The sequence below is a fragment of the Silene latifolia genome, chromosome Y, assembly GCF_048544455.1.
Source record: "Silene latifolia isolate original U9 population chromosome Y, ASM4854445v1, whole genome shotgun sequence".
In the NCBI taxonomy this organism is placed as follows: Eukaryota; Viridiplantae; Streptophyta; class Magnoliopsida; order Caryophyllales; family Caryophyllaceae; genus Silene; species Silene latifolia.
In genome coordinates, this window is record NC_133538.1 from 427,778,761 (window position 1) to 427,850,849 (window position 72,089).

Consider the following 72,089-nt stretch of genomic DNA (forward strand, 5'->3'; position numbering starts at 1 on the left):
AAGAAAACATGAATAAGCAAGACAACTGTCTATCAGCACAAACTGACACTCGCAGAGAGCAACATCAAACAAAACAACAATCTATGTATAACTGGTATGTACTTTCGAAACCCGGATCATAATCATCCCGCCTACTCCACCACAACCGGTGACGGCATCACAACACCGCCACCAACACCACACAGTAGTGCGAAAATACCCGCATCACGAAGATATGTACCGTGCCCGGATCACCACCCGAGGCACCACAACCACACCGATAGACATCACAACGCATACAATTCCCATAAATACTTGACTCAAAGATAACTTCTCGGACAAGAAAAACTTACTTAAATCCACCTTATTAAATCACCACGCAACATATTATATGGATAAACAGATAAGCATCTCATGAACATCATCTCTACCATTTCCCGGGATACACATGTGTTATCAATACACATAAAATTATAACTAGCTATGTCAAATCAATCAAGTTATTACCTTTTTGGATATCATTCAATTAAATTACCGTGCCCAACATATATATTACAGAACATTCATAAAACAACTTTATAATTATCACACCATACCACTTCTTGTGAGGTCAGAACCTCACACAAACATTTACACATATCATAGACCCGTAATCACAACCAACTAGTCAATTCTGACCACGTAAGTTACCACTCGAAAAAGGTTACCTGCTGCCCGAGTTTAACTCATATGCCCCTCATAACATATTCCCCCATTCGCACAACCATCACTTCCTGCCAAATATAACCATACCTTCACTATTCAACTAATAGCGTCCGCCTCATCTAACCACATCTTATACCCTCTCACAATCATACACAACAATCAGGTCCCTACCAAATCAACCTCTTTAGAATTGTTACCTTTCTAATATTCCATCACTCTTAACCATTAGTGATAACACCACAATGCCACCGCTGCTCGTATATAAAATCTCTTACACTCATATCAAAATAACATGGTTTTTCTCCTATTTTTGGTTAATATTGCAAATAACGAACATCAAACCCATCCACAAAATTACCTCAACATTATTCCCAAAGCTAACTTATTTGTATTGTCATCCAACTCTCCACCAAATATCTCGTATCGTGCCAATGCTCCACCAACTTCTTACTCCCTTAATTCCTCGAAACTCATTACCAATCATGTGCCCTGAAACTCCTATATAACCTTTAGCTAACATCCTCGTGATACCATCACATATTTCGATGATTTCTTATCTTTATATCACATAACTCCGGTGAACATTTTCCTCAGCTTACTTTTATCCTTCTTTTCTCTTTACACTTAATAATACCAATTAATAGTTCAACTCCTTATTCCTTCTAGCTAACTCTTTAGAGATCTGGTTACCCCTTCGTTGCTCCAAAACTTAATTCCATTATTTTCTACCGACATCATCTCACTCTTTCTTATCATGGATCTTCTCTTATTATGCTATCACTCATACTTGCCACTAATATATCCATAGAACCAACGTTTAACGTTCAAACAATTGCACCCCCCCCCTTTTTACATCTCTAGAAATCAGAATTCATTTAATACCGTTAATTACCCAAGGAAATCACACAGTAGTTTCATCTTTTAATAGACCAAACCTCCCAAACTCACTCACTGTCTACAAATACACCTCGCGACATGTCTCCACAAAGTTCACTATATATTACTCTTCTAAACCCCTTTAAACGAACTTTCACTACATAAATCCATAACCCACACGACTCCTAACCATTTCCCTCCTTAACTCTTTACACATCTCAAGCTGCCACTATCCACATTCTTACTTTCAATCTTTTCATTCTCACGTTCATTATACTCACATCATCCCTTGTCTATATTCACTTATTTTTACATTACTCAACACACAATCATATCACTCATCCCGTCTCGCAAAACGTGCGCCATGCCTCAATAAACTATACCAATCTTCCTTTTCTTTTTCCACCATCTATCACAATCACTTATAATTCATGTCCTCCCCACCGAACTCATACTCATCATAGTGCCACTCTTTACAACATAAGATTGGGTAACTTACGCTTCAGGACCAACACATACGTAAAACAATGCATAAAGAAGTAATACAACACCTTTGAATTAAACATAATATGCAACGAATGTCAAAAGACAAACATATGACCCGAAATACGCATATGACCTGCACAGACCCCACTCGATCGAGTACCAGAACCTACTCGATCGAGTTGAGGCTACTCGATCGAGTGCCCAACATGCTCGATCGAGTGCCCAACATGCTCGATCGAGTGCCCCGACTCGGAACCCAAACGGACCTTCGATCTCGACTTACTCGACCGAGTAGCCCGGCTACTCGATCGAGTGACCCCATACTCGATCGAGTGCCCGAGGTACTCGATCGAGTGCCCAAAAACACGATTCTTGTCAAAATAACGACAAGTACCCACTCGATCGAATCAAACCCACTCGATCGAGTCATGCAGACTCGTGAATACTACCCGCATGTTATCTCACATACCCCAACGTACTATGCATTCATTATTATTTCAACATTATGATTACAACTACGCATTCAAATCTGCGCGACTCCTCATACAATCAACAAAATAATCTACTTCGTGTTATTAAGTGCCACGTTATAAACAGCCATCATGCTTTTCATCCAATTCGTTACACAAAACACATATCATTGAACCTCTATTCTTCATGTTACTACTCACCAAAAGCCAAACATTACCATCTATCATGCTCATATAACATTCAACTTTCAATCATGTATTACCCGCATGTTTTAAATTTTCATAACTTTTCATAACACAAACCACACCCATACACTACAAATCCTATTCCCATGTTGCTAATACAACAACATTACAAATCCACTTCATCACACATCATCATATACGAACTACTTTCTTTTTCTACCATATCATTCATCATTCTCATATACTTTTCCAACGATTCCAACCAACATGTAAGCCAACTATCATGCAACATGCTACTCGATCGAGTACCCAACATCTTAATCGCATAATTAACAAAACCCGAGAAAAACTCCCCGTAAACCGGCTACTCGATCGAGTACCCAAGGCTACTCGATCGAGTACCCCCTTACTCGATCGAGTACCCCAGCTACTCGATCGAGTACCCAACAGGTCAGAAACTATTCTAAAACGCAACTTACCCTTACTCGACAGAGTAAGGCCTACTCGATAGAGTACCCAAAGACTCATAAATACGGAGTATTACAGTAATTCACTTTCCACATCATTGTTGTCGTCAAACATCAAATTTTATGTTGGAAATTTTTGCCCCAAAAGGATGAATTTTGAAAATATGTGTTTTCTTGAGTCAATAATTTGAATTTTATGTTTTTTACTTGGTTAATTATTTAACAAGGACTTAACCTTAGTTGTTAATGCTAAAACTTGTCTTACATATGAAATTTTATCATAAAATATTACCCCAAAGTTTTGAAATTTTAGTATTCATGCCAAAATTTTAATTATTTCATTTAGAACATGGTTTAGTTGCTTCATCATATTTCAAACCTTGTTACTAGTGTCATATATAGTCTTAAAATTTTAAATGTGTCTTAAAATTTCCCTAATATTTTTGAAAAACGGGTAGGATGCATACCCAAGTTTTGAATGTTTAATTCTTGTCCTAATTGTGTCACAAGGCTTCAATTTTGTTAGCAATGTTATGTATTGTCTTAAGTAGAGAGTCTTACCTTCAAATTTTGCCCAAATTTTGAAACGACATCATAGCGTACATAACCAAACTTTAAAATTTTGTACTTAAAACATGGTTTCATTGTTTCGTAATATTACAATCCTTGTTAATAATGCATTGTGTTGCTTATATATAGGTCTTAATGCATTGTCTACCTTGCGAGTTGTATGGCTTTGGTGAGTAAGACGTATGGGCCCACGTGGTTGTGATTGATGGGACGTGAAACGGAAATGAGTTGACGAGCTTATTAGGATAAAGTGCAAAGTGTTAATAATGTGCGATGAGTGAAAATGGTATCTTGAGAGTTAGGAGCGGGAGACATGGGTTTATGGTAAGTTGTTCAATTGATGTGGATTTGAACCGTGTAGAGAGGTACATGTATGACGACGTGGATGGTAAGTCATGTGATGAATGAGAATGTTATTGGTTGAAAGCTTGAATGGTGTGTTAGAAATTAAATTGGGTTTGGTTAAGTAATGGTGTAAGTATTGTGAATGAAGGGATATCGAATGGAAATGAGTTGTATATGAGTGTATGTTAACAAGGTAGAGAATGGATTTTGAGGGACATAAAAAGGTAATAGGGAACTAATGAACTTTTGGAGGAATAAATCTTTTATGCTAGTAGTGGTGTTGGTGATCAAGAGAGTAATATTTCGCTGCCTAGAAGTGTTAATACATTTAAAGGATTTAAATAAAGGGTCGAAGTGTGGAATTATATATATAGACATCAAGTTTGGGAATTTGGAAACACTAGGAAGATGAGTTAGCCTATATAAAGTTGTGAGTGAGTGAGTTGATTACACGAGATAACCTTGTGCGTGATAGGACAATGAGTAGTGTATAGTCAAGGTCAGATACTTACCGGTTGTTTGGGCTCATAGTTAGTAGATGAGGTTTGGAAGATATGCGAGGGTGATTATTAATGAGAATGATTTGAGAATTTTGGTTGGGGTGTGAGTTGGAGATTATTCGAGATTTGTAATACGATATGACAAAATTGAGGTGACCATTTATACAAAGTGGGGACCATCTTAAGTAATAGGCGGTGGAAGGTATCTAGGGAAGTCCTAGTAAAGTTTGGTGGTGAAACTATTGAGAGTGATTATACATACGTGTGAATTAACGATGGTTACATTATTATACCGACGTCGGTTTTTCGGGGGGTGTTATGTTGTGAGATAAAGAGACGAGGATGCCCATTGAAAATCGAGTTTTAGAGGAGTTTTATTTAATAAGAAAGAGTTGTGGATGTAGTACTAGTAAGTTGATCTTCACGGTTATGAATTGGAGAGTTTGATATGTAACGCATGTAGGTTCAATTGTGTTGTTAAAGTATTTTGATCTCTTGTGTTATATAGTATGACCGTTTAATTTAAGTACGTATACATAAAGTGTGAAAGTGGTTATATGAGACCCCAACCTTACGATGGTAACATAGATGTTGCTAGCAAAGTTGTCTTCTAGTTATTCAGTGAAACATCCATGTTATGCCTTGTGATCTGGTCGTAGTGTTTGTTTGAGCTATGATGTTGTGAAACGAATTTTGAAATATCATATTTATGTCGGTCATATAACTTCGGTATTTATTTAATTGTGTGTAATGGTGGTCGTAAGGCCAAGATATTAGACTCGTCTAATAGACGGTGTATTAGTCACCGTTGGGAATTATTTACGTTGGTGTAGTAGAAAAGACAAACTTAGAACGATTTTGAGAACTATCAAGTTTTGCCCAGGGACACTCGACCGAGTACTCTGTTCACTCGACCGAGTAGCCGCCCCACTCGATCGAGTGGTCTGCTATGACCCCTGTTTTGTTAAAATTCGACCAAATATTGGGAGTATACCTTCTTTTGCGGTCTATGTTGGTCGACTTATGCTTAGATGAGCATGATAGCCCATAGGGGGTGAAATTCTATGAGTTGTTTACGTTTGGTCATATTCTTATGAATTGTTTTGATATGAGTAAATTGATGATAAAGACAATATTGTACTATTATGTGGTGCATGATTAATTACCGTGATTTTATTTTGCAAAAGCAAGATGATAATGATATTTATTTTAGTTATCGTTTACCAAATGTGTCATATAGTGGTTATCTGCATGATTGAATATTGTGGTCTTCCTTATAAGCGAAAGTGTTAAAGATGGATGGGAACGGATGTGAAAACACATGTGTGATCATGTGGTGGATTTGACGCGGTATATACGTGGCATGGCGTGTGAAAATGGAATTATTGAAAATGATTGAGTCACATAACGAGTAATTTTGGCATTATTTGATTGTTTTAGGGAGTCCGCATATTTGTGATTTGATGTGCATACATGTGAGTGTATGAGATTTGATGTAATATATACGAGTCATACCGTGTGTTAGATACGTATACATATAACCAACATAAGTTGGGAGTTATTTACGGGGTTAGAGATGGAAACCATGGATTTGACTTTGCGCTTTGACCTTTGGGGGCTTGTAGAGTGGAAGTTATATCGATGGAATTACGATTATACGAGATTTTATTACGAATTTGCAATAAGTAAGAAAGAGTGATGAACCCGGAACATAGTCATTTGTGGAATTGGGTAACGAGCGTATGAGAGCACATTATGAAGTTTGACACTTGAACTTCGGGACGAAGTTCTCTCTTAGGGGAGGGAATGTAATAATTCGGAATTAAAGAAAGAAAGAGTACGACAAGTGAGGAAGTAATGAGAGTTGAGCAAAGAGCTTTGGGATGAGTACGATAAACATGTGTGGTTAATAAGAGTGACGATGACAATAAGAATCTTATTCTTGACGGAATTTGCAATAGAGTAAAGGACAACGATAATGGCGAGAGAGTACTTGAGAACCGATAATGAGACTTAAGGGAATCTTAAGGAATAGTTGTGAAAAGAGAAAATGAGGCGAACTTCGGGGACGAAGTTCATTTTAAGGGGGGGAAGATTGTAATACCCGGATATTTTGGGACCCGCAAAAGAACCTTGGGATGTGTGATAAGACTTTATGCTAGACGAGAAGCCACTCGGGAGTGAATTATGACTATAAAGTGGACCAAGTATAACCTATACTAGACTTAGTGGAGTTGTTATAATGTCCGCCTATAAAAGGGTCGTCTTAAAACTTTTATCACTTAAGATCTAGACATGGCATTAATATGATTCCAATTGGAGGTGATATCTTGGTCTCTTACAATTCCAGCGGTTGTTCACACGCCCAAAATGAACAAGAAACGAGTGAGATATGACTGTTTTACGAAAACTGGTCATTGTTGAGAAATGTGTTGTACTCGACCGTGTGGATTGAACACTCGACCGAGTGAGGGTCACTCGATCGAGTGGACTCGGCAGTCGACCAAGTGTTTAGAACTCAATCGAGTGTTTGTCACTCGACCGAGTGTTTGGCACTCGACTGAGTGGACTCGGTACTCGATCGAGTGCACTCTGGGTAGACGGGTTTTAAACTCGCAAACCTCCCTTCTCCTATTTCTTTTCTATCTTCTTCCCTATCTCTCGAAACTCTCTCCATTCTCTCTAAAGCCCTCACAAACACCATATCAAGGGATTCAAGCTTGGATTAGAGGATTGATCACCTTCTCCTTCATCCTTTCACCTTGTAAGTTGAGATCTACCATTTTTCTAGTCTTATGAACCCTAACTTTTGTGGGTTTTAATTGGGTTGATTAATTAGTAATTATTGTTAATATATGGGTAATTAGTGGGTAATAATAAGGGATTTTGTGTTGTATTATAGTATAGGGTGATTTGTGATAGTTATTATGTGATTTATGTAGGACGAGGCGATTTTATGAGATGGATACTTGGTGATTTCGACTAGCTTATGGATTATGCTAAAAGGTAGGTTAATCCTACTCGATTTCAATAAGTTTGGATAGTTGCATGTGTCATTAGTATGTTGTCATTGCATTATAACATGATTTATGTGGTTAGTCATTGGTGGTCTCATGTTGTTGTTGAGAATCCATGGTAACATGATAATGAGTAATTAATGTTTGTTGGTAATTGAGGATTTGGGTGAGTCTCATATGTGTTGGTGATGCATTATAACATGATATTAGATTGTGATGACTCGAGGAGTTGGTATTTGACATATAAAGTGGTATCTTGCATTTATTATGTTTGTCATGTGTATTGGAGGATTTGACGGCTTGTGATTGATTGGTTATTGTTCAGGAGACGGAAGGGGGTTAGGAGACTGTCTTCTGCTTGGGTCGCCTCTTGGAGCTTCTCAATCTATGAGGGATGTGCACATTAATGACTTGAGTTACGGAGGGACTCATGTGGTTGAGACACGACGTCTGGCATGGGATCCGGTTGGCTTCCGGACCCGGTACATCTGGGCGTGTCTCGGTATCGATGTGGTTGTGGGTACGTCAAGACGTGTCCCAGTACCGACGTGGTGATTGTATAATCGTGTCTCATTCATATCATTGGCATGTTGCATATTATTTATCATGTCTTGTCTTATGTTTATTTATTGAAACTGACGTGTGTGTGTCTGTGTAAATTGTCACCTATTTCCGGGGTGGCCTGTGTCGATCTATATGATATTTCGATCATATAGGGAGCAGGTTGAGTACAGGTTTTACTTGTTGACGTGATCGGGGTTCGGGCCGCGCTTTGGACTTCGAATCGAGTATAATCGTGTCGCATTCATATCATTGGCATGTTGCATATTATTTATCATGTCTTGTCTTATGTTTATTTATTGAAACTGACGTGTGTGTGTCTGTGTAAATTGTCACCTATTTCCGGGGTGGCCTGTGTCGATCTATATGATATTTCGATCATATAGGGAGCAGGTTGAGTACAGGTTTTACTTGTTGACGTGATCGGGGTTCTACTTAATGAAGCATAAAAGTGAGTTCTTTGAGAAATTCAAGGAATACCAGAACAGGGTTCAGAACCAACTGGGTAGAAAGGTTAAAGCACTCCGTTCAGATCGGGGTGGCAAATATCTTTCAAATGAGTTTGATCAACACCTAAAGACTGTGGAATCGTACTACAGTCAACTCCACCTGGAACACCTCAATTAAATGGTGTGTCCGAACGGAGAAATCGAACCTTACTGGATATGGTTCGATCCATGATGAGTCACACGGTAGTGCCTGATTCATTATGGGGTTATGCTCTTTTTGTCACCGCTCTTATACTTAACAAGTCCGACTAAAGTCAAGCGACAAGGCTCCATATGAAATATGGAGGGGAACGGTCCCTAACTTGTCCTTTATTCGGGTTTGGGGCTGCGAGGCTTATGTCAAGTGGAGACACGAGGATAATCTCGGCCCGCGATCGGTCAAGACATACTTTATAGGTTATCCAAAAGGAATATTTGGTCATTACTTCTATTCGCCTACCGAACATCGAGTTTTTGTTGCGGCTAGTGCGACGTTCTTAGAGAAAGAATTTCTCGAGAACAAGACAAGTAATAGAACCTTCGAGCTGTCGGAGGTTCTAGAACCAACAACCGTGGAATAGATAGAGGAAGTTGTTCCCCCAACTGATGATACGGTTAATATTCCTGAGGAACCTAAGAGGTCGGGTAGAGTCTCTAATCCTACGGACATATACATTGGTATGGTCGAGGAGAATGACGTTTTACTCCTGGAGAGTAATAAACCCGCTACCTATAAAGGTGCCATGACCTGTTCCGACTCAAAGCTATGGCTCGAAGCCATGCAATCCAAGATGGACTCTATGTATGAGAATAACGTATGGAATCTAGTTGATTTACCTAATAAGGTAAAACCTCTACAATGCAAATTGCTTTAAAAATAAAGCGTTCTGTAGACACGCAACCAGATACCTATAAGGCACGACTAGTGGCAAAAGGTTTTACTCAAGTGCACGGATTGCATTATGATGAGATTTTTGCACTTGTAGTCATGCTACGTTCCATTCGGACAATCTTAGCGATTCCCGCCTTTCATGACTATGAAATTTGGCAAATGGATGTAAAAACCGCCTTCTTAAATGGTTATTTGGAAGAAGAGTTGTACATGGTGCAACCCGAAGGTTTCATAGATCCTGATCATCCTAAGAAAGTATGCAAGCTTAAGCGTTCCATTTATGGACTTAAGCAAATTTCTCGGAGTTGGAATCATCGTTTCGACCAGGTGATAAAAGAGTATGGTTTACTCGATCGGTCGAGGAACCATGCTTATATACCAAGTCGAGTGGGAGTAAGATTGTAATCTTGATATTGTATGTCGATGACATACTCTTGATTGGGAATGACATTCCTCTCCTATCTTCGGTTAAAGGATGGTTGAAGAACCATTTCCAGATGAAAGATCTGGGTGAGGCACAACGCATTTTGGGAATCCGTATCTACCGAGATAGATCACGACGGACATTATCACTTAGTCAGGAGTCTTATTTGGATAAGATTCTTGAGAGGTTCAGAATGACCAACTCCAAGAAGGGGAACCTTCCAATGACGTCTGGGATGCAGTTGAGCAAGTCTCAGTCACCCACGACGCCTGAAGGGATTGAGCGCATGAGTCGTGTTCCTTATGCATCTGCAATAGGATCAATCATGTATGCCATGATATGCACACGTCCAAACGTGGCATATGCATTGATTATGACGAGTCGGTACCAAAAGAATCCAGGTGAAACACATTGGATAGCTGTTAAAAATATCCTCAAGTACCTACGGAGGAGTAAGGATAGGGTATTGACTTATGGAGGAGATACTAAGCTATGCGCAATCGGTTACGCAGATGCTAGCTTCCAAACGGATCGAGATGATTAGAAATCTCAGTCTAGATTCGTTGTTACTCTTAATGGTCTTTGCGGTCACCGGAATAGTTCCAAATAGGAAGTTGTAGCAGATTCTACTACTGAGCCATTGAAATATGATGAGCATGGAGGGCACGTTATTTCCATGAGAATTAAACGTGTACCTGAGTTATAGTAGTTGATTATGAATTCGATACGTTATCTTTTTCATAAACTATTTATAACTTCATCGTTTTTATAATATTTTGTTTTTCATGTGGATTGTACTGACAACATTGAACGCCACAAAGTGAACTGAATTACATTATATTTGTTTTGGTCCGTAATCACCAATGTGAGCGGATAACTCCGGCTATTATATTGTGTAGTCGATTGATGGTGGGTTCAACGAGCCATAAGTCAAACGGTTGACTGATCGATCACAGATGCGAGATTATAACGATACCTCGTAGGACAACTTTTTGTGACAACGTAATGGAGTCCTAAATGTTTAAAAACATTTGGTGCCAGGTCGTGGATAGGAAATCCATTGTGTTTCTAGAGTCGATTCTTTTGACTATCGACTATCTCTTGAGATTAAGGCAGTTTTTGGGTGACTTTGGTTTCTTTCTCACGGTCTGCCGTAACTGGAGGCTAAGTAGATTTTTTCTGGGTCATTTCATATTGTGCTTACATCTGCAGGATTCGAGTTGAGGAAAATATCCAACCCTTATCAGGTATAGTTAATTCTCAGGGCCACTCGAGGAGTTGTAACTGAAATGCATGGCCATGCTCGAATGATGATTCGTTTATCAGTTAAGTTACTCTCTAGTCGGGGAAACCACTCTTGATGATGATCGCTTGTAAAATACGACCTTTGTGAATACGGATTTGCAAATTGTTTTACATTGAGTGGGAGAAATTTTAGGATATGAGAATCGGTTATCGCACATACACTTGTGAGGACAAGTGGGAGTTTGTTGGAGCTTGTGTCCTCCACAAATTAGTGTGATAACATTAATAAATCTCTTAAAGGTTCACAAGGGTATACTTCGTATTTTAATTAGTTGATTAACGATTACCTAATAACGGTTGGCTTGCTAGAAAGTTTGACGTTATTATCATACAGATGACGGTGATCAACTGGTCCCTAAAGGTCACACCTATAGGATGTGTTTGAGAGATGTGGTTATAGAAATATAATCACATTGATGCCTTATATGACTAAACAGTTAGTCAATGTGTTGATGAGACAATTATTTAATGAAGATTAAATAATATTAGTTGAGACAATTAAGCTCACAATTCGTAAATTGAATATAATAAGTTATATTTAATTAAATGTATGTAATGTTAGCTTGGGCGAATTAATCTAATTCGTAATTAAATGTAATCGGTTATATTTAATATCAACAAGATGAATGTGTCATAGTGGTAATAGTGAGGGTACTCAAACCAAGAGGTCATGGGTTCGATTCTCACTAGATGACAATTTAACACATTTTATACATTTTTGGAAAAACCGAAAAAAGAGAAATGGATCTCTCTTATTTCGGTTAGCATTGGGCCGAAAATTAGGAGGGTAAAAATATCTCCCCATTCACTCCTCTTTTTCGGTTACAATAAGAGGAAGAGGGAGCTCATTGTTCTACCCTAATAATCCTAACCTAATTTTTCACTGATTCTTGCCTCCTCTCATCAGAAAAAACATAAAAATAACCTAAAATTTTTCAGAAAATTTAGGAATCGATTCTAGCAAAATCAAAGGGCTTTTCTCGGAGCATCTTGGGTGCAACTGATAGGAGAATATCATTGCGATATTGTTCATAGGCCGAAATAGCTAGGACCGAAGGTTATTTCGTCTTCTCTTTACCCTTTTTGTTTATGCAATTTATTTTATGACATGCTTTCATCATGATTAATTCGTTATAGTCCTTATATTTAAAGGGATGCATACAGATAAATCCCACAAAACTCTACTTGAAACTTTTGAAAGAATTTTAATTCTCACAAAGAGTAACCTTTTAATGTTGTGGTTGCCGATTTCAAAAAGTTCAGTTTTATTTTTGTAACCTTTCATTTCTACTTTCAAGTTTCGAGGACGAAACTTTTTAAAAGGTGGGGTGATTGTAACACCCGCGAATTTCTCATTTTGACATTTATAATTTATTTAACCGTTCAATTACTTTATTTTATATTTTTAATTTATTTAATTTAATTAACTTTATTTTAAAAGTGATTTATATAAAAGTAATATTGTAAAGCTTAATTTATATAAATATACGTATTTTAGTCGGATAATAATAATGGTGACAATAATAATAATAATAATAATAGTTTTCCGTCTTAAGTTAATATAGACTTGAGACATTTTCCCGTCTAGAAAAAGACCGTCACATTTCACTTTTGAATCTAGTTTAATCCGGACCAACCAAAAATCGACAACACATACCTACTCTCTTACACGCTAACTTAAATATTATTATTATTATTATTATTATTATTATTATTATTATTATTATTATTATTATTATTATTATTATTATTATTATTATTATTATTATTATTATTATTATTATTATTTTTATTTATTTATTTATTTATTTTATAAAAAACGCAAACTTTTATTAATCAATCAAAAGTTTACAAGAAATTAGTGGGCAACCGGGATACAATCTAGGCCCCCACTCCCTTAGCGATAACAAAGCTAAGTCTAGTAAAAATGTAAGCGGCCGCGCGAGCCCCTGCATCCTAAGAAACATAGAATTTCCGGATCCGCTTGAGCAAAGTTACAACATCCGTATCCAGCTCTCACAGCGAAGAAAAAGAGAAGGGTAGGAAACCATACCCAGCCGTCGTGCACAAATCCCGGTACTTGGCACACTTTCGCTGAGTAGTATCAGCAACAACCCGACCCGGCACAAAATCGGACAAGCCAGTCTAAGACAAGGGGGAAGACCCCGTCAGATCAACACACACATCATGCCCCCTGTCCCAGGAATAAAGAAGCAGATCCGCCGGACGAAGGGAGCAGCCATGCCCATCAACCAAACCGATATCAACCTCCCTACTAGTAGAGATCCCCGACCTGTAGCAGATGTCCAATAAGGTGTTGCGAACGAGGTTATGTCGATGCTTAACGCCCACAGTGCCAACACAAGACACAACATGATCGCCATAAACATCCCCAGCAAAAACCCGAGAAGAAGCAGGACAGGGCCTAGACACCGTGAACAAAGGGACGCCGAGTCGATAGCTAAGCACACTAGGATAGGTTCTCCCATTCATAGTCTGCCCTAACCCAGAAATAGGAACCTCATACAACCAATCAGAATAGTGAGCCCCATGCTGAGACTTCCACAATGCAACCTGACGCGAAGTCAACAAGAAAACAGAGTCCGAATTAGCGGCAACCTTCGCGAAATATATATCTGCCAATTTCTTCATAAGTTTAGGGGCAACAATTTCACTAGGATCACGTAGAAGATCAGAACCTATAACCTCATTAAAATTACTCAAGGCATCATCAAAAGTAGGGCCAGCAGCAATGATACTATAAGGACGTAGGAGCTTATCCCGCAACTCAGCAGACTGCAAATGAGACGCCAGAAAAGCATAGTGCATGACATCCCCAGCTGCATAAACCCCGAGCCCACCAAAATGAAAAGGAAAGGTGGCAAGCCGCCACTGCCAATCCCCAAAACTAGGCCCAGACGCAGTGACAATACGTTCCAAGTTAGAACGAAGTGCCACATCAAAAGAAAGTTGGGCCGACCCAAAGAAACGTGGAGAACAATTACACATGGCAAAGTAAAGTTTAGAAATACCAGTACAGGCCCGAAGCAGAAGCAACTCGCACTGTGGGTCATCAATCCTCGTGACAGAATTCATAAGCTCGATGGTTCTAGTCACTCTCTTCGCCACAAGATCGCTGCCGAAAATAGGACACGTACTGAAGGACCACCCAGAACAGTGTAAAGGCCGAGCAATAGAGTGTGGGAAGACACCAGGAAGCCGACTCCTAGGATCCTCCGTAGGCCAAAAGACCTCGGTCTTACCAATATTAAGATAGAGACCAAACCGAGGACCATCTTCTATAATCAGATCCAAGACCTTTCCCACAACCAAAGTGTCCCCAACAATAGTACCATCATCTAAGTACCAAGCCTGCAAGCTTAGGTCAAAGGAGTCCCTGATCTTGCACACCAACGGATGCAACACCAAAGCAAAAAGCAAAGGTCCTAACGGATCGCCCTGCTGAACCCCCCGACAAGACCATAATCTATGCTCCCCATAATACAGCCGGGCAGGACTAGAGTAACAAAACTCCACCCATCGGGATATGACCGGGCAGTAACAACAACAACAATTCCACAGCAAACAACAAATACAAGCAGAGACCAAAACACCATTTTTGCCGAGCTAAAAACCCAGATTCCGACTTCATTCCCCCACTGTTTCTCCTAATTTTTGTACCACTCTCTTCCCCTTTCTTTCCTCCTTCTTTCTAGGCAAGAAAGTTTCAGTTTTGTTGAGATTTCGAAAATGCCGTCGTAAGACAAACTCGGTTTTATGACTCAATCAACTCGTTTTCTTCCTTCGAGTTGAAGAACTTGAAGACCGGAGGGAGGCTCGTACTTTTGGACATTTCACTCGGAGATTGAAGGGCAAAAAGGTAACGGTGATAGGTTACTCGACAAAGTGTCGATATTTTGCCTTTTACTCGGTTTTTCACTCGTTTTTGTCGTAAAGTTTGAATCTTTATGCCTTTCTCATGTGTATAGTTGATTATGTGGGTTTCTTTGGCTCTGAGTGTCGTGTTGGATGTTTGCTCTTTGTAATATACACCATTTGAGTTCAATATCAATTTACTATATACTTGCAGCGTATTATGCTCTTTGTTTTTATATGCTTGAAGCCTTTAAATGCTTTCGGTGGTACGAATCTTGTGTCAATCGAACTAGCATTTGTAGTTACTTGATATTAAGGCTTGGTATTTTCTTGCATCTGAACACTATGGTCAGAAGCCAAAGATCTTTGGATTTGGATGGTATTGAGTCGTGTCTTTGTTCTATATAAATCTGGTTTTTGGGTGGTCTTTTGCAAGTTGTTTAAGGCCGGTTTTGGACTGGTTAATGTGTGTATAAATATATACCTGTCTTAAGCATGTTCATATGTCCTTCTTTTGGTCACATGGTAGCTATTCGGGTGAGTATTTGGTGAGCATTGATGGTGTTTGCTGGCAGACCGTGGGCCTAGCATAGCGGCTGGGTGGTTGTGGTGACCGACTGTGGGCTGGCGACACGGCCACGGCTTAGCCACGGCTTAGCCACGGTTCGCGGTGAGTTCGGGAAGTAGTCGGTTGGCATGCTGATTGAGTAGTATACATGCTTAGTATGTCATTCTTTTGGTTTTAATTTTTGGCTCACCATCCTTTTTATTTTGGGCTCATTTGGCTTTAATTGTTGGGTTCATTAGGTTTTGTTTGTTGGCCTCCTTTGGCTTCATTTGTTGGGAACATTTGTGTCATTTGTTTGGTTATCATGTTTAATGTGTTAGACTTGTCACATAATTTGATTGTTGGGCCAAGCTTATGTTTTGTAGTGGGCTCAGGAATGAGTCACGTGTGCTTGCCTCCGTTTGATTCCGTAAATTTCACATGACGTAAATTATTTATTACCGCTTGTTATATTGTATTTAACCGGCATATTTAATTATGAAATAAAATATTTATTAATATAATACAAGTATGAAATATTTATTATAAATAGTTACTTGTGAGGGGTCGTATTCTTGATAATGTCTTTTATTATTCGGTTGTGAGAGTCTTGGTCCTATCGGATACTAGAGGTGAGCTAAGCCCTCTAGCTGCGATATGATCGTCGGGATTGATGTTCCCATCCGTTCTTATGGTGAGATGCAAGCCATAAGTATGAATGTGACATTAGTAACCACGTACCGACCCTTATATGTTGTGCCTCGGACATGTTTTAAAGGTAACCTCTGAGTCGGGTACTTGTTTGTAGTATTTGGACATGTTTTAAAGGTAACCGCTGAGCCAGATACTTTATATGTTGTGCCTCAGACATGTTTTAAAGGTAGCCTCTGAGTCGGGTACTTGTTTGTAGTATTTGGACATGTTTTAAAGGTAACCGCTGAGCCAGATACTTTATATGTTGTGTCTCGGACATGTTTTAAAGGTAATCTCTGAGTCGGGTACTTGTTTGTAGTATTTGGACATGTTTTAAAGGTAACCGCTGAGCCAGATACTTTATATGTTGTGCCTCACACGTGTTTTAAAGGTAACCTCTGAGTCAGGTACTTGTTTGTAGTATTTGGACATGTTTTAAAGGTAACCGCTGAGCCAAGATACTTAAGGATTTGTGTCTCGGACATGCTTTAAAGGTAGCCTCTGAGCCGGATGCTTTGCTTTATATGTGATGTTAGTAGTCCCATTTCGTGTATTGTATGTTATTTGGCTTTCAAAGTTCATGGCTAAGGTTTTCATTCACATGTATTATGATTTTAATCTTGTTTATCCGTGACATATGATATTCTATCGTGTTTACTTGTCTAACATCTTGTTTGCGCTTATTCAAGTTATTCGCATGCTTAACGTGCTTACTTACGTGAGTTATTTCTTATGTTTATTTTGACATAATGTGGCTGGGAGAACCTTGAGTTACTCCCCACTGACTGTGGCGTTCATGTTTACATGAATGACAGGTTGTGAAGATGCTTACGTGGGGAAGACGTCTGGGCTAGCGAGAACTAACCCTTGGACCTTAGTTTGCTAGTCTTTAAACCCCTTAACGATTTATTCGTGGGATATCTTTTCCCCGCTTTCAGACTGAGCTTTGTATTGACTAAACTTAATTATTTCTTTCGTTAGTGACACCCGCTTGTTAAATCCTTTAAAATTAAATAAAAAGTTTTAAAAATCCGTGATTAACACATAAGGTATTAGCATTATTTTTCCGCATTATGGCGGGGTGTCACAAGACATGGCTCATCGTAGCATGGTGTGTCGGCTAAGGGGAGGTTATCAAGACTTGGTGATGTTTCGGGGGTCTAGAAGTTGGGGTTGTAGTTTGTGGGAGTAGAGTTCTCCATGGAGGCCAAGGCCCGAGTCAAGATGATGGTCCTTGGTTTGAGGGGAGGATTGTTAGGGTGCAAACTCATGTCCCACATCGGTAGAATAAGGATGGAAAGTCATCTTTATAAGTGCTACAAAATATAATAGTATGAGGGAAGGAGTCCAAGAGTAAATCCATGAGGGCTTGGCCCCAAGCAGACAATATCGTACTATTATGGACAGTGGACACCGGCGCAGCAGAGGCCCAACACGGGGGATTCACGCTTCCGCACAACATTTTTTCAAGAGAGGAAGAATATCGGGTGGCGGATGGATGACGGGTTGGATTTAGCTTCATCCATCATCCATCCATCATCCATTTATTTTGGATTTTCGCCCCTTCATTTAAATCGGTGAATGGATATTTAGCGGGTGCTACTCTCTTTCACTCATTATTGCTAGTTTGCCATCATTTGTCCCAGTTCGGTTTAACAAAGACTATACATTTACTTTAGCCTTTAGAACATTTACTCCACCTTACCTTTATATAATGATAATCCCCTATCTACTAAAAGAATAGATGTACTCACAAATTTTCCTCCAAAAAACATCTTTATAAATAAGGAAGCTATTGATAATTTAATTATATTCACTAAATAAGGAAATTAATAATTATAATATATTTCATTATATAATTCTTTTCATTAAAATTAATCTCTTCATCAAATTATATAATTTTCACTAAACACTAAACTATAATATTTTAATTAAAGTAAAATAATATAAAACTATAAACTATTAAATCATTTATTGATATTATTATTTGAGAATGACTTGACTCATACTATTCATACTATGTATAAACAAAACTATAAATCGTTTTGATTACTTTTATACTAACAAAAAGAATTGAGAGAATTTTAAATCAGAATCATTAACATTGTGGTATAAAAAATACTTTTTAAAAAAAAATTCAGCACATTACTCAAATCTCTTGGATTAAATTTCTGTTTTAATTTTTTTTTTGGATCGAAACAAAATACAATAAAGAGAAATATGAACAATTAATAAGATACCACTATTATTTTTATAGTTCATTTTTACTCAGTTTTCTTGAATAATTTTACAGTTCAATTTTTTTCCTTAAAGCAAAACATAATAACATGAAATATGAAAAATTAATAAGGTATTAATTTAGCATGATTAAGTAATACAAATATTAAAACTCTATAAATACCGCACATTCATTGCGCGGGATCTAAACTAGTTTTACATTAACTTTTGATGATCAACAAAATTTAAGAGAAATGGTTTCTCATTATTAGGTTATTTAGACCGCTTTCATGTACTTGTTTATCTTTTTTTGACCCTTTAATTGTTAATTGTGACCTAAAATAACTCTTTAATTTCATAGCTTTTACTCTCCCCGTCCCAATGAGAAACTACCTAACTACCTATTTTCATTTTGGTATGTATTATTGAATAGTTATCTATATCGATTTTGGTAGATTTTGAGGGCCATTTCCATGTGCGAGCCGAGTTATATGTTTTGTACTTTTATGTGGTCTAAAATCACTCATTTTTATTTACTTGATTTTTGTGCCAAAAACAATAAATAACTATTGACTAAGACGAATGGGTAGTAATTACATACTCCCTCCAAATATATATGTTCTTCCCACTTCTCTATTATATGTGAGTAGTAATTTAATGAAATAGGAATAACATTAAAATTTGGAGAGAGTAATAAACTTACATATTTAATATTTAATATTTAATCATAATTTACTCCTTTTATCATACCATTTTTTCTTTAAATTGTAAAATGTTCTCTTTCATTTATAAAACTAGTTTTAATCCCGTGCAAAAAAATGCACGGATCTTTTTAATAATGAACTTTTACTAAGAAACTTGAATAGAGTAAATATCACGTTCATAAATACACTAAGCTAGATATGAAAATTACATTACTTTGCAAAGATTGAAGAGTAAAATCATATTATTTATTTGTATTCAGAAATCGATTTTCCTTTTGCAAGTTACTTTTATTTGTTGACTTAAATTTTTACAAAATTAAAAGTAGATTTTTTGTTGGGTAATAATGCAACGTTGGTATAGTGTTTTGTAAAACTTAGTGAATATACATATAAATTTGTAAAACTAAACGCGTAAAAGAAAAGAAATGAAATTAATTTATTTGTTCTTTCAAACGGTCCCCACCACTAACAAAACAAATGCATTTTTTCCTAAAATCTCTCGACCAATCAAAAAGCTTAAAAAGAACTCAGCTTTTATACTATGTAGATTATTTAGAAATCGTGTTTCAAATACTTAAAGCTTCAAAAATATACCGATATACTTTAAAGTTTGTTACTTTATTCCTTCTTGCACAACTTATCACAGATTCACATGAGAGGAGGTTTTACTAAAATTAATGTAAAAATATGAAAATATATTATTCCCTCTTGCACAACCTTAAGAGAAAAAAAAAAAAGCGCAAAAGTGATAAATGATCCCTTAACTTTGCTTCAATGTGAGATTAAGCCCATTGAATTTATTTGAAGTAAACAACCCGTTTAACTTTGATACAAAGTGAAATCAACCCCTTTTATTTTTTCGGTCAAAATTTTACAGGATTGTTAATTTCTCTCCATTTTCTCATGTCTTTGTAAAGGTTGAAAATTAAAAAATATCCATAAACTCCGCTTGAACCTCTATATTCACAAATTGCTTCTCAAATTGATCCAATGTTTCCGACATTTTCTGCAAATTTTTAGTATTCAAGGAGGATTCAAGTGATTTGACGATATTACTCATGAGTTTGTCGATAACCTGCATTTTAGCCTCCGTATCAAGTCTGAAATGACGTTGTCTAACCTTGAAGAGAGACGAAAGTAGTGCATCTGCTCAGTACACTTACGAATTGCGTTTTCGTCGTAGATTCTAGCCTCATCCATATTACCTTTTTCGATGGCTTTTTTTTACCTTGAGCTTGTCGGATTTTTCGTCTTTTTCGCACTTTCGTGCTCGTCTTTGGAGAGATTAGAGGTGAATTTCAGGTCCATGATTTGGTTCATTAGCTTCTCTGTGTTCCCATGGTGATTTTAGGTCCATGTTACGCAAAGACATGAGATAATGGTGAGAAATTGACAATCTGGTGAGATTTTGACCGAAAAAATAAAAGGGGTTTGAATTTAGACCTAGCAAAATCAACCCGACCCGAAAAGGCTGACCCGAGACCCGAAATTGACCCGAACTGCCGCACCCGAATGACACCCGAAACCTAAATTAACCTGACCTGGCCCGAAAATGACCCGAGCTTTCATAGACCCGTATTAACCCGACTCGAAATGAACCGGCCCGAAACTACCCAGCCCAAAAATGATCCGACAAAACATAACTTTAATTGGCCCCAAAAGACTTGAAATGCCTTTTTCCTTCTTTATCATTGACTCGAAAATGACCCAATTTGAAATGACCCGATCCACTTGACCTGAAACAACCCGACCAACAAATTCGAAACAGACCCGTAAATTCGAAATGACCCGACCCGAATTGGCCCGACCCGAACCCGACTTGTTGACCCGATTTGCCAAGTCTAGGTTTGATTTCACTTTGTATCAAAGTTAAGGGTTTGCTTACTACTACGAAGTACAAAGTAAATTTAAGAGGTTTAATCTCAAATTGAAGCAAAGTTAAAGGGGCGAATTTAAACTAGATTATTGCTGCAATGCTGTATTTTACTAGGTGGAATATTTAAAGTTAATACTACTCCGTAAAAAACACCGCATCAATCTTATCTTTCCATCACATTTTTTGTCTGCTTTACCCCTTGCAATTAAATTAATCCAACAATTTAAATCACACCACCCTAAGACCATCCCCAAGCAAAAGGTCGACTTAATCGGGTCAATTAGAATTTTACTCTTAATCACTCCTTATTAACTTGACCCATGTTCACCCTCCCAAGCAAAAGGTCACGACTTGGGTCAATTAATCCAATCATTTTCCACTTTCTAACATTTTCAATCATTTTCTACACTCTATCCCACTAAAACCTCTCTCTTACTTTTTTCAATTATTATTTACTAACTAATTATACACAAGTTTTTATTGTAATTTTAAAAAAATAAAAGTACTCCAATATATTAAACATTAATTTAATAACGTACACTTCGAAAAAAAATTATTAAATAACAAAGTTAAAATTTAATCATCGAAAAGCCGATTTCATTGACAATAAAAAACCGCACATAATTAAAAAAGCCGCATACAGAATTTGAGCAATTAAAAAAAGCCGCATACATTTAAAAAAACCGTATACATAATTAAAAAAGCCGCATACATAATTAAAAAAGCCGCATACATTAAAAAAAACCGCATCTCTTTATACTTTTAATGTTAATAAATATATTAGTCTTCCTTTTTTTTATTGGATTTTAAATATTGTAACCAATTACAATTTGACACATGTAAGGTTAATTCTTGGGTCAATTTGAGCAAGTGAAGGTCACCAATTGACCTCTTCTCACCTTTTCAACCCTTGGGTCATCCTAATCTTTTGCTTAAATGTGGATTAAGATGATCATTCACCAATTGACCCCCCAATTGACCTTGCTTGGGGATGGTCTAAACACTATATTTCCGCACCCCTCTTATTTTCAAATTCCAACCTCCATTTAACTAATCCCTCCTAAAACACTCATGTCTCCACCATTTTTTTTATAAGGTAATAATATTAGATTGATCCTCTAAAGTAGGACCAACCTATCTCATCCTTTCGAATGATAGAGGTAAGTTGAAGCCACCGACTTTCAAACCACCTCGAAAGAGTTGGACATGAATGTCCAATAGAAGCCATAAAGTCGGCAACTTTGTTGGCTTCACGAAAGCAATGCTTAATTATCACTTCATCAAAGAACTGATGATCTAATTTTACATCCTTAATAATACTAGAAATTTCTCAAGGAATTTGCCAAGTACTACGGATTGAGTTGATAACACATAAATTATCTCCTTTTATAATTAACTTCGAAATTCCTAAATATTTAGCTGCTAAAATGCCTTCTTTTAAAGCGAGAGTTTCAGCGACAAGAATACTATTAGATATGCACTTTTTTGCTCCCAGCAAAACGACTTTACCATTATGGTCTCTTATAGCATATCCTAGAGCAGCTTCATTACCATCTATTTTTGATCCGTCAAAATTTAGCTTTAGAAATCCATTTTTAGGTTTCTTTCACCAAATTTCTTCTTTACTAATAGTATTTCTGGGTGCGTCTTTATCGGGATTATTAAGATCCTTATGTCTAGTTTCATTCCAAATCTTGATACTATTATTACATAAAAGGATAAGTTTTCTGATATTAAAATGAACATCATTAAAAATAATGTCATTTCTATGGAACCATGCATCCCACTAAATAAATACAATCTTAATGAAATCGGCTTTTGGAATTAAAATTTTAAGATGATTAAGTTTCTCTATAAAGCCCCGACTCGCAATATTATTGTATGTTGCCAAAAATTTGTTAAAGCTAATGATATTCAAGTCTTGGATGACTGATGCAATCAAGGAACATTTGAAAAAGAAATGATCTCTATCTTCAATTGGATGATTGCACAAAACACATTGAGGTGGGACAATTATATGATTCCTTAGAAGCTTACTTTTCGTAGGGAGACCATCTACACAAGTTTTTCAAAGAAAAAATTTCAATTTTGGAGGAACATTTAGTTTCCAAATCCAGTAAAATTCACATTTGTCAATATTTCTATCGAACAAGCCTTGTGCTAACCATGTCGCTGTTTTGGTCAAGAAATTTCCATCCACAGACAACCCTCAAAGAAGGGTATCTGGAATATCATTGTGCTGTAATGGGATATTAAGTATTTGGTTAACAATATCATTTTTTACTATATTTGATAACTTACTGACATCCCATTGTTTATCAAGGATTATGAAATCTCTAACCAAAAGATTTAAATCAAGGTTACTATGACCACCTATATTTCTAGTAAGAGGATAAGAAAAAGCCCAATTGTCAGTCCAAAATTTGATATTTCTACCATTGCCTACCTGCCATCTCAACCCCTTTCTAAACATGTCCCGAATACTCAAGAGTTTACGCCATTGCCAGGAGCAAACTGAATTAGGCTTATGTTAAAAATGTGAACAATTTCTCAAATATTTCTTAGTTACCACTTTGACCCATATATTATCCTTTTCCATAAGGATTTTCCATAAAAGTTTCATTTGAAGGGCTTTATTAGCTACTTTAGAGGATTTTATTCCTAATCTGCCAAGAGACTTTGGTAAACAAACTTTATGCCAACCAATTAGATTAGGAGAACGCTGTGAAGGATACTTATTCCATAAAAAATCTCTATTAATTTTGTCTAATCTCATGTCTCCACCATTGGCGAAATCGATATCTCCCATTTTATCCCTTCTTATTCTCTTTGCCGCAGCAGTATCCACTACTAATGCGAAGAAAATCAAATAATCGAACAATACATTCGGGTTTCCCTTCGACCAAACTTACTATAACCGGTTTACGGTCAAGTACCCGGCTATGATAAGCAATGAAGCCCTCCAAATAACTCCTGACTCAATTGGAAACTACTCGCTAGTAAACCGGTCCGGTCGAGCCGTTTAAAACGAACCTTTCCTATTATGGAAAAATTCAAAAGTCGCCTCATTCAACACCACCTTCATAGTAACGCCTACCGCATCAACAACTCCGACCGTCTTCCGATAACTCCAGGCGAAAGTTTTGCTTTCGTCATCTTACTGGACCTTGACGTACCTCCGTCAAGCTACTGCCAGTTTCTCGGTCTCTCTAACGCCACCACCGATGGTAACTTGACCAACAAGTTTCTCGCGATTGAGCTCGATACATACAAAAATGGCAATTTCGAACCGGATACGAACCATCTCGGACTCAATATTAACTCAATTAAGTCGTACAAAACAGTGTCGCTTTCGAAATTCAACATCACGCTTGTGCCGTCTACAATACCGATATCTCCGATCCGCAGGCGGTGGCGCGTATGCCTTCGTCACCGGTGATGAACGTGAGTGTCGATCTTAGCGAAGTCGTGAACCGGAAGTCGTACTTCGGGTATTCAGCATCCACCGGCAATACGGTTGATACGGCTCATTTAGTCGTAGTTAATTGAGGATAATTAGTATGTTTTTGACGGTTGGAAGTGGTGTTATGGATCTTAATTGCAGGTTATTTGTTAGTGAGTCTTAATTAGCTTTTGGGTCGGTTTGGCATGTTTGAGACGGAGTCCAAGTCCGAGGATAGGTGGGCCCAACGACCTATGAAGATGCCTTGAGATATGTGCGCAAATATTGGTCATATGTCGCACTAATAAGGCGCCCCATATGACAAACAGGTAGACGGCAAAAGCAAGATTCATGAAACATGCATGACACACATGGACACACGCGCGACTGACGTTCACCTGATGCGCGACTTACATTCGACCAGGTTATGTGATTCAGCACCATTGCATACTCGTGTTTATCGTTTTATTTTACTTGGTTTGTTCCGAGACTCGCTTTGAATTTTTATGAGTTGACTTTATTTAGAGACTACTTAAGTTTAATTTTCAGTTTAAGGAGACTTATGCAATTTTTTTAGTAAAACCTAATATTGTTTTAGCAACTATTATGCAAGGCTAATTCTCTTCTACTTGATTCAATTAGTTGAAACTCCGGTAACTTCTTGTGAGATTATTAATCTTTTGCTTCATCTTGAGTACTGTTTAATTCCTTGTTTTAATATTTGTTTTGATATTCATCATGATTAGGTGTACAACTAATTAGGGTTTATATTAATTCTTATGATAAAATTCGATTAAATGCTCAGTGTGATATATTAATCTTATCGTGGTAGCAATTGTGATTAAATTATCGTACTCAGTTTGTCGTAATTTATTCATATAAAGGATTAAACTTGTGATTTGAATATCAACAGCGTTGTTGGTATTTCAACAGCGTTGTTGGTATTAATTATTTCTGTTACTTTTCTCAATTGATTGAATACTTCTAATTACTTGAACTTGAATTGCGTGATTTGGGTTAGTAACAGAAAGGGTGATTAAAGGCAACCGATTTGACTTTCTTCACTAAAATTAGATGAGAAATTAATATTTTATAAAATTGAACTTTGTTAGATATCGTAATAGATTAGCTTAAGATTGACAATTGTTTATAGTTGATGATCGAGTCTTTACTTGGTAGCGAATACGAATTTGAGTTAAGATTCTTCTCCATATTTGATTACTTATAATTCTATTTATTTATTCTTATTTCATTATTAGTTAAATCTTTAAACCAAACTCAAATCCCCCTTTAGACAGTTACTAGGATTCTTAATTTAGTTAAGGATCGCTTTTTCCTACACTTTATTTACTTTTACAATTCATCCAATTCCTTGTTGTTCGACCTTTATTTCTGCTTTACTACTTGTTTAGTATCAAGGATTTAAGTGATATAAATTGTTAATTTGAGGCAAACGACTTTAGCCTGTCAAATTTTGGTGCCGTTGCCGGGGAATTAGCATTAATTGTTTCTGTGTTTTAATCTAGGTTTATGCATAACACTCGGGTTTCTAACCTGAACCTCGAGCCTTTCAAACCAGAGATTGAGCATACTCTTTTCAGGTTACGGAAGAACAAACGAGGTGCAATAGTGGCTATTCCTGAAGGCAGCGAGTTCGACGATTTGCATTCCAATTCTGATAATTCGGAAATTTTTGAAGAATCTGATAAGTCTTTTATCATGGCTGGTACTATTAAGGAACTTACTGCACCCGATCTCACCCAATAACCCCTCTGTATTACATATCCTCCGTTGGGTGAGAATGGAACTTTTGGGTTGAAGTCAGGGTTGATTCATCGATTGCCCACTTTCAACGATCTAAGTGGAGAGGACCTCAATAAGCATTTGTCGGATTTCCATATTGTTTGCTCAAGCATGAAGCCAGCTACAGTTACTGATGAAAAACTTAATTTGAGGGCCTTTCCATTTTCTCTCAAGTATTCTGCACGAGATTGGTTGTACTACTTGCCACCTGCAAGTATTGATACATGGGCGAAGATGAAAAAGGCATTCTTGGAAAAATACTTTCCTGCATCTCGAGCCTCTCAACTGAAGAAGGAAATTAGCAATACCGAGCTGAGGGATTGTGAAACTATGTATGAGTACTTGGAACGTTTCAAGAAGCTATGTGCTACATGTCCCTACCATGGGTATACCGCTCAAGACCTTTTCATGTACTTTTGTGGAGGTCTTTGCATGGAAGATGCCCGAACTGTGTCTGCTGCATGTAGGGGAAATATTGTCAACAAAAGCCCGCCTGAGGCTTGGACTATCATTGGTGAGTTAGCTGAGAGCTCCAGGGATTTTGCAAGAAAATATACGAAGCGCGGAGTAAATTCTATGGGTTCATGTTCTTCATCTTCTTCCAATATTAAAGAGAAAGTCAATAATTTGACATCTCTTTTCAAGGATATGATGTCAGGTCAAAGGACGACAATGGTTTGGGGAATCTGTTCCGATGCACATCCTAGTGAGCATTGTCCACTCATGCAAGAAGGTCCTCAAGAAAAGGTGAATGGAGTGTGGGAGAGCACATCTCAGAAGAAGTGGGATCCTTACTCCAACACTTTCAATCCCGGGTGGAAAGCGTATCCAAATTTTCGTTGGGGCAATTCTCAAAACATCCAACAGTTTGGACAAGGTGGCCAATCCGGTCAACCTAAGACTCAGTTTATACCTCGGCCACCAGTTCAAAATTTACCTCCGACTCAACCTCCTCCTAGTGGTCAAATGTCAACTGAAGATATGATAAGAGCTTTGGTTACTAGTCAAGCTACTCTCCAAGCAACAGTTATTCAAAATCAAAAGGAGAACAAGGCTAGTATTCAAAATATTGAGAATCAGCTGAGGCAAATGGCAACCACTATTAATCGGTTGGAGGCTAGAGATTCTAATGTATTACCGTCTCAAACGGTAGTAAATCCAAAGAATGTAAGTGCGGTGTCACTTAGAAATGGAAGACAATTGGTTGAAGTTGAGAAACCAAAAGCAAAGTCCAAGAGTGCTATCTTGCACGAGGAAGAGGAGATTGTGGTTGAGAAAGATGAGAGTGCAACTCCAGAGCTTGTGATAAAAGCTTCGATACTGCTGAACCGATATTGGAGGCGGATGTTCCATTTCCTAATGTTTTAAAGTCCACAAGACGGATTGAGAATGACAAGGATATTTATGAGACATTCCATAAGTGTGAGGTAAACATTCCTCTTCTTGATCTTTTGAAAAGTGTACTTAGGTATGCTAAAGTTTTGAAGGAGTTGTATACTTTTAAAAGACAGCAAAGGCTGAAAGGTGCTCAAAAAGTGAAGGTTAGTGAACATGTTAGCGCCATGTTTCAACGAAAATTGCCACCAAAATGCGGTGATCTTGGAATGTTCACTATTCCTTGCACTTTAGGTGACACTAGAATTGAGAGAGCTATGCTAGATTTAGGTGCATCCATCAATGTGATCCCCTATTCCTTTTATAAGTCTATGAAACTAGGTTCTTTGGTAGAGACTGGGATAGTTATACAATTAGCTGACCGATCTAATGCTTACCCTAAGGGAGTGGTGGAGGATGTGCTTGTTATGGTTGGTACTTTGATTTTCCCTGCTGATTTCTATGTTTTAGAAATGGAACATGATAAGCATGCAGCCCCTATCCTGTTAGGGAGGCCTTTCTTGAAAACTGCTAGTACAAAGATAGATGCGTCTAGTGGTTCTTTGACTATGGAGTCCGATGGTCAAGTTATTAAGTTCAATATTTATGACTCCATGAAATATCCTCTTGATATGCATTCTTTAAATTTCATTTATATTATTAAACCTTGTATGCAAGATATGTTTAATATTAGTGGAGTTGATGATGTGCAAATGGTGATTGAGAATAACATAGAAAAAGATGGTGTAGATATTGCTTTGTCTACTAACTTACAGGAGGTTGTGGCAGATTTGAGTTTGTATGACAGAAACCCAATTTCTTATGAGAAAGCACCACTAACCCTTCCTACGGAGAAGTTGTTACCTGAAAGATCAAAGATCCTAATTAGACACTCTAATTAGTAGCAAATTATCTCATAATATGTTAATTTAGTGATCTATGTAACATGCATGCAATATAAAAGCATATTAATATAAAAGAAGAGGAAAACAAGTTTCCTTATATTGGGAAATGGTAGTATTTGGGCACAACCAAGATCACCCATCTTGGTTATTCTTGAGCTTAAAATAAATGGCAAGATCCTCCATCTTCAAGTGTCCAAAATAGAACACCTCCTTTCTTAAGCATCCAAGAATTACACCCAAAATAATCTTACAAGTATTAACTAGATACTAGTAAAATTAACCCTTGATAATATGTGAATATTACTAACAATCTTAGTAATTATTTTTATTTTACTAATAACTTAATAAATGATTTTATTGGTTTTAGAGAGAAAGAACAACAAGTTTTATTCACATGCAAAAGTGTACAAGTGAAGTAGTAAATAAAAGAACAATATGTTGGTCTATATGAAGGGAAGAGGACGGGTGGAGTAGGTAGTGTGAGGGAGTGGATTTGTTTCAATTTTTGTCCAATCTTTATGTCATGCATAAAGATTTTATGACAACTTATGGAAATAAATCAATTAAAGTGAAATGATTATGATTACAATCATCCACTATACTCCATTTACACGGTCCAATGTCCCATTTACGGGTCTATTTTGGTTCTTATATTTGTCGCACAAATACGTGTAAATATTATTTAAACATCGATTTATGTTTAAATACTTCCCGATTAATATCGTCTAAAACACTCCGTAAATATACGTGTACAGCTACACATATATTTTACGTACCAATACTAATCACATTAGTCAATTAGTACTAATTTAATAATTAACTGCTTAATCATTAATTCCCGTTTCAAATAATTTATTATTCAATTATCACATAACTAAATAATAATTTCCGTACCTCGAGTTCACAACTCAATATCTCTCTAAATTAATTAATCAACTAACTCTTAGTCAATTTATCAAGGGACTAATTTAAACTGTATCTCATACAATTAATTAGCTTTCGTATTGGGGCTCATTCCTTTAGGTGTGACCGAAAGGGATCAGCTGAACACCGTCGTCTAATGACAGTAACGTCAAACCCTAGTTGGCCAACCGTTACCGATATGCGTTGATCAGCTGACTAGTATTGCCAATGAATATCCCATGCATATTCCTTAATGAGATTTAATAATATTATCTCGCACTATTGTGGAGGACAAATACTCCAACAATCTCCCACTTGTCCGAGACAAGTTGTGTGATGATTATAACACACAATTATGGATAAGTCCTTATCCCAACAATATCCTGCTTGTACTCTACAAGAGTGTGTTACCGATTCTCTTGTCCGTTTTAACAACAATTTCCCACTCAATGCAAGGTGTCTTTCAGGTCGCACTTGCACATGAACATATCGTGAATGGTTTCTTGATCGGGAGTGTGACTAACTGACCGGAAAAATCTCCCACAGATTACTTCCGAGCGTGGCCACGCATTTGTAGTCATAACTCCTCGAGTGGCCTTGAGATGTTTAAACCCAACGTGGGTGGACAATTCATGTCTGTCCTATCTATCCTATTGCACAATACAGATCACCATGACCCGGTAGATGCCCTTTGGCCCCCTTTCACGACACGACCTAGGACAAAAACCAAAGTCACTCGGAAACTGCACTTGCTCAGATAATAGTCTCCAGTTTAAAGAATCAACTCATAGTAATATCATAGAAGTCCCTGCCACGACCAGGCGTATGTAATAGATCTAAGGGACTCTATAAATGTCACTGCCCGGCAAAGTGTCCCACAGTCTGCCTATGTAAACGACTAGTCATCCAAATGACCTTATGGTGCTGAACCTGCCATCAATCGTCTTACAATCTAGTCATTCCGAGATGTCACCTCATTAAGTGACTAGGGGCTAATACAATGTTCATCCTATTCACTTGAATTGGGGTTCAACATTGTCTCCACAACCAATTCGGATAAACAAGGTATTCAATGTTTTCAGTCAAACTGAATAATTAAGTTCTTAAAGAGACTCAAACAATGAATGAGATCATGACTTACGTAAATATAAATACTCTATCCAATATTTACATAACGATCTTTAGCAATTAAGTTATACTCATCAATCACGTTGAGATGACATAACCATCATGTCTACCTTATGCCAACGGCTTCGGTTAGAGGATTAGCAACAGTTGCATCACTCTAATTTCCATTGCTATTTTCCTTTGATCTATGCAATCTTTTCATCACATAGAGCCTTTCTAAGTACATGTCTAAACAAATTTTAGACTCTGGTTCTAAAGCCAATCAAACACTCCTACTGTTTTCACACTCTCTCGGGAGACGATATTCGGCTAACAGAACTACTCTAGTTCCATTAAAATACGGATATCAATTATCTCTTTTACAACATCGGATGTTGCAATGTATTTTGCTTTCGTTTATGGTTTGTACGTATAACACTTATACATACACATCCTTCATATGACATCTTTTATGTATGACTCCTCATACATATCTGCTTTATACATGTATAACTTCTTATACATATTATTCTTTACGCACATAACACTCTTACATGCTAACCATTCCTTAACGAGGCCCATAACATCTTATAAGCATATGAATGTTTCTGTGTAATCCTTTTACACGAAATTTATAGATTCCTCTAAACAACAAGAGTAAATCCTCAGTGTTTCTTAAGTACTCAAGGATGCTCTTGATAATCATCTATTGACACTCACTAGGAAATGATTGGTAATGACTTCTCATATTCTCAACATGATAAGTCCCTACGAGAGAAGCTTTTAGCATATTTAATAGATCCTGCAGCGGAAGCACAAGAGATCATATTTATTGTTCAACAACTTGAACGAGTCAAGAATATTATCACATAAGTCTCTTGACTATAATGCTAATATTCATGGAGATCTATCTCATTAGATCTGGATATTTATGATGCGCCATGCCACTCTCAAATATTCACCCGAAAATATTTCTAGTCACTAATATGTCATGCACATATTTAGACTAAGAAACTCATTTTAGCTCCCACTAAACTCCATGTATCATCATGGTACCTCAACAACTCGAGTAATACCATTATGATTAATGACATGATTTAACCCAAGGTTCCAACTCTTTGACGTATATAAGATCATAAAAGGGATCTTTCAAGCATGCTTGGCTTCTTAGCATTGACAAGATCAACAAAAATTCTCCCAAGGAGAAAGTTTCATTATTCATTTGCCAAATCTCATCCTCATGAGAGGTTATATTGCTAAGAACATACGAATTGATAAAGGCATTAGGGTTGTCACAAACTCTCTGTAACGAACCCAAAATTTAAACATCTTATGTAACCTTTATGACAAGATCAAGGTAACCTAATTTGGTGCAAAGTTATCGCCCCAAATCAAGTCTCGAAAACATCTCATGTTTACTTCCTTATCACATCTTGTGTAAGAAGACTAATTCAAATTGCATGCTTTCACGCCATCACATAGAGTTCATACTATAGAAAAACCTTTGATGAGGGTTGATGATTCGTCACTTCCGAAAAGTAACGCAATCTTATCGTAAAATTATCTCCTTATACCCACTGAACCACAATAAAGAACGTCTTCTTGCATTGTACTCAGTTTGTGGGTCTTGGACTTCCGCAAGTTCAAAATTTCTCCCACTCTGTCTTCCAGAAAATGAAAATCTAGAAAGACATCATTATGAGCCACAAACTCTTTGTTCTCGTTTTGGAGGAGTAAAAACCATGTGGTTCAATTTTGGATAACCCTCACAAATACATAAATTGGTTCTGAACTTAAACATTTATGGTCCCAAATGTATAAAAATGACAAGTTAGAGATCCTCTCTATCCATATCTCATATGGAGTCATTTAGGCTAATATAGTCGAGTTTTAAACTTTTAGTGAGAAAATAGCTTACAAAATTGCGAAAAACCTCAAACTATATCTTATAAAGTTCGGTTCATATTCTTGACTACACCATACTCTATGGTGTCCTTAAAAGAAGGTATATGTGAACTGGTTCACAATCTTCTTAGTGATCATCAAGGTCATTACTTGATATTACCCATTTGACTTTCAAAGTCATTACTTTGAAATTTCCGATCATTATGATCTTGTCGTGCTTTTGGTTTACTACTTCATTTTGAAAATATTCCACATTTCAAAAGTCACTTTTATTTCTTATTAAATAGATACGAGGTTTTCATATTTACTTAACATTACGGTAAAAGTAACGAAGTATATATATAACTAACTATCGGCCTTACACATCCGTATGTATATGGTCAATCACCTCACTATTGTGTTTCTTTTCTGCAAAAGAAAAACATAATACATGCACACATACCATAAGATTCTCAATCAAATGGTTGTTCGATGTGCTTATCGTTTATTCGTTTAAACGAATTTACATGAGGTTTGATCAATTGGGTTCACCGTATTAGAGACTTTAAAATCTACAAGATAGTATAATATTTAGTTTTCGTGAAAAATGTAAAATTCCTCTAACTTGGGTGGTCTAAACCAACCACCAAGTTATCATAGGAGTAGGTACAACCTTTTGTTTTAAATCACATGAGTGATGCCTTCTATGTATAAACATAGATGATTACATTCTTTTAAAACCAAATTTAGGTACATTTGTCCCTATCGAAATCATTGCTACTCTAGCATTATTTCGATAGAAAAATGTCCTATGCTAGATGTCGTACGTTTTATCAATTCATGTAAACTTCTTTACAAATAAATGACCCGTACTTGGTATCTCATACCAAGATAGTGGAACTAGCCTATCCTTTGAGTAGATGTCTCCTTCAACTTTGTTCTATCGCATACATCTAGGGTAGCTTCTTCTTAACTCCCACTCACTTTCACATTCCTTTTTGCTTCAACAAGCAAAAATGAATCTCATGAAGACCTCTCTTCATGTTATTCGTGATATTTTATTCACTTAGTAAGAGTGAATTACTATAAAGTGAGTGCAACATGTGGCAAAATCTCAACTTCTTGCGAATTTGGACTACCTAACCGTTCAATTGTCATCATATGCCTAAACTCTTTAGCGCATAAACAATCAATTTGACCTTTCTCGAAGTGAGCCATTTGACGGTATGTATCATATTGGAGTATTCTTTGTGTTTTTGAAAACTCATTTCGCAAACTTTTGAATTACTCTTGGGTAATTAAAACTAATATGTCGTCATCATGACGAAGGTGTCACTTTCGAAATCAAGACTCTCTTGATAAAATATAGTCCTTTTTAAACTCATAATAAGAGTTTTCTAAATTAAACCCCCTTTTAAACATGTATGGATGTTAAGTTGTAAAATAATCGCAATAATTGTTGTAAGCTTATGTAGGTGAATTGGTAAATCATGTTACTAGTCATTGCTACCGAATTCTTTCAAAGAAACCGCTTTCTATGAAAGAATGAAAACGAATATCACAATAAATAGAGGATGAATAGGATGAAATGCGCGATGTCATACATTTATGAGAATGAGCGAAAAAAAAAGAAAAAATTAATATTCAATGTTTTAAATTTTACTTGTGAAACATCTTTAACAAGTTTTAACATTTATATAATGATCTCCCACTAAATTATATAAATGATTCCAAGATCCGTCTTTAGAGAAAAATAGGCATCGCTTGGGCGAAACATCCCATAATTATATAAATTCGGTAAGTCAACGCTTGACTAATTCTACCATGAGAACTCTTTGTAGATGGATTTCAACAAACCCATCTACTAGTCCCGGAGTACAAGACCGTCTTATACCCCGTTGAGTCCAACCAACTTTGGTGCGTGATAACCATTTACCACCCTACTTTCCCTAGGTAAAAAGAGAACACCCCGCTTGGCCTAGCGTGGCTCTAATGAACAAGGGATTCATAGGTGTTACTAATTGGTAAGGCTAATCTCAATTTTAGTTATGTGAGAGATCTTGTCAATTTAGTCATAAATTCCCTATAAGTGAACTAAGTCGGTGAATGTAAATGACGTGAATTGACAAACGCGATAATAAAATGCATGTCACTACTACAAAACTCGTTATGGACATCGGACATTTTGGTATATGGACATCGGATACACACCCGATGTAGAGTTTGGTCATGTCCATTGTAGATTAATGTACATCGGATTTAAAATCGATGTTCATTAAAATTTGCACAACGGATTTCTATATATCTGATGTCCATATATATTAATATACATCAGTGTATAGTTATAATCCGATGTCTATTGTTGTTATGTACATCAGTTTACATAGTTTACATAGAACTCTAATGTCTTTATTTACCTATATTCATCTGTGTTTTACCTAAAATCTGATGTACATAACTTTTTATATATATATATATATAAAATAGAATATTATGCTTATCGTCACCCAAGACATTAGCGCTCCACATTAGCACAAAAACAAGATGACTTATAATCAACCAAAAAAAATCAATTTATACAATCAACCAATTTATTCAATACATTCCTACCTAATATGTCAACTTTATTTACATAGCTAACCTATCAACAAAATAGAAACTGGATGTTAAAAAATAGGTCCAAGAGGCGAGACTATTAGGCGCAACCAACTTCTTGATAGCCTGATCTCGTCATCACTTGGCTGGTAATCAACACGGCGAACATGTAGAACCTGCATAAATAACCAAATTGTCAATAGATCCTATACTATGATGAACCAGGTGACACCTGCATAATTTCAAGTTGTCAATAAGTAAGATAAAATTGTATGATAATCCATATATAAGCACAGTGTTGATCACATAATCAAGTTGAGCATGTTAGCATCAGACAGAAATAGGAGTTTGAACAAAAGATCTTAAATAGAAGATACAAATAGACAAGCTAAAAGACTACTAACCTCAGAATCATATGCATTGGAAATTTGATGAAGGAAATGTATACTACTTCCATCTTTATTAGCACCTGCACAACAAACACACAAACAAACAAAACACTTTTAATACTTCCACAGGATTAGTATTTCTTCTTTCATAGTGGAACAAACAAACACAACAGTTTTAATACAAACACACAAACAAACTAAAATAACTTGTCATCAAATCAAATAATGAAATGAGGTCATTTCAAAGAATAACACCCATCAAAATCTTACCAATTCTTCTTCTATGGATTAGCATTTCTTCTTTCATAGTGAAATCAAAGTGCAAAAAAAGGATTTTATGTAGCTTAAGACGGATACACTCGTCTTAAATAAGAATTTGCGAATTCAAATATTCAAATGTGGTCATTTTGAAGAACACAAACACCCATCAAAACCTGGGCAATTATTATTATTATTCTTCTTCTTCTTCTTCTTCTTCTTCTTCTTCTTCTTCTTCTTCTTCTTCTTCTTCTTCTATGGATTAGTACATGTTCTTTCACAGTAGAATCAAAGTGCAGAAAAGGGTGTCTTTTAGCTTTAGCATCATACTATGTATGGGTAAAAGCAAACGTAACATTCATAGCTCAAGTTATGTGTTCTACTGCAAATGATGTGCTCAGTTACAACCCAGCAGTTCCTGATATAGATAGGGTTGAAGAATTCAGTAGGGTCAATGTGCCCTTCTCCTGTGATTGCATTAAGGTAGTTTTTTGGGTCATATTTTTACTTATAGGGCAATTAAGGGTGATACTTATAATATCATTGCTAAAATTTACTATGCTAATTTTACTACTGTAAATTGGATTCAGCAACTAAACATTTTTGACCAAAATAATCTCCCTCTTAATGTTCTTGTTAATGTTCTTGTTAATTGTTCTTGTGGTAGTAGTTCAATTAGCAAGGATTATGGCTTGTTCTTGACTTACCCACTTCGACCCAATCGACGAAAATCTGACTTATATTGATCAGCTGACTAACTCAACTCCCAATCCTCTAATTAAAATTGATAGTCCTCTAATTAGAGATAGACATCAATGATACTTAACTGAAAGGCTAGAAATTGAAATGAATAAACATAAACAACAAAGTAAATAATCCAATTACGAGATTTTGCCAAAGGACGAGCTCGAGCATTGATAAAATAAACAGCAACAGCCCGGCACCTAATTGTACTGCAGCTATCAGGACCTCTTCTCAACTGTAAAACAACGCCAAAAAAGAAGATCTCAGCAACACCTCGTCAATTTCTATCAATTGATAAATGTAAGCTAAGCACACTACTCATACTACCAATTCTATATTGTTAGTTCACAAATTGATACGAATACTAATAACAAAACTTTAATCAGAATCAAGTAATAAATTTTTAGTTATAATTTGGTATTCAATCCAAATACCCAAATAAACCTTAATGAATGAATTTGGGGATAACTGATACAATCAATTTGGGGAAAAATACTGCAATCAATAACATTGTGAAACTGAGCAGGAATTAATGCAGAACGAAGCAACATAAGAGTAGAAATTATAACAATTCAACAGATTTGAATGAAAAGTAGGACGATTTACAGAAGAAATTGATACCTCGTCGCCATTCTAGAACAAATCAGCATGACTATGAAGCGGAATAACATGATAAAATCAAACTCAGAAATTAGGGTTTACGATTTTGGGCGAAAACGAAACCTTTATTGTGAAACTAAAACGATAGCACTGCTCACCTTGAATGACATGTATATTCACGATAAGAACAAGCGATGGGGGAAGAAGCTTTCGTGGGCACACAAGAACAAAATTACCGTCATTGTGGTGATTGCTTTCGTGTGCTTGTGGTGTCTATCATTACCTAATGGGGGAAGATGAATGAGGAGCGCCTGGTGGTTGATATGGTGAGTAGTAATCGGCTGGCTATGGGTGTTTGGTTTTAGTTGTGGGGTAATATCCGTATAAGACCCTTTAAATTTAGGACTATAACGTAAATTTAACATGTGAAATATGGTCATAAACGAAATACAACAATGAAACGATAAAGATAAAGAATCAACCTCGGGTCCTTTGATGCACGGCGTAAAGAACAGAAATCAACAGAGATTCCCTCCTAATTGTTGCACCCAAGACCGTCCGAGAAATGCCCTTGTGCTAGAACGTGTTCTCCGATTGCCTTGCAATATTGGGAGAACTTGATGTGAGTTTTTCTCGAGATGTGAGATCTCGGTTTCAGAGAGAAAATTAATCTCCAAAACCCTAATTGTTTTTCACTAATGATGATTAGGTTTCAAAAGGAGAAGAAACCTCTCCTTTTGATGACCTCGGTCCGCGGGTCACTAGAGGAGGGAGTGGGCTTTCCAATTTCTCCTCATTTAACTCGTGATCCGACTGATCCGACTCGTCTCGCTAAAATGTATATGACGCGGTTTTTATTATAAATCGTCATCGGTTATCGGCTATTAAAACATCAACTAATAATACGGGTTAGTTGAAATATTAATACATGTCCGACAAAGACAATATTGTATAATTATATTCAATATACATTTAATTAAATATAAAACGCTTATATTCAATTTTACGAATTAACCGTTTAATTCGTCTTAGCCTTTATTATTTAATCCGTATTAAATAAAATATCTCAACATCACATTTTGACTAAATATTAGTCAAATAACTCAGACTAACTGGTTAGTCAAAATTGGCATCTACATGACCGTATTTTCATCTGTCACACGTCTCTTAAACGTATCCTATAGGTGTGACTTTTAGGGACCAGTTGATCACCGCCATCTGTATGACAATAACGTCAAACTTATCTAGCAAGCCAACCGTTATTGATAAACGTGGATCAACTGATAATAATACCAAAAGTATGCCCTTTGATCCTTTTAGAGGTTTATAAGTCCTTGCACTAACTGTTAAGGACACCAACCCCAACAAGCTCCCACTTGTCCGTACAAGTGTATGTGCAATGACGTTATCCGCACTAACTGGAGGACACAAGCTCCAACAAACTCCCACTTGTCCGTACAAGTGTATGTGCGATAACCGATTCTCATATTCATTTAAAATTTCTCCCACTCAATGTAAAACAATTTGCAGATCCGGATCCGCAAAGGTCGTATTTTACAATCGATCTGTATCTAGAGTGGTTTCCCCGACTAGAGAGTAACTTAACTGATAAAACGAATCCGTATCCGAGCATGGCCATGCATTTCGATTCTGACTCCTCGAGTGGCCCTGAGAAATATCGAGTACCCGATAAAGGCTGAATATTTCCTTCAACTCGACTCCTTCCGATCTAAGCACGCATGAAATGACCCAGAAAAAATCTACTTGGCCCCCTGTTACGGATGACCGTGAGAAAGAAACCAAAGTCACCCAAAATCTGCCTTAGTCTCAAGAGACAGTCGATAGTCAAAAGAATCGACTCTTAGGATCACCATGGAAGTCCTATCCACGACCGGGCACCGAATGTTATAAAACATTTAGGACTCCACGTCGATGTCACAATTGTGTCCTACGAAATATCCGTATAAATCGCCTCTGTGATTGGTCAGTCAACTGGTTGACTTATGGCTCGTTGAACCCACCATCAACCAACGTCACAAAATAATTGCCGAGTTATCGCTCATGTGGGCAATTAAGGACTGAAAAATATAATGTTCGTTCAGTTCACTTTGTGGTGTTCAAAAATTGTCGTACAATTCCACATGAAAAAAAAATATGTATAAAATATCAAAACGATGATGTCGTATAGAGTACAAAAGGGAATGAATCTAATCCATAAAAGAGTACTACAACTTTGGAACACGTTTAATTCCCATGGAATTAACATGCCCTTCATGCTTATCTTGTCGTAATGCTTTAGTGAGAGGATCTGCTATGTTATCATCGGTAGCAATCTTGTCTATCACTACTTCCTTTTGCTCCACGTAATCTCGGATTAGATGAGCTTTCCGTTGTACATGTCTAGACTTGTTGCTAGACTTTGGCTCCTTAGCTTGGAAGATGGCACCACTATTGTCGCAATAGATGGTGATCGGGTCATTCGAACTAGGCACTACAGATAGTCCATGTAAGAATTGACGCATCCATATCGCTTCCTTTGTAGCTTCGGACGCGGCATAGTACTCGGACTCGGTCGTAGAATCTGTTTTATGTAATTTTGTTTCGAACTCTTCCACTGATCAGCGCCATTAAGAGTAAAAATGAATCCAGATCGAGATTTCGAGTCATCTCGATCCGTTTGGAAGCTAGCATCTCGAACCTAGTTGCGCATAGCGTTTGAGGGCCTCCATAAGTCAATGCCCAATCTTTAGTCCTCCGTAAGTACTTAAGAATGTTCTTGACAGCCAACCAATGTGATTCACCTGGATGCTGTTGGAATCGACTTGTCATACTCAATGCATATGCCACGTCGGGACGTGTACATATCATGGCATACATGATTGATCCTATAGCCGAGGCATAAGGAATCCGTGTCATGCGCTCTTTCTCTTCCGGTGTCTCTGGTGCCTGAGACTTGCTCAAATGCACCCCTGGAGCCATAGGAAGAAACCCCTTCTTGGAGTTAGTCATGCTGAATCTCTCTAGGACTTTGTCTATGTAAGACTCCTGACTGAGAGATAACATCCGTCGTGATCTATTTCGATAGATACGGATGCCTAGAATTCTTTGCGCCTCTCCCAGATCTTTCATCTGGAAATGGTTTTTCAACCATACTTTCACCGAAGTTAAGAGAGGTATGTCATTCCCAATCAGGAGTATGTCGTCAACATACAATATTAGGAAAACAATCTTGCTCCCACTCGACTTGATATATAAACATGGTTCCTCGACCGATCGAGTAAATCCATTTTCTTTAATCACTTGGTCGAAGCGATGATTCCAACTCCGAGATGCTTGCTTAAGTCCATAAATGGAACGCTTAAGTTTGCATACTTTCTTAGGATGTTGTGGATCGATGAAACCTTCGGGTTGTACCATGTACAACTCTTCCTCCAAAAAGCCGTTTAAGAAGGCGGTTTTCACGTCCATTTGCCAAATTTCATAGTCATGAAAAGCGGCGATCGCTAAGATAATCCGAATGGAACGCAGCATGACTACGGGTGCAAAAATTTCATCGTAGTGCAAACCTGGCACTTGGGTGAAACCTTTAGCAACTAGTCGCGCTTTATAGATATCTTGTTGACCTTCCACAGAATGCTTTATCTTGTAAAGCCATTTGCATTGAAGGGGACGAACCTTAGCAGGTAAGTCAACAAGATCCCATACGTTGTTCTCATACATAGAGTCCATCTCGGATTGCATGGCCTCAAGCCATAGCTTTGAGTCGGAACTAGTCGTGGCACCTTTATAGGTTGCGGGTTCACTACTCGTTAAGAGTAGAACGTCATCTATGTCATGTTCCTCGACCATACCAATGTATCTGTGCGGAGGAATAGAGACTCTTCCCGACCTCCTAGGTTCCTCAGGAATATTCACCGCAGCCGGGATTGAAGGAATAGGTTCCTCCAATGGTTGCTCGGTATTTGGTTGGAATCTCCGAAGCGGTCGAAGGTTCTATCACTCTTTGCATTCTCGAGAAATTCCTTCTCTAAGAATGTCGCACTAGCCGCAACAAAAACACGTTGTTCGGTTGGCGAATAGAAGTAATGACCAAGTGTTCCTTTAGGATAACCTATAAAGTATGTCTTGACCGATCGCGGGCCGAGCTTATCCTCGTGTCTCCACTTGACATAAGCCTCGCAGCCCCAAACCCGTATAAAGGACAAGTTAGGGACCGTTCCTTCCATAGTTCATATGGAGTCTTGTCAACACTTTAGACGGACTTGATTAAGTATTAGAGCGGTGACAAAAGAGCATAACCCCACAATGAGGCAACACGGTGTGACTCATCATGGATCGAACCATATCAAGTAGTGTTCGATTTCTCCGTTCGGACACACCATTCAATTGAGGTGTTCCGGTGGAGTTAAGCGTAGGGCAATCCCACGGTCTTTAAGGTGTTGATCAAACTCGTGAGAAAGATACTCGCCACCACGATCTGAACGCAGTGTTTTAATCTTCCTACCTAATAGGTTCTGCACCCTATTCTAGTATTCCTTGAATTTCTCAAAAGAATTCACTTTTGTGCTTCATTAAGTAGACATATCCATATCTACTTAAATCATCCGTGAAAGTGATGAAATACCTATAGCCTTCTCGTGCGGTGATTGACATAGGTCCACATACATCCGTGTGTATGAGTCCTAATAGGTCAGCAGCGCGCATTCCAACACCTTTGAAGGAAATTCGAGTCATCTTACCGATGAGACATGATTCACACGTGCCAAATGATTGAAAATCAAAGGCCGAGATAGCTCCATGTTTAATGAGCTGTTTTACGCGTTTCTCATTAATGTGTCCCATACGGCAGTGCCATAGATACGTCTGATCTTTGTCACCAACCTTTAACCTTTTATTCATTACGTGTAATATTTCGGTTTATCGATCTAAAACATAAATTCCATTCATGGAGACTGCCTTGCCATAAATCATATCGTGTAATGAGAAAATGCAAGTATTATTCTCTATTACAAATGAAAAACCAAGTTTGTCAAGTGCGAAAATGCAAAATAATGTTTTTGTAAAGACTGGGTACATAATAGAATCATATAATGATAACTCAAATCCGCTAGGAAGCTGGATCACATATGTTCCCTTCGAGACGGCAGCCACTCTTGCTCCATTCCCGACACGCAGGTCAACCTCACCCTTTACGAGAGGCTCGAGATTTCGGAGGCCCCGCACATGATTACCTGAGATGAGAACCACAACCAATATCAAGTACCCAAGTTCCGTAACTTGCGTGGTTAATCTCAATCATATGAATAAAAGTAGAAGAAGAAGACATACCAACGGGTTTAACGCGACCTGCTTTTATGTCCTCATGATAAACAGGACATGTGCGCCTCCAATGCCCAGATCTTGTGGCGGTGATGGCATTCCATGTTTTCGGTTTTGCTCTTTGTCACGCCTGATGAGGTGCTCGACTCACCAGGTCCACTCTTACCTGAACCCGACTTCTTGAACTTCGCCTTACCTACTGCTAGGTTTGCCTGAGCTTTGCCCTTACCCTTTCCCTTGTTTGTCACAACGAGAACATTCTGTTTCATGCTCCCACTGAACTTCATGTCCTTCTCGGTGCATGCGAGGAGGGAGTGCCATTCATGGGGAGTTTTCTTCAAATCATTCATATAGTAATTCGCTCTAAATTGCGAATAACCATCGTGGAGTGAGTGAAGTATGCGGTCGATCACAATGTTCTCGGCTGATCTTACAATCAAAGGTCTCGACTTTTCGACATTCTCAATCATGCTGAGAATGTGTGGGCTAACTGGTTGGCCCTTAAGAGTCTCGCATCAAAGAAGCGAGTGGTATGCTCATAGGTCATGATTCTCGGTGCTTTCGAGAATTCCTTGGTGAGCGTGGTGAAAATCTTGTTCGCACCATGGGCTATGAAGCGTTTCTGCAAATTGGGTTCCATTGCAAAAATGAGTACGTTTTTAATCGCACCCGCTTCCATACGAAAATCATTAAACTTGGTGATTTCAAAGACTCTGCCCGTGGGACCTGGGTTTTGCCGGGATGGGCTCCAATAGATATTTGAGCTTCCGTCGGCGCGGCAGCATTCCGTAATGCCGCCTCCCGTCGCGAAGTTTGATCCATCATTCTTCAGTCGAGTAGACTGATTCATCTGATTCATGAAGATCCGAAGCCAGGACTCACGGTCCAATGTGGCACTTGGCATTGGGTTATCAGTAGAACCAGCCATTTGATATTAGCAGTTTAAAAGTTCGTGATCTACACTGAAAAAGAAAGAAAAACAAAAACGAAATAAGCAACTCATCGAGGTGATTTAAGTCTATTTAAAAATTTGTTTTAACGTGTAGACTCTCGCACTTGCATAATTGATCTCCCTCAAGAATGATACAAGTGATCCCAAGACTCAATTTCTGTAAACTGATAAGCCAACTGTTTAGCTAATTCTTTCGTAAGAACTCTTGTCGATAGATTTCTATAAATCCTATCTATAGTCCACCATAATCACAGGATCGTACGAGTGATCATAGTGTTGAGATAAAATAGGTCAATCGGTTCCAACTTACCCGACGTAGAAGGGGTCATATTATGCCTACCGACGAAGAAGGGACTCATTGGAGTTTGACCTATAAAGACCGTTCTCAATTTTTGTTTATACGAGGAAGATCCCATCAACTAAATTATAATTCATATTAAGTGAACGAATAACTAGCGTCTGCGTGAATGAATTAATTTGGGTGATGGCTTAAAAATCGTGTGACATGAGAATGTCAAAGAAAACTAACTCGTGACCTCTATATGTGTCAGTTTTCATGCAATTATTAGGTGGTTTGGTTTTTAGGCGGAATATGATGCATACTATCGTTACGATAAAATAAATAAATGAATGCAATACGTAAATAAAAATTCCTAGTGTGGCCTATCCTAATAAAAAAAGAACATAAAACAACTTTGGAATCCACCGTTGGACCCGAGAAGCTTGTCTTGATGTTCCATCTTGATCCATGTAGCGGGAGTGAGCATCCGGTTCTCCATCTTTGGTCTTCTCAAAAATTACAATTAAAAATTACAAAATATAAACCAATTTACATTCTAATTAAAACTGTAATTACAAGTGAAAAATCCAAAACGGAGATACGAGATCTCAAAATACAACCAAGACCGTGTTCCATCATTACGGTAACACGTTCTACTAAGGCCACACTAAGTTACAACTGATTGCAAAATAAATAAATAAATACGTAATAAAAAGCATTCAAAAACATTCATAATTAACGATAAATAAAATGCATCAACTAAAAACAAATTCATTCGTGACATAATTCCGTAATTATGTGAAATTTATCCAAACCACCTTTTAATGATTAAAATTCATGTGATAAAACCGCTTCTATCAATTTAATTTTAATCTAATACAGTCCGTTACTTTAAATACGCTTTAAAATAACTTAATGGTACGTGTGTGAACCGTTTCACAATCATAGCGAGTGTACAATATCCGTATAAAGTACAAATTAGGGCCAAAAGAAAATTTAAAGCAAAAAGAATAAATTTTCAAAGCTGCCAAAACAAAATCCCTCGATCCAGGGATATAAGTGCTCGATCGAGGAACAAAAGGGCTCGATCGAATGAGGCTGCCATTCGATCGAGGGTTTGCCAATCAGGAGGTGCTCGATCGACTAAACATGAGGTCGATCGAGGACCTATATCGACAAGACTGTTCGATCGAGTACGAGGAGGTCTCGATCGAGCGATCGAGGATTTAAAAGAGGTCGATCGAGTACAAAGGGACTCGATCGAGTAAAAACATGACAGAAAACCTCTCGATCGAGTAATAACATGCTCGATCGAGTGCAAAATTTCTGGAAAAACAAAACCCTCGTGAAAACAGTTTTGACGAAACAAAACAACCTCAATTTTGATCAAAACCGCATCAAAACAATTTAACAATTTGATAAAACTTGACATATTGTTATAATCTCCGTATAAAACAACAATATGCATAAAAACAAATCGAAAACAAGATGATATAACCGTGTAAAACATGTCACGGTTTCAAAAAAAAATTACAACAATGACCAAAAATTCTGCCGAGAGGATAAAAGCGCTGTTTGCCGCACGATTTCAAGACAATAAAAATCGTTTCGAGATCGTTTGATGAAAAATCACAAAGAAAATTTACGTGGCCTCGCTCTGATACCACTTGTGGGGTAATATCCGTATAAGACCCTTTAAATTTAGGACTATAACGTAAATTTAACATGTGAAATATGGTCATAAACGAAATACAACAATGAAACGATAAAGATAAAGAATCAACCTCGGGTCCTTTGATGCACGGCGTAAAGAACAGAAATCAACAGAGATTCCCTCCTAATTGTTGCACCCAAGACCGTCCGAGAAATGCCCTTGTGCTAGAACGTGTTCTCCGATTGCCTTGCAATATTGGGAGAACTTGATGTGAGTTTTTCTCGAGATGTGAGATCTCGGTTTCAGAGAGAAAATTAATCTCCAAAACCCTAATTGTTTTTCACTAATGATGATTAGGTTTCAAAAGGAGAAGAAACCTCTCCTTTTGATGACCTCGGTCCGCGGGTCACTAGAGGAGGGAGTGGGCTTTCCACTTTCTCCTCATTTAACTCGTGATCCAACTGATCCGACTCGTCTCGCTAAAATGTATATGACGCGGTTTTTATTATAAATCGTCATCGGTTATCGGCTATTAAAACATCAACTAATAATACGGGTTAGTTGAAATATTAATACATGTCCGACAAAGACAATATTGTATAATTATATTTATATTCAATTTTACGAATTAACCGTTTAATTCGTCTTAGCCTTTATTATTTAATCCGTATTAAATAAAATATCTCAACATCACATTTTGACTAAATATTAGTCAAATAACTCAGACTAACTGGTTAGTCAAAATTGGCATCTACATGACTGTATTTTCATCTTTATCACGTCTCTCAAACGTATCCTATAGGTGTGACTTTTAGGGACCAGGTTGATCACCATCATCCGTATGACAATAACGTCAAACTTATCTAGCAAGCCAACCGTTATTGATAAACGTGGATCAACTGATAATAATACCAAAAGTATGCCCTTTGATCCTTTTAGAGGTTTATAAGTCCTTGCACTAACTGTTAAAGACACCAACCCCAACATTAGTTTGCTAGATGAAATGAGAAAGATGATGAGGTGAGGGAGAGTTAGGGTTAATTATAAGATATACTAATCGGTGGAATGGGTATAGGCCTTTTTTTTTACGCGCTAATTTTCAATGTGGATGCACATCGGTTTAGATGTATATATGATGTAGTTGACTATTATATAGACATGGGTTTTTATAAAGTCACATGTCTATTAAAGTCAAAAATCATGGACATAGGTTTCTTAAAACAACCGATGTACATATAATTATAAATACATCAGTTTTCTGCAAACAACCGATGTCTATAATTTTTACATCAGATTTCTAAATAATCAGATGTCCATCAACTGATGTCCATAACGAGTTTTGTAGTAGTGTGTGAATGGCGATTTTGGCATGCGAGAAAAAATAAAAGCAAGCAAGCATATGAATAAATCCTAGTATGGCCACCTAGTTAATAAAAACTAGACTATTACATATCGGAAACCAACTCCTTGGTCGCTTGCCTCTTCATTCCAAAAGTGGCTCCTTCTTGTGGGATTTGGAACACCTTTCAAAAATAGACTCCGTCTCGATGTAATCCGTCTTTTGGAAACGCCGGTAAAAATAACTATTACAATTGAATTACATAGCTATTCCTATTATACATTAATTAATAAAATAAATAAAACTATTAATTAATTACAAACCGACGATACGAGATCATATTTAATTACAAACAAATTGCTATTCCCATTCATTTCGGGTAATAACGATTAAAATAAACTAGGCCATACAAGGTACAACAAAAAAAATAATTTAAATAAATGACAATCATTCATTCAACTTAAATAAATATGCTTAAAAATGCTGTAAAATGATGCCAAAATCGCCCTATCTATCAATCGTTGGTATCCATCTCGGTTTTGTGGATTTAATCGTTTTTCAACTTGTAAAAATCAATAATCAACTCTTAAATCTCATTTAAGTCCAAACTAATTATCCAAACTGTTTTGTACCTTAAAATTATTCCTCACTAATTTAATTATGAATAATTAGTTTGATTTGGTGATATTTTGCTAATTTAATCGGTAAAATCATAATTTTTAAGTAATAAATCCAAAATAATTGAAAAATTACCCAAAAATTGAAACAAAAATTTTCGCGTATTCTGAAACACTCCCAAGAACACCAAAATGTCAGAAAAAATGCCCAAAAATTCCGGATAAGTTTTATGAAGAAAAAGATCGATATTTATTGGTTTTTAACCACTAAAACCAATAAACATCAAAACAAGGTGAAATCATATTTTAAATTTCACTTTAAACTTTTATATAATATTTTTAAATGTATATAAATTTATTATGGGCAGGAACAATCGTTTCAAAATTATGATTAATTTATTTCACTTTTATCGACTTTTATCTCATAAAATCAATAAACATGCAAAATTTCAAACCAACCTTCAAAATTTTACATACAATCTATAGAAAATATGCATGAAACACCATAAAAATTTTATGACCCGAATCAACCTTTAACTATTTTTAGTTAACTCTTAACCAAAATACGACATTTTTGACTCGGTTTTCTACCAAAAATCATTAAAATTAGCAAAATAACTTCAAAAATCACAAAATTTTACCACAAACCTTTTGAGATCAGTAGGTATGCATGTCCAAAAATTTTCGTGCTAAAACCTCTTTTAACACTATTTTTGATTTTCCCAAATTATCTCATAATTTGTCTAATATGCTTAAAATCAACATGCAAATTACAAGCCTAAGCTCTGATACCACTTGAAAGATCAAAGATCCTAATTAGACACTCTAATTAGTAATAAATTATCTCATAATATGTTAATTTAGTGATCTATGTAACATGCATGCAATATAAAAGCATATTAATATAAAAGAAGAGGAAAACAATTTTCCTTACATTGAGAAATGGTAGTATTTGGGCACAACCAAGATCACCCATCTTGGTTGTTCTTGAGCTTAAAATAAATGTCAAGATCCTCCATCTTCAAGTGTCCAAAATAGAACACCTCCTTTCTTAAGCACCCAAGAACTACACCCAATATAATCTTATAAGTATTAACTAGATACTTGTAAAATTAACCTTTGATAATATGTGAATATTACTAAAAATCTGAGTAATTATTTTTATTTTACTAACAACTTAATAAATAATTTTATTGGTTTTAGAAAGAAAGACCAACAAGTTTTATTCACATGCAAAAGTGTACAAGTGAAGTAGTAAATAAAAGAATAATATGTTGGTCTATATGAAGGGAAGAGGACAGGTGGAGTAGGTAGTGTGAGGGATGGATTTGTTTCAGTTTTTGTCCAATCTTTATGTCATGCATAAAGATTTTAGGACAACTTATGGAAATAAATCAAGTAAAGTGAAATGATTATGATTACAATCATCCACTATACTCCATTTACACGGTCCAATGTCCCATTTACGGGTCCATTTTGGTTCTTATATTTGTCGCACAAATACATGTAAATATTATTTAAACATCGATTTATGTTTAAATACTTCCCGATTAATATCGTCTAAAACACTCCGTAAATATACGTGTACATCTACACATATATTTTACGTACCAATACTAATCACATTAGTCAATTAGTACTAATTTAATAATTAACTGCTTAATCATTAATTCCCGTCTCAAATAATTTATTATTCAATTATCGCATAACTAAATAATAATATCCGTACCTCGAGTTCACAACTTAATATCTCTCTAAATTAATTAATCAACTAACTCTTAGTCAATTTATCAAGGGACTAATTTAAACTGTATCTCATACAATTAATTAGCTTTCGTGTTGGGGCTCGTTCCTTTAGGTGTGACCGAAAGGGATCAGCTGAACACCGCCGCCGTCTCACGACAATAACGTCAAACCCTAGTTGGCAAACCGTTACTGATATACGTTGATCAGCTGACTAGTATTGCCAATGAATATCCCATGCATATTCCTTAATGAGATTTAATAATATTATCTTACACTATTGTGGAGGACAAATACTCCAACATTACCATCTATTGTGCAGGCACCAAAGGTAGAGCTAAAGCCACTTCCAGAACACTTGAAGTATGTGTTCCTTGGTGAGGGAGATACGCTACCAGTTATTATCTCCAGTAAGCTCACTAAGGAACAAGAGGGGAAGTTGGTAAAAGTTCTAGATGAGCATAAGACTGCTATAGGATGGACCATTGCCGATATCAAGAGCATTAGTCCATCTACTTGCATGCACCACGTCTTACTTGAGGATGACGCGAAGCCGGAAAGACAACCGCAGCGACGGTTGAATCCTTCTATGATAGAGGTGGTAAAGAAAGAGGTTATTAAATTGTTGCACGTGGGTATGCTATACCCAATATTTGACAGTAAGTGGGTGAGCCCTACACAGGTAGTCCTAAGAAGTCTGGGGTAACTGTTGTAGAGAATGCTGACGGAGTCTTGGTCCCGACTCGAGTACAAAATGGTTGGAGGGTCTGTATTAATTATCGTAGACTTAATGTTGTGACAAGAAAAGACCATTTTCCCCTCCCTTTCATTGATCAAATGTTAGAGAGGTTGGCTGGTAAGGCTTTCAATTGTTTTCTAGATGGTTATTCAGGCTATTTTCAAATAGCCATTGTTCCGGGTGTAATTCCGAAGCAGTTATTTGTTACCACTCGTGGCTTGTAGAATGACGTCTTTGGTTGAATCCTTCTTTCGGCCTCTCCTGAAACAATGAACGAACTGAGGGCTCGGCTTTGGCCGAGCGTACTCACTCCGACGCTCAAGTCAGTGAACTTAAAGAGATAAGTTGTGTGTTACTTGGCGAAGTATATGTTGTAGAGAGATAAGGAAGATATTACCAGATCATGAGGTGTTTAGGTTAAAGTGTGGATCCTTTCCTCAATGAGAGTTGAGGAGTATTTATAGACTTTCACCTTTTGTCACGTAGTGGCCAAGTGGCCAAGTGGCTAGCAGGTGGAAAGACCCATCTACCCTCGGCCGGGACCCATGGCGGCCGGCGGGCCTGTTGACTCCATGCCGAGGGGTCTTGGATATGAGTACGCGGATATGTGCCCGGTGGCTAGTTGTCTAAGCCGAGGCCTGAGAGCAGCCGACGGATCGTCGGTTAAGTTTGTCTAAGTCGTTGACTTGCTGTGGATATCTTTGACCTTGCTCAATATGTTGACTCGGTCAGCGGGTGCAGAATATGCCCCATCAGCCATATCTCCTGAGGACCAAGATAAGACTACTTTTACTTGTCTATTTGGCACTTTTGCATATCAACGCATGCCTTTTGGACTTTGTAATGCCCCTGGTACATTTCAACGATGTATGGTTAGCATATTTTCTGAGTATGTTGAAAAATTTATAGAGGTCTTTATGGATGATTTCACCGTTCATGGTGAGTCATTTGATGATTGTCTAGCTCATTTATCCCTTGTTTTGAAAAGATGTGTCGACACGAATCTTGTTTTAAACTCTGAAAAGTGTCACTTTATGGTTGAATAAGGGATAGTTTTGGGGCATATAGTCTCCTCACGAGGCATAGAGGTCGATAAAGAAAAGGTAGATACTATTCAGTCTTTACCTTATCCTTCTACCGTTCGTGAAGTACGTTCTTTTCTCGGTCATGCAAGTTTCTACCGCAGGTTTATTAAGGACTTTTCGAAGATTGCCTCACCACTTTGCAAGCTGCTGCAAAAGGAGAATGAGTTTATATTTGATGATGGAAGCAAAAAGGCATTTGATGAATTGAAAGGAAGATTAGTCACTGCTCCTATTATCGAAGCTCTTGATTGGCCTCTTCCTTTTAAAATTATGTGTGATGCGAGTGACTACGCGTTAGGAGTTATGTTGGGATAGAAGGTGGGGGCGATTATCTCATATAATTCACTATGCTTCCATGACATTGAATGATGCCCAGAAGAACTACTCCACTACTGAAAAGGCATTGTTAGCGGTAGTTTTTGCTTTGGAAAAGTTCCGCTCCTATCTTCTAGGAACCAAGGTTATTGTCTTTTCTGATCATGCTGCTCTTTGGTATTTGATGTCAAAGACTGAATCCAAACCTCGGCTAATAAGGTGGATTCTAATTTTGAGTGAGTTTGATTTGGAAATGAAAGATAAGAAGGGGGCCGAAAACGTGGTACCTGACCACCTAAGTAGGCTAGTTCATGATGATAAAGCAAGGAATGACCAAGAGCTTATCAAAGAAATGTTTCCCGACGAGACATTGCTAGCCATTCAAACCGCCGAGCCATGGTATGCTAATATTGTAAATTATTTTGTCTCCGGACGGTTTCCTGCTGGATTTTCTAAGTCCCAAAAAGATAAAATCAAGAGTGATGTCAAATATTACATTTGGGATGAGCCTTATTTGTGGAAGCATGGGTCCGATCAAATTATTAGAAGATGTCTTCCAGAGGTCGAGATTGCCTCTGTTTTGGCACATCGTCACTCCTATGCTTGTGGAGGACATTTTGGTGTTAGGAGAACTGCAAGGAAAGTGCTAGAATGTGGTTTTTGGTGGCCAAAATTATTTTATGATTACCATCTCTTTTGCAAATCATGTGATAACTGTCAAAGGGTGGGTGCAATCTCCAAGAAGAGCGAGATGCCACAAAACTCAATGCTATTCTGTGAGATTTTCTACGTATGGGGTATTGACTTTATGGGTCCTTTCCCTAAGTCAGATGGTTATCTCTATATTTTATTGGTAGTGGATTATGTATGTAAGTGGGTGGAAGCTATCCCGACTAAGATCGATGATGCTAAGGCTGTGGCTGCGTTTGTCAAAAGCCACATTTTCACTCAGTTTGGATTTCCAAGAGCCCTTATTAGTGATCGTGGTACCCATTTCTACGATCGTACCATCGAGGTTTTGGTGAAGAAATATGGAGTAACACATCGGATCTCCACTGCCTACCACCCCCAGATGAATGGACAAGCTGAAGTGTCCAATAGAGAGGTCAAGTCCATTTTAGAGAAGACGGTTAATCCTAACCGAAAAGATTGGAGTTTGAGGCTAGAAGATGCATTATGGGCATATAGAACGTCTTACAAGACATCCCTTGGTATGTCCCCGCACTGGATTGTATTTGGTAAGCCTTGTCATTTACCTGTTGAGCTCGAACACAAAGTTTACTGGGCAGTCAAAAGCTTCAACATGAGTCTAGATGATACAGGTCTCTATAGAAAGCTACAACTCCAAGAATTGGAAGAAATCCGGTTTGACGCATATGAGAATGCGGCCTTATATAAGGAGAAGACTAAGGCTTGTCATGATAAAATGATTTCTAGGCGGTCTTTTGAGGTGGGTGAAAAAGTCCTCGTGTATCAAAGTCGCCTACATTTGTTTCCGGGTAAGCTGAAATCCTGGTGGGTTGGACCGTTTTTTATTACTAAAGTATTCCCTCATGGAGTCGTAGAGATTCAAAGCTTAGAGATGGGAATTTTTTTGAAGGTGAACGGTCTACGTTTGAAGTTGTACTACGATGGTTTTCAAATGGAAGGAGTCGAATCCATTTTAATTTCGGAACCCATCTACGAGGATTAATATCATCACTAAGTCGAGCTAACGTTGTTAACCAAAAGCGCTACCGGGAGGCAACCCAAATTTGTATCCTTTTCTTTTGTAATTCTTTTAATTATGGGTCATAATTAATTAATTTGTTCCGTATTAATTAATATTTCATAATGTCAGTGTCTTTGTGTTTTTATTATTCGTTTTAATTTTGTTTTGACGGTTTGTTATATGTACTAGGAACGTGGAATGATATTTCAAGACGGATAGAAAAGAGTACCTTAATTTGCACGTCATAATGGTGTATGTGGGTCGCACTAATCACACGCGCATTAGCAAAGAAAGAAGAACCGAGGCAGCAGCTGGCTTAAAAGTGCGCGTTCGAGGTTCACCATAGGCGCGTCCGACGCGCGACTGAGATTCAACCCAGGCTCAACAGACATTCACCTGTTTGTTGCATGATTGATACGAGGTATACCTGTTCTCTTTCAATTCCGTCTATCTTCTCCTCTTTCAAAAGCATAAAAATAAATCCTCCTCATTCAAACATAAAGCTCTCTTAACTTCCAAATTTCTACTCCAAATTGCTGCTAAAATTCGTGAAAATCCCCCACGATTTCTACTGATTTGCATTCGTTCGTTGTGTTGTCCTAACTTCATCTCAAATTCCTGTAATTTGCTCGAAAATTTGGGGGTTTATAACCCTAATTTCTGAGATTTCGAAAAAATCATCAAAGTTCTTCCCAAATTCGTGTTCATTCATTGTTCTATCAACTACAATACGTGCCAATACTGCTGAAATTGGTGCGAAGGAAAAAGATTTGGGGTTTTTCTATCCCTAATTTCTGTAATTTCTGAAATCAAAGCAATTTCTTCAACAAATCGTGTTCATTCATTGTTATTTCACAATTTTGGGCCAAAACTACTGAAATTGGCGCGGAAATTTTGGGGTTTCGAAACCCTGATTTCGAAAATTGGAATTGCTATTTCCATTGGACAATTTTGGGCGCTGGTTTGGGTTTTTCTGCGTCGATCCCGGAGTATATTCCAATCCTTCATGACCACTGCTTTCAACGGGTTTGTAAGTACTCCACTTTTTGAGCTCTACTCCTTTTGCTTAAACTCGAATTTTCATTGGTTAAGTCGAATTTTTGTGAGTACTTATACTCAATTGTGGTCGTCTTTTGAGTTTCATTGCTGGATTGGGGGCTGTAACTTGGGTTTGTGTTGAGGGAGGGCGTGTTGGTGTTGTGAGGCAGCGTAGTAACTACTGTGGTGCTACTGGATTGTGTCGGTGTTGTTGCTAGGCTATGATGAGGGAGTGGTATTGTTGCTAGGCTGTGACAAGGGAGTGTTGTTGTTGCTAGGCTGTGAAGTGGTTGGTGTGGATTATTGTTGTTGTTGTTACTGGTTATTGCTGTATTGTTGACAGATGGCCCCAAAACGAAAAAATCCACCCAGAAAAGCTACGAAAACCACTTCAAATGCTGGTGCTAGTACCTCACGTGCTAGTACCGTTGTCGATTATGTGGGATGTAACTTGACTGAAGCCCAAAAGAAACATTAGAGGGCCCTTATACTTCCAAACAAAACCATTCGGGTGACAAAATTTTTTGACAGAGAGACATTGAGTCAGTTGGGAGTCCTTGAGGCGGTGGAGGTGTTGTTAGGACGAGCTGGGTTGGGTGAGTTTTTGAATAAGAAGGCTCAAACATATAAGAGATTGACGTTGGAGTTCTTATCCACCGTTGAGCATGTGCCCAAGAGTGACCCTCCTATCATTAAATTTCAGTTAATGAACCAAGTAACCGTGTTATCCCATAGTGCTTTGAGGGAGATATTTGGTGTAGCCACAAGAGCTGACACGGAGAGATGGAATGGCGCCCCTTCTTGGGCGGCAGCGAATGAATTTTGGTATGCTCTTACTCATCAGCGTAGTAACGGTCACACTCAGAAAAGTTCTAGGATTCCACACCCAGCATTCCGTTTCATTCACCGTGTCCTTGCCATGACATTCTTTTGCCAAGGGGAACCTACTAATGTAAATCGGAATGAGATTGAAATGTTGTGGGGGTATGGGGCCGGAAGGAGTGATCGGCCAGACTGGGTGAACGAATTTATTCAAATGTGTATTGCTATTCGGGGGGTAACGACGGGTAAGATTTCTATGGAAGTTATGGTGACATTGATTGCTACTCATTCGGGGTATGCGTTGGATCCCCGAGATCAAGTACGCGGGATCCCTTCTCTGAATATTGACTCTATGTGTCGCCATATGAAGATGATAGGTCGTGTTGATTGTGAGGAGCTTGCTTATGCTTTGGGCACTGTTAAAAAGACAGCCTACTTAAGACTACCAAGGCCGGAGGGTATGCTGATTCCAGTGGGACCGTGTGACAGCGATCTTTATATTCCCCTGGATCCGCCAGAGTTGGTTCGTCTAGTTTCGTCTAGTTGCTTCAAAAAAGAATAATGGAGTTGAGGGTGTTGCGGATGTCGCTATGGAGGAAGCTGACGGTTCGGGAGAACCTGAGAATAAAGAGGAAGAGGAGGCTGATGATGGTGATGATGGTGAAGGTACTAGTAGTGGTGGTGTAGAAGGTGCTGATGATGCTATTTGGAGAAGCCGTGTGGAGTTTGAGCTTGAGGAATTAAGGGATGAGATAGAGAATGTTCATGATCAGAATAGGGAGTCTTTGGCACTTCAACGTGCCATGAGTGACATGTTCAAAGCCATGTATCCGGAGTCTTACAAACCCCCCTTGGATACCCTGTACGCGCAGTTGGCTACGAGACGTCTTGACAGAGAGGCTCGTGCTAGAGCTAGGCATCATACCCGTCGTTTGTGCTTCGGCTCGTGCTTCGGGTCTCGTTCTTCCTAGTTGGTGGTATGCCCCCTTCCTTTTTCTTTTGTGTTCCCGTACAACATTGGAGACAATGTTTGGTTCAAGCATGGGGAGGGGTATATTTACTATTGTACATATTTGATTCCGTCAATTGTAATTTAATTTGCTTTATTTCCTTTATCTTCAAAAAAAAACAACAAAAAAAAGGTGAAAAGAAAAAAAACAGAAAAAAAAAATTGAAAAAAAGAAATAGAAAAAAAAAGAGAGACCCGGCTAGGTGAAAACCCGAAAGGGCGCCTAGGCAAAAATGGGAAAAGTGGCCGAGGACGGAGTGAAAACCCGAAAGGGCACTCCGGATAAAATGAAGAATTGAGATGCGTGCCACGAGAGTTAGTGTGAGGTAAATAGCTAGAGTGAAAATCCGCAAGGGCGGGCGCTCTAAGAAAAATGAGAGATTTAGAAAAGAAAAAAAATTTGATTACACTACTCTTTTGTCCTATTTTCGATGTGGCATCATAAGAAGGGTGCTAAAGAAGGTCGGTCGGGTAGGACTAGTGGCTAAGGTGAGAAGAACCGCGGTGCGTTGTTGTGGGCACCTTGCTATAGCGGTTGTTGGTATTCTGTTTAGCTAGAGGAGTAGAGGCGATTAGGTTTATTCACATGGCTTGGTGTCGTGTTGTTGAGGCATACTTTGTTGATTTAGATATATTGTTTTTGGTAAGACATGCGAATTTATGTCTAGGTTGGAGAGATAAGGGGCGTAGTTGTTAATGACTTGTTAACTATGACACGTTGTTAACCTTTTGTGTGGACCATGAAAAAACTTCTTATGCCAAAATAAAAGGTGTACACGGCACGGCACAATGGTGTACATAGCCCAGAGTGTTTCCACACAGGCAAGGCGACTATGGAGTCCGATGTGTATGGGTTCGGTGCAGTAGTTCTCGAGGTAGTTTGTGGCCTCCGTCCCTGGGTTAAGAAAGATGGGTACCAGTGTTTGGTCGATTGGGTTTGGTCTAAGCATCGGGAAGGGTCCGTTTTAGATGCCGTTAATGAGAGGCTAGCAAAGGAGTACGTCCCCGAGGAAGCGGAGCGGGTTTTGTTATTGGGCTTGGCCTGCTCACATCCGATATCCACTGAAAGGCCCAAGACACACGCAATGATGTAAATTTTATCAGGGTCAGCACCTGCTCGAGTTGTACCACCTTTTAAACCCACATTTGTCTGGCCCTCGATGGGGCCCATTGGCGATACCACCTCAGAATTCTCGCCCGATACCACTCCCATGGCATCCTCACAGTACGATCGGTCAGGGTGGACCCCTCCGTCAGTTAGCCCGCGAAGTCCATTCACCAGTGATCAGTACTCCCATGGCATGAAACTAATTTTTTTGGCTTTATTTTTACCATTTCATTATTATAAGCTCGAAAAAAACTGTCACTCGTCATTTTCATAATTTTTTCTTCTGAACTTGTACATCAGTTAGGGAGTGTGTTGCCATTTCCAGTGTAAGTTATGATTGTAGACTTTGTAGTTGTAATATCATGTCATCTCATTTTTTCTGATTATCATTGGGGAAAGTAGCAAATGACCCTCAAAGGGTTGTTCTTATGTACAAATTGCCCCTATTAATTTCAATAGGTGCAAATTGGCCCCAAAGATTTACCTTAGAGTATCCATAACAACAATAAGTTTTTGTTGTTTTTGTGGGTTCTCAACCAATCCACCTTATTTTATCTAAGATGATATTTTTTTCAAAAACTTCACACAACAACAATAAATTTTAACTTTCCATTTTAACCTTTTTTTCTCAACCATTCACATAAAAAAAGACAATAAAGTAATTAATAAAACAATAAAATAATCAACAAAAGGCAACAATTCTCATTGTAACTCATTTGGATGAGTTTCACAAAAAGTCATCTTATGATATAAACTTTTTGTTGTCATGGGGAGATCACAAATTGTATCCTACAACCAGTTGTATATGAGAATTATACAACTGGCCCAATATCTATCCCAATATTTAAAAAAAAAAACAAAAAAAAACCAAAAACCCTAAAAATACACAATCGCTCAGACGCTTACCTCTCAATTCTGCCTTTCTTTTCTTTCATCGTCATTTATTTTAATCCAGTCATTATATTTCCACATCGGTTTTGGTCGGTGGTGAAAAGGGGGTTGAGGTTTCTAATGACTTTTGGCTATGTTTCGACTTTTACCTTGCTTTTGGGTTATGTTTGCTTGCGCGATTACGATATTCCTGTTCTTGCTTAATTAGCGGCTAAGTTCGTACCAAAGTGATAGATGCAGACGATACAGCGTAATGCTTAACTCATCTCCCATAGCTGAAGTGGGAAATAACAAAATTTAATGTTCATAAATAAGTACTATTATTGTGAAACTCACATTTGATATTTCACACATGCTCAGAACGTTTCCATGAGCAGCATTGCCATCAATTTGTTGCTCTGTATCCGTTTCGATAAAAGACCGTGAATATCTTCAAGAAAAAAAAACGAAGGTTTTTCTAGTATTATTGAAAATCAGGTTGCTACACACATGAATATAATCCATTTATTAGTAGTTATTTGAATCAATAAAATTATGTCAAGTGAATTGGGTTGTTTTAGGAGGAGCTACAATACTAACTTTTTGGCTATTTCCTCTCTTAGGCCTTCGAAAAGACAAAAACATGATGATGAAGAAAGACACCGATGATGACGATGATTTGGGAAATTTTCCTAAACTGGATACAAGGATGTCTCCAGCGAAGGTGGTGAAGCTCATTAGCAACTTATCTGCAATTCAAATAGAAAGTTTAAAGGCCACGCCTTTCAGACATTTTGTAAATTGTAAAGCTTCCAAGTGATTTATTATATGAAACTTTTTTACAGATTGCAAACTATGTAGGTTGTTTTTAAAGACAATAACTATTTCATGTTCGAGGTACAAGCTTGGAATAACATGACAGTATTTTTTGAGCATATTCTAAGATTTCAAGTTTTGTATGATACAATTTGAGCTATCTTTTCGAGCTCTGTAACAAAGGTTTGAGCTTCGTAAGTAACTATTAGAGCTACTTAATAAGGATGTCGAGTTGTTTAATTTTATACGCCAAATTGTATAAACCATGACTACGATCCGAGCTCCGCAAGAAATAACTTGAGCTTCGTAAGAAAGGTAACGAGCTTCGTAAGTAAGGTAACGAGCTCCGTAATTTCATACGCTAACAATTGCAATAAACCATGGCTATGCACAATTTTTTGCAAAAAAAAGTTTCGAGCTCCATATGTAACGATTAGAGCTACGCAAGAAAGGTTTCGAGCTCTGAAATTTTATACACTAAATTAAAATAAACATGACTACATACAAATTTTTATATCAAAGGTTTCGAGCTACGTATGTAACTATTAAAGCTACTAAAGAAAGAAAACGAGTTGTTTAATTTTATACGCCAAATTGTATAAAGCATGACTATGTTTCGAGCTCCGCTAGAAATAACTTGAGCTGCGTAATAAAGGTTTCGAGCTCGGTAAGTTTTTACGCTAAATTGCAATAAACCATGACTATGACACATCTTTAAAATTTCATTATAACTTCAACCATGAACTAATAGAATTTTGTCCATATGAAACAAATACACGGAATTAAATGACTACAACTACTACTAAATAAGTTTCAACAAAGCTAAATTACAAGTTTAAAAACCAATAAATGATAATTCTACGAAGACATCAGAATATCGTGAAGACCGACGTGGCTATTAGCATGATTATTAGTGAAAGGCACAACTCCAACTCTATTTCTCTCTTTCTCTGCATTATTCGCTGCCTTTTTAAGTGCACGAGTATTAGCAGCTTTGAATTTCCCACGAGCTCGGCTAGTTTGAATATCTATCAAACTCCGCTTCCTAGTAAACCTATCCCCCTTCTTTGTCTTCCGCTTTGGATTTTGTATTACATCAACATCGTCCCCTTCAACATCCGAGCATTAGATGCCCCCAACTACAGCCTCAATCTCGGACTTTGCTTTCTCAAAACAATCATTAACAATACCTCTTGTGGTGTCATTTTCACAACTAGCAATAATAAGCTTATGAAACTGGCGCTGCATATCCAATCTCCACACGGGCCTTGCAACCTTCCCTTTTGACACTTCAATTACATCATCTTTAGGATTGCATCGTTCGTCCAACGCTTGAGAACATAAACATTGGGTATCTCATCGACACAGTTACAATGATATATCCTTAGAATGTGACGACATAAAAACCCACTCTCTTCAAAATTGAGCTGTCACTAACTTATTGAGCTGTCATTAAAATTTTCCGAGCAAAATTGAATTTCACTGTTAAACAAAGAAATGGAGCAAAACTCATAAACTTCACGAGCTATTCAACAGACTTATCGAGTCACATATATTCAAAGTCAGAAAACATCAACCCTTGTAACATAGACGAAAAGCATATCTTATAGTCATGTATATAAAAAAAAAAAAAAAAGGAGCACAACTAGTAACTTATCGAGTTATCATGTATATTTTCCGAGCAACAATAAAATCGTCATGTATTTCAAAAAAACAGGAGCACAACTAGTAACTTATTGAGCTTTCGTCTAAATTTACCGAGCAAACGTAAAATGAACTTGTATATCAAACAATCAGAGCACACCTACTAACTTATTGAGCTGTCATTAAAATTTTCCGAGCAAAATTGAATTTCACTGTTAAACAAAGAAATGGAGCAAAACTCATAAACTTCACGAGCTATTCAACAGACTTATCGAGCCACATATATTCAAAGTCAGAAAACAGCAACCCTTGTAACATAGACGAAAACCATATCTTATATTACAAAACATTGCCAAAGTTTTGTCAAAAAAAAAACATTGCCAAAGTTGATCACTTTAAAGACGAAAATTATATGCTCCAGTACGAATACAGTGAAGTAGTCATGTAATACATAAAATTAACGATAATTACCTTGACAAGTAGATTTTTCATCTGGTTGTCTTTCCAAACTCATTGATACTGGATTAAATACAACAATTTCCATTGACGTCCCAATTCCCTTAGAAACTCCATCGCCCATTGCTGATGATAAATTTGTAACATTCGCCGTAGAAGCTTCATCATCCATATATTGTAATTCTTATATAGAATTTTGATTTTAATTACAGATTGTGGTTTACTGAAGATGCAAAAATAAAATTGAATTGAGTAACTGCATAATTGTTAATCAGTTAGAGAAATTAGGAGAAAAAGAGAGATAGGGGAGAAAATTCTTGACTACGTTGAATAATCAGTTACTGAATATTGGAATTAGGGAAAAAAATTAGGGAAACAAAAAATAGGGAGAAATTGACTAAACTACCCTTGGTTGTATAATAACACTATACCACTGGATGTATAATCTACTAACTGTGGGGAGATGAGTTTGAAAATATCAACTTTAAAAGTGGATTTTTTTTATTGTTGTAGATGGTCTTAAAAGTGCAATTTAGCTCCATTTTATTTATTTTGTAATTTTTATTCAATATATAACTCTTTTTCTTATTTAATTTTGCTTATTTTTTTTAAGAATGGACAAATCTACCCCTACCACACTCCCTTCCACCATTGTTTTGCTCTACTGCCGCAACCACACAACCGACTACACTTCTACACCGTAAACCCAAAGCGGGCTTTTCTGGCCCTTCGGGCCAAATAATTTTGTCAACTAAAAACAACGGAATATCTAAATTATTAAATCATTTTGCCAATTAAAAACAAGAGTACGGTATCCAAAACCTACTTCTGGCATAATTTATCAAATGATTAATTAAGATGATGGAGTATTTAACTCTATCCAGTATCAAACTAGAAAATGAAATCATATGGGAGTAAGATGGTGGAGCTACTGTGGAGTAGACCTGGCAAAATGAAATCATATGAGAGTAAGATGGTGGAGCTACTGTGGAGTAGATCTGGCAAAATGGGTCAGACCCGAGACCCAACCCGAAAAGGCCGACCCGAGACCCGAAAATGACATGAGCTTGCTTGACTCGAATACGACGCGAAACCCGAATTGATCCGACCCAATCCAGATCCCGAATGGAACATTGTCTGACCCAATGTTGAGCCGACCTGAGGTGACCCAACCCGAAAAGACCCGACTTATAATTAACCCAATCCTAAATGACTTGAAGTGACCCAAAATAACCCGAAGCGACTAGTACTAAGTCATATTCCCAAAATGACCAATACCCGAAAATAACCCGACCCGACTCAACTCGACCCGAAATGTGTGACAGACCCGAAATAACCCGACCCAAACTGACCTGACCCGTTCCCGACCCGAGTGATCCGTTTTTCCAGGTCTACTTTTGTGTGGAGTACGTAATTATGTACAACAATAGTACATGTATTGTAAAACATTAGTAGGGAAAAACCTTTCCAGATCTTCCACAGATCTTGAAATTTGAGGCTATCAAATTCGGGTTTGACTAAAAAAAGAAAAGAAAAATAGAAAAGAAGAAAAATGTGAAAAGAAAGAAAAAGAATTTTACTTGTTATACAGTCATCCTTTTTGCATCTCATATGGGCATAGGATAGGATTACACATTAGATTACGGGCACGGTTCACGAGTCGTAGTAGGAGAGTATTTTGGTTACATTTGGCACAAGAAAACACCCATTCTTCAAATGTGTGATAAGTGAATACCTTAAGGAAGTCGGTAGTCTAGGTCTCCTTAGTCATGGGTCTCTTTTGGTTGAATCTTCATTACGGTATTGTTCTAATCTTTCCTCAATCATTAATTCAATTGCTTGTTCATATTTTATGCTTTTAATCATGTTGTTCGTTAATCTTATTGTTGTTATTCCCTTTATCACGAGTAGCTAAATTTTTTATCTAGGGTGAAAGGGGATCTAGGTTGTTAGAAAAAGGTTAACTTATGAATTGATTGTTAAATTGCTTTTGATTGTTGTTTAATTATCGTCTTACTTATAATTAGTTAATTACTGATCAGAATTGATTAATTAATCTTGCATAAATTAGGATTTTCACCGACCGGGTTAAGACTAGTATAGGCCACGATAATTGAATTAGACCGACTTAATGATAGCGATTGCATGTTAAGTTTAGATCTAAAAAGACATATTAGAATCGACCGATCATATGACTTTCAATAATATAAATTTGCTCAATCAATGAATTAAATCTTACCCTTAGATGACTACCTAGTGAACCTGATCCCTTGACTCTTTAATATATTTGAATTCATCTTTTATTTACATTGGGATTAGTTATTAGATATCAAACAAAACAAAACCCCCATAAAATTCGTTACTTTAAGACGGACTTAGACATTATCAAATAGATTATTACCGCCTCCCTGTGGATACGATACCCTACTTACCGCTAGATATTTGTTAGTAGTATTATAGGATTTATTTTGATTAAGGCCAAACGACTGAAAATAACGTTTTCAAATTTGGCGCCGCTGCCGGGGAGGCAAGAATTTTTTTTTTGTTTGTTTTTGTTTTGTTTTGTCTTTTGTCTTAGGGAGCATCAGTTCCTTGAGACACTTTTATCTTTTCTTGTTGTTTTCGTGTATGCCCAGGTCTAACAGGTTAGAGATTATACCTTTTGATCCCGAGCCAGAGAAGACTTTTCGGTACAGACGAAAATTTCAAAGAGAAGTAAGTCAGGTGGAAGACTTGAGTACACTTGACTACGAGCGGTATACTTTCGCAGAAGATTCGTCCATTGAAGAGGACACACTTATTTCTGCACCAGTTACTCCTACAACACTACAGATGCCGACATTCGCCAGTCATTCCAAACCCACAGTTGATTCTATTTCTAAAGGCTTCAAGCTCCCTACCACTGATAAAAGGACTTTTGAGATCAAACCTTCATATATAAGCTTGGTTGAGAGAAATTTGTTTGGAGGAAAAGTAGGACAGGACCCCGCCAAGCACATAGAGAAATTTGTCACATATTGCTGTTCTATTCCTTTGACAGTCGGGGTGACTCAAGATCAAGTCAAACAGACTTTATTTCCTTTCTCTTTAAGAGATGATGCAGCTGAGTGGCTTCGTGACCTGGATATGGAGACCGACCAATTACTAACTGGACTTCATTGGCTCTTGCATTCTACAAGAGGTATTTTCCACCACAGAAAACTAATGCTCTTAGAAGTCAGATTACAAGTTTTAAGCAAGGTCCCACTAAAGACTTTTATGAAGCTTGGGTTTGCTTCAAATGGCTTGTTCGATCCGTCCCCCACCATGGCTTCGAGATTTGGTTCCTTTGCAACCAGTTCTACAACGGGTTGTATGATGATCACAGAGCCTTGCGTGATTCAGCTGCTAATGGGAGATTCCAAGATAATACTAATGACGATAATGCTTGGAAGTTGATTGATCAGATAGCTACTCACACTGCTAAGTATGGTAACCCCAGAGGTAGTAAGAGAGGAAGTGGTTCAGATAATGCTATTGCGGCACAGCTGGAGTCTCTAACGGCTCAAATAGCCGAGTTGAAGACTACTCAGTCTTTAGTTAATAAGCAGGAAACAGTTCATATGGTTCAACAAGAAGTGTCCTCTGAGAGATGTGGGATAGATAGCCATAGTGCGGCCAAGTGTATGAGTACCATTGAGCAAGTTCATGCCTTCCAGTCTTTCAAACAAGGTACTCCTTATTCTAACTTCTTCCCTGAAAGGAGTCAGAATGATTTTGCTCAAGCCCCTACGCAACAAAGTGCTTATATTATTCCTCTAAATCGTGGTAACCAACCACAAGGAAATTTTGTTTGGCAAAATCAAGAAGGTTTTCCACAGATGCAACCTCCTCCTCAAACTCCAAGTAATGAGATGTCGGAGTCGAAAGCTCTATTGCAACAAACTTTGATGATTCAACAAAAGAAAACGGCTCAGATTTCCGAACTCATGGCTCATAACAAGATGTTGGATTCTCAAGTTGCTCAAATGGCGGCTCAAAATCCTTCAAAACAGTCCGACCTTCCTTCTCAAGGTAAACAAGCGCATGAGCAAGTTAATGCTATTTCTTTGAGGAGCGGTACTTCTTATCACGGTCCAGACGTGCCCACTAATGATGATGAAGTTCCCTACATGCATCCTAAGGTATTGGGAAATTCAGAGCTAAGTGATGATGAAAAGGAAATTAACAAAACTGAAACATGGGATTTAAAGAAAAGCCGAGAAAAGAAAGAAAGACGCGATTGCAGAAGATCCTCGATCGAGTAGCACAAGGCTCGATCGAGGAACCAAGCTACTCGATCGAGTTCACCCCAGGCTCGATCGAGGCACCCTCCATGACAGTGATTTTTCCCGTGTTTCAGCTACGACATTGGGAAAAATAGGTTCCTCGATCGAGTGACCACTGGACTCGATCGAGTCACCTCTGGAACTGACGATAATATTTCTAAACCATCTATCAAAGCTAAAGAAGCCGAGCTGATAAAAATTCAACTACCTTTTCCTCAAAGATTGCAGAAATCTAAACTTGAACAACAGTTTAGAAGGTTCATGGAGGTAGTAAAGAATCTTCAAGTGACAGTGCCATTTACTGAATTGGTAACTCAAGTGCCGGCTTATGCTAAGTTTTTGAGAGAAATTTTGTCAAAGAAGCGGTTTTTTGATGAAGTGGAGACTGTCGCATTTACTCATGAATGCTACATCGCAGTACAAGCCAATTCTCCACCTAAGCTTAAGGATCCAAGGAGTTTTTCTATTCCTTGTAATATAGGCCCTTTAACTATTGACAATGCTTTATGTGACTTAGGAGCGAGCGTCAGTGTCATGCCGTATAAAATTTGCAAGCAATTAAACATGACTAAGCTTAAATGTACTAACATGACTATTCAATTGGTTGACAGGTCTATTAGGCACCCTATGGGTATCTTAGAAGATGTGCCAGTTAGAATAGGGAAATTTTTCATTCCAGTCGTCTTTGTAGTGATAGATATAGCTGAAGATTCTCTTGTTCCTATAGTTCTAGGATGACCATTCTTGCATACAGCAGGGGCGGTTATAGATGTTAGGCATGGGAGTCTTACGTTAATTTGGAGATGATACTATCACTTTTGGTCTTAACAAAGCATCACGTCCTCCTGATTTAAAAGCTTCTTGTCATATGATTAATGCTCTTGAACCTAATTTTGATGATTCCCTTGCTTTATGCTTTGACAGGAATCCACCTAACGCCTTTGCTGTTGCGTCATGTCCATGGAGCAAGGAAGTTGATGAGATAGAGAAATTGATATATGGAGATGAACTTCCTCCTGAGCCAATTTATAACTATGATGAGAATGTTGACATAGAAGCCGAGTTGGATGCTTTGGAAGCTGAGATTTTCAGAGAGGAGCAGTCAAAATTTTTGCTGAAGCTCCTATGACGGATGGAGTGCCCTATCTCCTACCACGTGATGATGACATGAAGAACGATGAACATTGCTCATATTTTACATTAGACTTTGAGTTTGATGAGCAAGAACTTTATTTGTCATTTATTTTCTCTTGGACTATTTATTGGTGCTACTTATGCTTGTGTGTAGCACATGCGCTACTTTTTAATTTACTGTTACGAGTTTTAAATTGTATTGATTGTAATTTGTGTGCGCATTTGTTCTAAATACAAAATTTTGCTCGACAGGAAGAGTACTCGATCGAGTGCTGGCAGGCTCGATCGAGTACCTAAGCTCTTTGGGTGTAAAACGTACCAGATGATGATATGAATTGCACGGTTGATTTTCTCCCCTATTTTTGCAGCTGGTTTGGGGGAATCATATGCTCTTACCCGGTATTCTCTTCCCTTGTACCTTTTTTATTGTATTATTTTTGGTTATTTCCCATTCCTTTTGTTAGATGTGTCCTTTAGGTTGCTGGAATTTTTTGTGTGATTGCTATGCTGTAGGCATCACAATGAGGACACTGTGACATTTAGGTTTAGGGGAGGAGTTTATTTATGTTGTGTGATTTACTTATTGTTGTGTGCTTTTATATCAAAAATTCATAAAAATTACAAAATTTCAAAATACAAAAACATGTTTTTCCTTTGTTTTAGGCCGAGTCTTGGTAAATTAAATAATAATGATGTTAAATTGCTTTGTTTTTGCATTCGAATCCCGTCTAGTTGTCCATGTACTTTGTTTTGACCCGTTATTCATGGAAACAAAGCTCATAACTCGAGTCTTGACCGTAATGACATGCCTTATGCTAATTCGATTTGACACAATTATGTTGGTAAACTACTTAAATTTTGAGGTCTATAGAGCTTCCTAGGCCAGGAACATCAATAAACTGGTCTCATTGTTATTTAGGCTTGAGCGTGGTTTCTCCTTGTGGAATGTGTAATATCAAACTGCATAAGTGTGAAATTGATTTCTTGATACTTTTATTGCTTTTATTTGACTAAGTACATTTGGATAGGCGGTTCTTACTGTTCAAATAAGCCTTACATTACCTTTTGTTTAGCCCGTTTGAACCTTTGTAGCCAACTTTAAATTACATCATGTAGCTACAATCCAAGAATTTGCCTACCTTATCGGGACAGTCGCAGTTGCTTGTTTATCATGTCTATTTTACTAATATAGTTGGGATTAGGACTATTATTGTCAATTGTGGGTGTAGTAGAATTATTTAGCAATTATGTTGTATCCTTGTGTTGGAAAAAGAAAAAATATGAAGCAAAAAGAAAAAGAAAAAGAAAAAGAAAAAAAATCGAAAAGAGAATTGAAAAGAAAAAAAGAGAAAAGAAATTGATTGCTTCATTTGGTTTTGTCAAGGATAAAAAGGATGGTCGTTAGAGTCTAATGCATATTTGGAGAGTACTTCATTCACTCTCATGTGTTGTAAAGTTACGATTATTTCTCTAAGTTGGGTTCATTTGTATTTGTTATCATAGATTTGGTTTTGGTTTTTGTTTAGCGCTGTGACTACCGTCTTAGTTCCACATATCCATAACGTGCTTTGGCATAAACCATTTCTATCCCTTTAACCCATTTGCCACCCTTATTGTCCTTGATACATGTACTTTTGTCTACATTGTGATTGCATACTAGTTGGGGAAATCTCTATCACATTAGATTGCATGTATGTTTCATAAGTCGAGTGAGTGTTTCTACTTCTTTATATCTTCACTTATAACTCACCCTTACATACTTATGAGTGCATGAGTAAATCCGCGAGAATCCGACTAATTTGTCTTGCAAGATCGAAAGGTATTTGGCATTTGTCTATAGTATGGTGACTTGAGATTTGAGCTGCGTTTTCTATTTCCCGTACCATTGAATTTGTTTTTATTGGTACACTTTGGTCATTGCTTTGTTACAGATATGGATAGCTGGGATTTGTATGTGCATCAACATTAGCTCTGAGTTGTTTATTCGCCATTTGTATGATTGCCTTTTTGTAATTGTGTGTTGCTTTGCTTGAGGACAAGCAAAGAGATGGTTCGGGGGATTTTGATGAGTCATAATTATATAGATATTTATGCCTCCCCTTAATTACTTTTGATACGGTTTTCATGCTAGTTTATATTATTTACATATCTTTTATGTTAGAACGTTGATACTTCCGCTTTTTGACGTCTAGTGCAGGAATGATGCATTTGAGGAGCAAAGGAATGAAATGGGCATAGCGGAGTAGGCATGAAGGAATACACGAAGCATAGCACGAGAATCCATAAGAATGAAGGAAGAGAAGTTAAGAAGACAACACGAAGAAAGGAGCTGAAACAGGATGGTGCCTCGATCAACTGGAGTTGGGCTCGATCGAGGAACCACTTTATTCCATATTTTCCGCAATTTTCCTTAAGTCGGTTATGTTTTGCTATAAATACCTAAACCATACCCTAATTTAATTTACGCTTTATTCTACCTAGTTTCGTATAGCTACTCTAAAAACTATCTTAGAATACTTTTAGTTTAGTTTTATTATTCGCATCGGATCTATTGTTCTTCATTACGGTATTGTTCTAATCTTTACTCAATCATTAATTCAATTGCTTGTTCATCTTTTATGCTTTTAATCATGTTGTTCATTAATCTTATTGTTGTTAGTCCCTTTATCATGAGTAGCTAAATTTTTTATCTAGAGTGAAAGGGGATCTAGGTTGTTAGAAAAGGGTTAACTTATGAATTGATTGTTAAATTGATTTTGATTGTTGTTTAATTGTCGTCTTACTTCTAATTAGTTAATTACTGATCATAATTGATTAATTAATCTTGCATAAACTGGATTTTCACTGACCGGGTTAAGACTAGTATACGCCACGATAATTGAATTAGACCGACTTAATGATAGCGATTGCATGTTAAGTTTAGATCTAAAAAGACATAGTAGAATCGACCGATCATATGACTTTCAACAATATAAATTGCTTAATCAATGAATTAAACCTTACCCTTGGATGACTACCTAGTGAACCCGATCCCTAGACTCTTTAATATATTTGAATTCATCTTTTATTTACATTACAATTAGTTATTAGATATCAAACCAAACAAAACCCCAATAAAATTGGCTACTTTAAGACGGACTTGGACATAGCAAATAGATTATTACCGCCTCCCTGTGGATACGATACCATACTTACCGCTAGCTATTTGTTATTAGTATTATAGGATTTATTTTGATTAAGGCGAAACGACTGAAAAATAACTTTATCACGCATCAATCAACTACAACAACTCACCTATTCGTCCATCATTTCATCACCATGCTGACCAACCTTCCACCATCCCCATTCGACACCATCACCTTCATTCACTAACATCAATAGCAGCAGCAGCACCAGCAGCACCGTCGCACAACAGTAGCAGCACAAACTCATCACCTGCATCAACAACGTTTACAATTTGCAACAATGAGCTCCTAGCCAGCCCATCGACTACCGCCCTCACTACCGGCTGGGAATACATGCAAAATCCATCTATTTAGATCAGAAACTTCCCTGCCGGCCTTAGCAACGGCGGCCGGCCAACTGGCTCCCAACATCAACAAAACACAATTGTTGTTCCCAGATGGGCTACCGGCAGCCGACCTCCTCACCGGCTCCCACAACGCTTCAAATCGTCTTTGTTTTCCAGAAACTTCCCAGCCGGTGGCACCAACGATGGCCGACCGACCGGCTGGGGCATCTCGTGCTGCGTGTCCTGTCTTTGTTGTTCCTTTTTTTTGTCCCTTTTGCTTGGCTTTTGTCGGTTGATAAACAATCCCCTTCCCCCATTTTTTGTTTTCAATTGTTTTTGGGATGTCGTGTCTTTTATGAGAAAGGAGGGTAGATTATATTATTATTATAATTGTTGTTGTTTGTTGTTGTTGTTGTTGTTTGTTGTTGTTGTTGTTGTTGTTGTTGTTGTTGTTGTTGTTGTTGTTGTTGTTGTTGTTGTTGTTGTTGTTGTTGTTGTTGTTGTTGTTGTTGTTGTTGTTGTTGTTGTTGTTGTTGTTGTTGTTGTTGTTGTTGTTGTTGTTGTTGTTGTTGTTGTTGTTGTTGTTGTTGTTGTTGTTGTTGTTGTTGTTGTTGTTGTTGTTGTTGTTGTTGTTGTTGTTGTTGTTGTTGTTGTTGTTGTTGTTGTTGTTGTTGTTGTTGTTGTTGTTGTTGTTGTTGTTGTTGTTGTTGTTGTTGTTGTTGTTGTTGTTGTTGTTGTTGTTGTTGTTGTTGTTGTTGTTATTATTATTATTATTAATAGACTAGTATAAAAGACACTCCCTTTATTATTAGACTACCTTAGTTTTACACCTTAGATTATTTTAGACACACTACCAATTAGATAGTTAGTCTTTATTTCCTTTCAACATTTTTAAGAACCCTAGTTTTATTTTCCTCTCTTATCTTTCTCCCTTAATTAAAGTTGTAATCTTTCATCATTAATAGTTTAATTATTCTCTAGTTTAGTTTAAATATACAATTCTTATTAGTTTACATTAGTCATTTGGGTTGTATCTTGAAGAATTGAAGAAGTTCATTCTTCCATTATTATCCAAGTTCATTACTCTCCTCTTAGTTGTTATAATTCTCATCTTTTATTTACATTTCCTTTCATTAGTTTACATTTCTTATGTTGTTTAATTATTATTCATACAAAGTAGTAAACTTTACCATGTTTACCATGTTTGGTTATGTTTTGTTCCATCTTATTGATGGTTTTTCATCGTTAAACATGTGTGATTAGTTCTCATATAGGGTTTAGGGGAATCTTGGGTTTATAATGGGTGTGATTTTGGGTTAGAATTATAAGGATTTCGGTGTATTAATGGTTGTCACTTTCATGCACATGAAGTGTTTGTAGAATTGCTCCTATGAAAGTTTGAGTATTTTCTCACATGTTTGGTTATCTTGGTGTCTATACTAGTGGATGAGTAATCTTGGTGTGTGGACTATTGGATGATCCTTGTGTATGTGTGTGACGAGTCTTCGTTAATCACATGAAAGTTGGTTAATGAACTCTAGGTGTCCTAAGACATTAGGAATAATTCCTTGACTATTTGCATCGCCCATTTCCCATGTTTACCTTGTTTCATGCCCAATTACCCAAGTGAACCCAAAAGCTCTAGTCTTTCTCATATTGATCAAGTACACTTTCATTTTAGCATGCTTTTATATTATTTTGCATAATAGTCTTATAAATTAATCTCCTTTCATTTGTTAGACTAAACTAAAGACTTAAACAAGCCAAGTATCTAACCCCCGCCATCCTTGTGGTTCGACCCCGATAAATACTACTTTTATTGGATTTTACAAATTGTGTTTGATGCGAGTATTGACGGCAAAAACTCGGTCATCAGACATCAGCCGGATTAATACAATATGAAATATTCTTGTTATTATTCGGTAAAATCTTTGTTGCTAAATTATCTTTTCTAACTTGTTGGTTTACCTTGTATGTACCTAGATGTATATAAACGCTTAACCGAATGATGAAAGGCAAGGATCATAATCTTCCGCGCTATATTGGTACACAAATTCTCATTATAGACGGACACTATCCGTCTATAATAAAAGACGGGCCAAATATAATACCACTTTCCTAATAGGACAAACAACAAGTGGGGTGGTGGGGGCAAAAAATGTCACCACTTTCATTGTATTTGACCCGTCTATAGCAATAGACAAATATACCCGTCTATAGAAAGACTAATTAATATTGGTATTAGGCCTCTTCTCCCAAACCCTCACACAAAATACCCACCAGGTCCCCATCGGTTCTTCACTTCTTCTTCCCCTTCCTAGACACCATGGATAATAATACCGAATCCTCCAAACTCTCGTATCATCCAACAATGACCAATGACCTCTATTTATAAGGTCCTAAATCCTAACTTACTGATAGGCTCGTATTTA

The 72,089-nt window shown here is 37.3% G+C and overlaps 1 protein-coding gene and 1 long non-coding RNA gene across 2 annotated transcripts; one reads left to right on the forward strand and one right to left on the reverse strand.

The window, feature by feature from the left end:
* Nucleotides 1-26,540: 26,540 nt before the first annotated feature.
* On the forward strand, nt 26,541-28,705 carry LOC141632527 (uncharacterized). Its single transcript, XM_074445070.1, has 2 exons — nt 26,541-27,790; nt 27,898-28,705. Exons 1-2 carry the CDS (start codon nt 26,541-26,543, stop codon nt 28,703-28,705), a joined length of 2,058 nt encoding a protein of 685 aa, XP_074301171.1.
* A 6,538-nt stretch (nt 28,706-35,243) lies between these two features.
* Nucleotides 35,244-36,840, reverse strand: LOC141633205 (uncharacterized). The gene is made up of 3 exons (XR_012538016.1): nt 36,730-36,840; nt 35,602-35,666; nt 35,244-35,373 (listed from the first exon to the last, which is right to left on the reverse strand). It is a non-coding gene; the product is annotated as an uncharacterized LOC141633205 (long non-coding RNA).
* Between the last annotated feature and the right edge of the window lie 35,249 nt (nt 36,841-72,089).

What these genes read in the sequence shown, in the direction of transcription:
- LOC141632527 (XM_074445070.1), top strand. Translation starts at nt 26,541, where the DNA reads ATGAAGCCAGCTACAGTTACTGATGAAAAACTTAATTTGAGGGCCTTT. An exon ending in CGGATGTTCCATTTCCTAAT is followed by an intron (nt 27,791 to 27,897) that starts GTTTTAAAGTCC and finishes AAGTGTACTTAG; the next exon opens with GTATGCTAAAGTTTTGAAGG.